At 39.5% G+C, this 72,089-nt stretch overlaps 1 pseudogene; it reads right to left on the reverse strand.

Moving 5' to 3' along the window:
- Window positions 1-33,113: 33,113 nt before the first annotated feature.
- LOC150041623 (transaldolase-like) lies at window positions 33,114-43,816 on the reverse strand (annotated as a pseudogene).
- Between the last annotated feature and the right edge of the window lie 28,273 nt (window positions 43,817-72,089).

Below are 72,089 nucleotides of genomic sequence, written 5' to 3' on the forward strand. Positions count from 1 at the left end.
AGCCAGGAAGACAGGCTTCAGCTTGAAGCTTTCAGGGCTTGTGCAGAGTGCGGATGGTCAGTATTCCTTAGCCCACCTTCTGAGCGGATGCATGCGGTGGCGTGCAGGGTGTGTGGGGGACACAGGGTGTGAACCTCCCTCCACTCTCTCCATCCCGGCCCCCGCTTAGCGGCCCCTTTTTGTCTCTGCTCTCTGGCCATTTCAGTTTTTCCAGTCCGATGCCTTGGGGGGGGGGGAGGGTCGAGGCCGTTGGAAAATCCGTTTTCATGGCAACACGGAGCCTCTCCGAGTGAAAGAAAAGTTTTTTTTTTCTTTCTTTTTCCGTTTTTTCTTTCTTGTTTTTTTTTTTTTCAAGGCGGGGGTGGTGGTGATGGTGGAGATGGCCCGAGCCGAGCCGGGGCCGTGCTCCGCGTGGACCGCACGGTCCCCTCCGCTGGTGGAGCACCTGCCCCGATCGCTGAGCGTGGCTTTTCCGCGCGCAGCCGCACCGCCTCCCTCCCACGACCCGGCTGAGCTAACGGATTCCCTGTCTTTCCTTTCTTGTTTTACAGCTTTCCTGAATAGATCCCCAGACATTCAGAATTAGAGTTCCCATCGCTTGTGGAGTTGGCTGCCAATGATTAGCAGCATGGCACCCTAGACTGCGGGAGGAGGGAACCCCGACAATCGCCGCTGCTCCTGCAACCGAGAAGCAGTGCGTTTGCAACTCCCAGAGCCGTGCCTAGGGCGGCAAGTGAGAATGACACATCATCTGCACAGATGTGGCAGAGATCGAAATAAGGTGTCCATGTAGTCTCGTACAAAGGTGGGAAACCAAAAGAAAATCTTAAATCTGAACTGTGGAACAAATTACCAGGCTTCTAGCTTTTCCATATCAATGCAAAATTACGCGATCTCGCGATGCCTGCAAGGCAGGTTGAAAAACTGAGGAGCCCCAAGCCTCTAGGGTGCAGAGGGGCCCAGCCCCCCTGTAGATCAAATATACCGCCAGCACGACAATCCCATTTCCTGAGGGCGCGTCACATTCTGGAAGTTTCGGATTCTGTGACCTTCCACTTAATTCTATGTTCTCTCACCTGACTCAAGTGTTCCCGGACAAGGTTTGTCATTAATAGTTCAGTGAACGTAGGTACTCAGGGGTTTTAAATAAAACTGTGTGGAAAGGGTCTGTGCGTGGCCATGCATATGTGTGCGTGTGCGCACACGGGTGTGAACAATATCACTAACACTGGCAGCAAAGCTTGTCTCAGGACTCAGAACGATTTGACAATCTCTTCCACCCCTGTTTTATTGGAAAGCTGACCAACACAGTCTAATTTTCTTAGAGGAACCCACTATTCCTTAAATAAACCAAAGACCAGTACTCCCAGCCCTCCTGTTGCGTTCCCTAAACACCCTCCCACGGGTTTTCAGCCTCCCCCCACCTCCACCGAGACTGTTGCTAAGTGCAAACCATTGTAGGAAACTACTCAACTGTCGCTCGGCCTGAAGTTCAGTACCCTGACACATGTCAGGATTCTTTCCAAGTTTTAGGACCCAAGTAAGCCGTTTTGGTGAAAGCTTCAGGGCTACATATTTCCCAAAGCTGTGGCCGTGGAGCCGGCCTGCACAGGTCCATGGCGCACAGTATCTGGGAAAAAGCTCCCCGTTGTTTGTCATTTGATCGCACTTAATCCTGGCTTAGTTGTGTCCATCTTCACTTTGCATACTCCTGTTTAAGGAGGGCTTTTGCCATGATTACACACCTTTCTCTATTCCCTTAGCTTTCTTCGGAGACCCATTAAACCAATCTCCCATCTCTATGCTTGCTGCCACTGGAGTTATGTGCACAACCCAAAATAAGTGCAATGTCAGAACTTACCTCGAAAGTTTCTGGGAAAACTTTCAGACCTCAAAGTAGCAAGCAAGATTACTCTTTAAGGAGTGGGGAAATGGGGAATCGTAGAGCATGGGAGCAAACCAGTTTTCTTGGGCCACAAAGAATTGAAGAGTCAGGTCAGGGGTGGAACGAGGGTTCTGGCAGATACCAGAGCTTTAGTGCTCTCGATTGGAAAAGTGGGGGCTTTAAGGAGATCTGATGCTGCTGGGGCATGAACTGTAATATCTCGGACTTGTCACCCACACCATGGAGAAAAGCATAATGCAGATGGACCCAAGACCATTCTTTTCTAATCTCCAGAAAGAAAGCACTCGCGCTCAGCTGCACTCTGGTCTTTACGGGTCTCCAGGAGTCCTCATGTGGGCGGGGCACAGAGCTCTGGATCCAAGCCTAGGCACTGAGCCAAGCTGATCCTAGCCATTCTCCTTTGCTCCCTAGAGAGCTATGGCTCCCTTTTAATGGGGCCCGGCCTGGGGCTCCCAAGACCCAGGGCGCTACAATAGCGCCGTTTGTTGGCTTCAGTGGGAAACTTCACTCAGACTAGCCCCTTCTGACCCACCACAGTCTGCATCTCTTTCACCCCAATTGTCGAAAAGGAGAGGCTGTGTCCTTGGGCCTCTGGGTGGAAGTGGCCCCCATCTTTTCAAGCAGATTGCAGCACGAGTCTGGGCACATAGAGCTTCCTTATGTATTTTCCCTTGCTTTGGGCCTTGGCAGGAACCAGGTGTCATGATAGCCTTACATACAAAGCACACTTGGCAAATGGTACACAGATCAGAGAGAGGTTGTCACATATTAATTATTCTTGTTTTCTCTCTCTCTCTCTCTCTCTCTCACACACACACACACACACACACACACACACACACACACACACACACAGTAATTGTTCATGGACGGAAAATTTCAATGTCCTCGGCCTGATTAGAATTCATCTAGTTAGAAGAAGCACTTACTCTTTTCCAGGTAGATGTGGCGTAGATGTGTGTACATGCCCTTTGGGTGTATCTGGGGAATAGCCTAGTATTGGGGTTTTCTGAGGCCTGTAGTGTAGCATTAATAACAGCTCATCACACTAGGAGTAGTAGCCCAGCATTTTGGCGGAATCTTCCAGGAAGTAAGCACTACCTGCCCAGCAGACTTTCCAAAATCTTCGTTTCCCAAAAGAATAAAGGCTTGCATTTCCAAAGTCATACAAATTACTTTCTTGAGAGCATCCTCTTTGACTTACTGTGGTTTAGACAAGGCTGCTTTTAGGCTAAAGAGTTAAAAGACTGGATCAGATAATCAGAGGGGGTCTATTCTAGTATGCTTTGTTTAAAAAAAAATCACAAAAATTTTATCACTCCAATGTGAGCATTCAGTCTGGAGGCTAGACACACACCCACTCTACCAGCTTTCAAAATGCTCTCCAGCCCTCAATGGAAAGAAACAGCCTTTCAAGTTTGGGAAGAACCTGAATCCAATAGCTTGGTGGGTATAGGATGTAAACAATAATATAGTTGGTGTTCTTTAAGTAAATTAGTATTACTTATGAAGTGTGTGGTAACACGATTCTCCAGGTACTGTAAAAATCTGTCGGTGGTACAACTGTTTTGTGTACTTTGCAGTAGCTATTTTGGCTGAAGGATGAGTGTAGTTTTTAAAGCAAGTTTCTGAATTTGGTTGAATGGGCTAGCTGAGTATACTTGGTGGATACACTGGGTCTCCATGGCTCAGCATCTGAAGGCTGAGTTGTAAATATTCCCACCATCTATAGTGTGTTAAGATATTGATCGCTAATGTTGTTTTCCCTAGATGCGCGGCTACTACAAGGAATTTGGCAATGCTTGCCTTTAGCGCCCCTAGGCTGCCTCATTAGTAGACTATTGCTTTCAGGTTGTTGGAAGGGAAGTTGTGTTGTGGATCTAGGCTCCATTTCCACAAATTTTCTGGAGCTGGAATCCTCCACCACCTGTTCTCGCTCCCTGCCCAGCCCTCGCCCCTTTGCAGAACTCTGCGCTCCAGGCTCTCAGCAATGCCTTCAGCCCATTAAAGCTGAACCCCTGCGGAGCGCACCAGGAATTCTGTACCCCAAAGTTAGGCCTGCCCTCCCGCTGGAGTGTGTTTCCTGTGCCACTTCCTACTGTGGCTCCCAGCCTGGGCCCTCAGGTGTGCAGAGGCAAGGTGACCTGTGGAAATGTAGAGCCACAAAATGGCATTCCAATTATTATTTGTAAGTAAGGTTGATTTATTCCACAGTCCACCGCCCGGAGAATTGGCACCGAGAGGGACATGAGACGTTTGACAATTGTCCCTACAGAAGGGTACCTGGAAAAGTAAATACATGTCCAGGTATCCCCCACGTTAGCCAAATCCATCCGTTTCCCCCGCCCCCCCCCCATCCTGCAAGGGGCTCAGGATAGGGCTCTAGTGAATGGGGAGATTATTCTGAATAAATAATTAAATAGCTCCGCTTTTTTTTTTTTTTTTAGTTTTTTCCCTCTTACTCAATTTTTCATAGGCCACGGAAGTGAACAGCGATGGGATTCGATACGCAGAATTCCTGTTTTTCGTCTTGGTCTTCATTTCTTTTCATTAGACTACACATTTGTTCTATACCTGCTGTGTGCTAACTTCTGGGCCTGACAAGCATAGAAACTTGCCTATTCTTCTTGCATACCATAAAGTGTACGTGCCTGGGACTTGACGATTCGAGTCCCCGCGGAATTAGAAACCCTTCAAGCTTTTGGGTGGTCGTTACATTGTGACCCTTCGCGCAGGGATCCCGCTCCACCCCACGCCGTTCCCGCACACTGTGGGGATGGCGCCGAACTCAAGCCCCAAAGCCCAGAGCCCTGGCTGTCCGCGCACCTCGTAGCTCTCCTCTGAATGACCACCATGCCAAAAACTCGGGGACCTCTGGGTTCCCACAGAAAGCCTGGCAGAGGGAACGGCCTGGGAACCCGCTACCGAACCGACTGGGGCCGAATATGGACGCCTCGGTTTCACTCGCAGCCCCGTGGATCCCCAGCGCTGAACCCCAAGTGAGTCTTTGGGGGGAGAGGGTGGAGATTGGCTGCTAGGATGGGCAGGAATCTAGGCCCCTATCACCCCAATTTCATTCCTTCATAAAGCGTGGCCAGGTTAGAAGCAGAGACTTTTGCTAATGTGCTGTTTGTGTAATTAACACCGGCTCCCCTTGTTGCTGAACATATTTCCTTCTCCAGCCCAGCCTGCCTTTCAGTCGAGAAAGAACGAGAAGAACGTCGCAATAACCTTTTCTAATAGGAAAAAACTGCCCCTTTTGTGGAATGGTTTCTTTACAAAGCCAACAACCAACCTTATTTTCCAGTTCCAATGGCTATCCCTTTATGAGTTATATTATTAAAGAAATCCGACACTAATTGTGCCGATTTAACTTGTTAATTAGTTGCAAATAAACTATTCATTAGTGGTAAAATAAAATAAAACCCATGCGCCTAGATATCATTCCACATTCACAGATTGTAGTGTCTGCATAGCATAGGCATACTAAATTAAGTTCCTAAAAGGTTTCTCCTGAGGATAAATAATTAAAATATATTCTACTTTAATTGACATTATAGAGGACATAAATGAACTTTTCCTTTTAGAAAGAAATAGCCATTTCTAAATAAAGCTTGCAGTCTGGAGAATGGAGGCTTCAGCCAAATGAATAGTCATTACTACCTTTTCAACGACGTGGGCCTTTTGATCAGAAAAGAAATTAGCTCTAAAAAACAGACAATGGGAGCCTGCCCTGCAATAGGAAGAAAATTAGACGGCCAAGGCTCTTCACAACACCTATTTCTATAAACCATAGAGCTCCTTGCTTTTCAATTACAGCTGTTCATTTCATATAAGGAAAAGGGAAAAACAGGCCTCTAATGTAAACTCGCTTTCACCATAAAGCCTAGTTCTTGGCTGGCAGCCAGACTGCCTACTTACTATTGTTTTTGGTCCTCTTATCAATTAGCTAATACTATATATTTTAAATGACTCTGGGGGGTATTCACAGACTCCCTCCCTACCTCCCCACCCAGACAAAACCCAAGCTGGACTGCTGTGAAAGAGCTAGCATTCTGTGCACAGATACTTAAATGTATAAAGTTTAATGTTTTTATTATTTCTGAAAGAAAAAACATATTGAAAACCCTGCTTTGTTTTTCCTTTCTTTTTCTTTTTTCGTCCTCTATATTTTTAAGTCTGTCACTGAAAAATCCAGACAAAGTGATGACATACAGACAGGGACATAAATGAGTAGCTTTCAGTTTTGTTTCTACTTCTTCACACAAACTCAGTCTATCTCTAGATAAATTTTCTGTGCCCTCTACTCCATAATTTCCATAATTTGATTTCTGCATTTTTGTGTTTCAAAATATGACCTTTGAAATTTCCTATCCCTGTTAGTTTGGTGTCATTGGATGTAATTTCATTTAAAAATATTGTCTCCACTATTTTCATGAAATTATCCTGAAAGAAAAAAAATCCATTTGTATGGTCTGCTATAAAACAAAGCCTCCCAATACATAGAATGTTATGGGATAAGAAGAATATTCAGTAATAACACCAGTAAATTTTGGCAAGCTTTTAAATATATGTTATATGTGCTTGAAACATTCAAAATAGAAATTAGAGGGTGGAAAGGTTTTACTTCTTTTGAAAGTAACATTCCTATTTTACTTTATAAATTACTTTGTATATTCTCTGAAGTTCTAGGTGGTAGTAAATACACAGGGTTAGATTGTAATCTTAATGTTTACAATTCTCAATAAGAAAAATACAAATTTTATGTGCTAGTCCTAGGGCTTGAACTCAGGGCTTCTAGCTTTTGGGCAATTGAAAATAAGAATCTCCTGGTGTTTTCCAACCCTGCCTCTCAGACCTCAGCTTCTTAAATGGGATTGCAGATGTAACTCACAGCAGCCCAGCTAGACCTGTTTTAAATACAATTACAAATAGATGACTTACAAAACAGGGAAATATTTTCTGTAACAATGAAGTCATTTAAATGGTCTTACAATAACCATGGATACCGCCTGAGGGGTATTTAACCCATTATCCTTTAACCCAGCTTTCTGAAAAAAGTTTATTTACTTTCTATCTGTTCTTTCTACATTTGCAGAAATTAGGTATTTGCATAAATGAGTTGTCCTTCAACCAAGCTGTTTGTAAATACAATGCATATTCTCCTCCTCCTCCTCCTCCTCCTCCTCCTCCTCCTCCTCCTCCTCCTCCTCCTCCTCCTCCTCCTCCTCCTCCTCATTCTTCCAGTTCTGGAGATTGAACTCAGGGCCTGAACACGGTCCTTGGGCTTTTTCAAGGCTTGACCTCTACCATTTGAGCCACAGCACCACTTCCAGGTTTTTCCATGTATGTGGTACCGAGGTATTGAACCCGGGTCTTCATGCATGCTAGGCAAGCACTCTACTACTAAGCCAAACTCCTGGCCTCTACATTGAATTCTTGACAACATCCTCCTACTTTTCTTCTTTAAAACAACTTTAAATAACAAAAGCCAGACAAGTTAGAGACGGACAGAGTAGAATCACTAGAATAGCTGTACATATTTCTTAAAGAATTATCACAGAAACTTCTCCTGTGTTCAGCATGTGTTCCTACTTGAGGATGGATGCTTATATCTCAAGACTTCCTACCATTATACTCATCTCAAGAGCATTGGGCATGTTTGCTTTTCTCTTTGCAGTATTGTAAATATTGTTGATTTGTTTAAATGTGTGTCAGAAGCAGAGGTGTGGCTCCAGTGGTAAATGCAGGATCCCTAAGAGAGTTTAGTGTGAGTGGACAGGTACACACATACACACACACACACACACACACACACACACACACACAAATATCAGAATAGAGTTCTAGAAAAGCATTTTCTGAAAAATAGAGATCTGCCTTATTCTTCCTTGATAGTTCAAAGAAGGGACTCTTTCTTTGCGGTCATATCATTTGACCTTGTCTGCCCTTGGACTCCACTAATAGAGGATGTACTAGTAAAGGTGTGCAAAACTGAAACTGCTCTGCTTGCCTATTTCTTTCATTAGTGGCTCTTTTCAGAGAGAGAGAGAGAGAGAGAGAGAGAGAGAGAGAGAGAGAGAGAGAGAGAGAGAGAGAGAGAGAGAGAGAGAGAGAGAGGCAGGCAAGACAGATCATTGTACAGGAGGTAGGAGGTAGGAGTTTAGGGGCAAATTGCCACTTTTCTTAGGGGCAGTTTAGTGGTGTGGATTCCTTAATCTTAGCCTGGAAATTATGTACACTAAGTAATGTTTATTTGTATATAATTCACATTCATTGGAAGGAATCTAGGATGTCATGTTGTGGACAGGTGAATTGCAGTTTGGGAGCAGATTAAGACTATCAGCAAAAAGCTTTAAATGATATTTGGGGAAGGGGCAAACATTTAAGAGAGGAAATGAAAGTAGTGCCTCTCAAATTAGTGACATAAAATGGAACATGATGTCCTTCCATGTTTTTTTATCATTTTCATTTGCATAGTCGTGTTTGTGTGTGTGTGTGTGTGTGTGTGTGTGTGTGTGTGTGTGTGTGTGTGTGTGAGTGTGTGTGTGTGCCACTTCTGGTCAGGTCTGGGTATTATCCCTGAGTGTTTTTGTTCAAGGCTGGCACACTATACAGTTGGGAAAGATTAAGGAAAATGACACATGAATTTCACAAATCCTCATCTGAATTCAGTGACACTACTACTTGAGCCACAACTCTACTTCAGACTTGTTGGGGGTCAACTGGAGAAAAGAATCTCACAGGCTTTTCTGCCTGGGCAGGCTTCAAATCACAGTCCTTAGATCTCAGCCACCTGAGTAGCTAGGAGTACAGGTGTATAAGTCTGGCTACCAACACTTTTGTTTAATTTTTTTTTTGCAAGTAGGGTTTTGAGGTTTTCACGGGAGTAAGCCTAAGACCACAAGCCTACCTTTGCCCCTCTTGTGTAGCTCAAATAACATGTGCTCAATCATACCTGACTATAGAGTCTAGCTAACTTTTTGCACTGGTTGACTTTGAACTGCATATCCCAATTACATATAGCTGACATTAGAAGTGTGAGCCACTGTACCTGGCCTACATTTATTACACATTTTCACTTCAGGGTAGTATGTTACAGTAGTAAAAGAAAATATAGTGGGATTAAAATGCTTTAGTGAAGCTGGATTTGAGCTTGAGTTTTAGAATTAACTATTTATATGGATTGGACATTTTTATTCATTTTACTAAGGGTAAATTTTCTTTTTGTTGGATTCAATCCTCATTACAGCAAAAAAAAAAATCTCTTCAGGCCAGGAGTGTGGCCTAGTGGTAGAGTGTTTGCTTAGTATGCATAAAGCCCTGGGTTTGATTGCTCAGTACCACATACCCAGTAAAAGCCCGAAGTAGTTCTGTGTCTCAAGTGCTACAGTGCTAGCATTGGGCACAGTGAGGCTCAGAGACAGTGCCCAGGCCCTGAGTGCAAGCCCTAGGACTGGAAAAAAAAATTCTCATCAAAATGACATAAGTAGTCAAGGTTTATTCACTGGATTAAGCGAAGGAGATACAGTCAAAAGCAGCTGACACTGCTTAACACAGAAAGCTCAAGTAAGGTTTGTTCTGTTTATCAACTAGGATTCTTTATGCCCTAAACATAATTGAACATTCCTTTAGTGTAGAGGAGAGTACCACTCACAGGGATAATTACAGATGTTGGTATAGTGAATTATAGTATTTGAGGTAGTCTTCAAATGGTAAAAGAAAGAACTGGGCACTACATGGCACTTTCCCATATTCGTCATAGGTACCAAAAATGACTTTTGCCAAGGCTTTCTGGAAAGTACTCACTGATATGATGTGACTTTGGTTTGTGGCAAAAGGGCTTCCTGTGTTTAATTCTGACATAAAATATCTTCATAACAGAGACGTCATTGCTGCTAACAACATACAATTAATCAGATCTTACATCCTTTTTTTAATTAAAATGTAAAGTTTAATTTTCTTCTCTCAGGGCTCAATAGAAAGTATACTTTCTCTGCAGATTACATCAGAAGTCCTGATGAATTAGGAAGGAAATTTTGTTCGAATTTGATAGCTTTTGTATTTTCTCCAACACCTCAGAAATAGGCACAATTGACCAAGTAGAATGAAAACAGTAGCATTAATTACTGGTGAAGATTAAAATCTTATTTCTCACAGTGCCTTCTAAAAAAAACCCTTTAAAGTATTAAAATCATTTTTAATAAATAAGAAAGAATGTAGTTCTGATTAAAAATAATTCTCTGGTTAGTTTGTGCCATTTTATATGATGAGAGGGATCCAGAATGAAACTTTGAATGACTTGCTAAAATTTTTGCTGAAAATGTAGATAAGCTTAGCCTTCTATGGGTCACATCTATAACCTTAGCTACTAAAAAGGCTGAGATCTGAGAACCGAGAGTTGTAGCTAGCTTGGAGACACAAATTAGAAAGACCTATCTCCAGTTGCCTAGGGAAAAGTCAGGTAAAGTGCTAGCCTTGACAACCAAAGAAGCTCAGCTACAGCTACAGGCCCTGAAATCAAGCTCAGGTACCAGAAGAGATAGGGGGTAAGGGAGAGAAGGGGGAGGGGGAGGATAGAGGAAAGATTGAAGAGGAGAAAGAGAAGAAGGAGAAAGAGAAAGAAAGAAAGAAAATAAAGGGAAAATAGAGAAATAGAAACTTCAATGTTACTTGTAAAGATGAGAATTGATATCTGGGCATAATGACACATATCTGTAATTCTAGCTTCTTCTTGAAAGACTGAGGATTATGTGGATGATTGGAAATTTGAGGCTAGCCTTGGGTACATTATGAGATCCAGTCCCACAAACCTGGGAACTGACAATATTCCTCAAGGCGATTATGGGACACAAGTGGCAGTATGTCAGTGAAGGACTGACATAATCATCATTACCACCATAGAAACCTTGTAAGGTAAATGGATGGAGGCAAGCTATTTGAACACAAAACAAGTGGAAAAGAGTGAAATGAGTTGTCTGAAATTACAGAGTTTCTTGTTGGCAAAATCAGGCCGAAGGGTTCTTTCCTCAATTTTTGTTCAGTTATTTTTTTCCCAGCAAAGTATAACTTGCTTAAATTTCAGCAATAAGTGCATTTATTATTAGGTTATATACCTTTCGGTATTATTGAGACTTTGCCATATCAACAAGTGTGTCATTATTTCCTCCTATATTTAGGTAAAGCTATATGTCTTTTTATTTTGTAGAAATAAACTCAGGATATTTATCTTACTTAAACTACACCCCTAGATATGTTTCCTTTATTTGAATGTTTTTGGTTTTTTACTTAGAGCTCACTAACTTTTGAGGCTGACCTCAAGCCATGATCTTTCTGCCTTCACTTCTTGCGATTACAGATATACCTTCCTGCTTAGGCTGACTTACAATCTCAGACCTCAGATCTCAGTTTCTTGAGTAGCTAGAATTACAGGCACAAACCTCCAGTACCTGGCTTCCTTAGAGTTCTTGATCAGGCTTTTTCTTCTGCCTCAGTTTTGACACATTTATTTTTATGTGCTTAGAATCTCCTTTCCTCTCCATTCACTATGCTCATCGATCTTCAAGTAGTCCATTTTTCATAAGCTCTTTTTTCATACTCCAGCATCCTTATACACCAGGCTGGATTAGGTGACTTCCCATGATATTCCTAGACCACCCATGTGTTTTTATTCTGTCAGAATAACAACCATGTATTTATTTTCTTTGGCCACACTGTTTGTTTGATCACCATCTTTTTATGTCTCCATCTCACACTTGACCTGTGAATATCCTTGAAGGCAATCTTTCTTCTTCCTGGCTTGTTCAGTACCTAACCCAGAATTTGTCCATGAGAGGCATTCACTGTGTCACTGGTGGATGTGGTTAGGGCCATTACTGTGGATAATCAAAAATGTGTCACAATCAACATTTCTTTTTTTCTTGTTGCAGGTTATGGGGCTTGAACTCTAGGCCTTGAGTGCTAGTGCACTACAGGGCCCCATTACTGGTTTTTCTCATGATTAATTGGAGATAGGAGTCTCACGGACTTTGGTGCCCAGGCTGGCTTTGAACCATGAACCTCAGATCTAAGCCTCTTGAATAACTAAGATTACAGACATGAGCCACTAGTGCCCAGCTTCAAATAGCATTTCAATCCTGCCTTCAAGTGATTCTTATCCTGGTAGAAAGTAAATGGTCTTCCAGGAAGTAGATATGGCATTTTCTGTCACTAGAAAACATCAAACAGGAATGCATATTAAAGGGCATGAAAACTTATTATTAATTGATCATGCGTGTCCTGTTGATATTTCTTCTCCTATGTTTTTTGCCAGTGACCCGACTATGAAGGTAGTAGGGACTAGGAGACAGGAGGACACAGACAGTTATATAATCCATATTCCTTTTGGACGGATATGTGCACTGACATGGACCTGTGTTTGTGTAAAGAGAAGAGTTCCCTTCCTTTTATTACAACATTTTTTTTTCACACACCAAGATACCTGCATAAGGGACTGCATGCCTCCAAAAGGATGCAGCCTTCAAATTTGCATAGATTCCTATGTTCTAATTAGTGTGTCCATGTGTACATCAGGACTTCATAAACCTTGTGATGGCATACTGCAACTGTCCTCACACTTCCAACCCTAAAATTGCAGGGGTGGTCCTTGGAGCTTTAGATGACAGGCATGCATTCTTTGCTGGGAAGGAATGACCAAACTAGAGATTAGAACTAGGAAGTTCTCACATTAATTTCTGGAGTCTGAAACATTTCTCTTTTCTATCTTCACATTAAAGTTGAGAGTTAGGATCAAGCCTTGGTAAAATTGTAAACAGTTTCACTTAAGATGTCATTTGAATTATAAGATCTATAAAGTGCAGATGTTAGGAATGCCAGGTGCCACCTCAGCTTCAATGCCTCTGTCTTCAGCTGCATAGGGTCATGCACGTGTTATTGACTTTTTGTGGATTTTGTGCCTAGTTACTGCAGTTCTCTCTCTCTCTCTCTCTCTCCCTCTCTCTCTCTCTCTCTCTCTCTCTCTCTCTCTCTCTCTCTCTCTCTCTCTCTCTCTCTCTCCTCTCTCTCTCTCTCCTCTCTCCTCTCTCCTCTCTCTCTCTCCTCTGTCTCTCTCTCTCTCTCTGTGTCTCTGTCTCTGTCTCTGTCTCTGTCTCTCTCTCTCTCTCTCTCTCTCTCTCTCTCTCTCTCTCTCTCTCTCTCTCTCTCTCTCTCTTTTGCCAGTCCGTGGCTTGAACTCAGGGCCTGAGCACTGTGAGCACTCTCCTTCGGTTTTCTCAAGGCTAGAATTCTACCAGTTGAGCCTCAGCACCACTTCCGGCTTTTTTCTATGTATGTGGTACCGAGGAATTGAACCCGGGTCTTCATGCATGCTAGGCAAGCACTTTAACCACTAGGCCAAACTCCCGGCCCAGTCGGTTGTGAGGCTTGAACTCTGGGCCTGGGAGCTGTCCCTGAGGTCTTCACCCTCCACCTTGAGCAACAGTACCACTTCCAGTTTTCTGGTGGTTGATTGGAGATAAGAGTCTCATGGACTTTAGTGCCTGGGCTGGCTTTGAACCAGCATCCTCAGATCTCAGCCTCCTAAGTAGCTATGATTACAGGCATGAGCCACGGGGCCCGGACCTTTGTTAATATTTTTCTTTATCTTTCAGTAGTTGTACAAAAGAATTTTCAGTCAACAAAGAAGATTATGAATGTATGAACTTGAGTCTTGATCAATGTAACCCGTTTGAACAATCTCATCCCTCATTTCCAAACCCCCTTTTCCCTCACCTTTTTAAATTTTGTAGGAAGTTTTGACTATATTTCCACCCCTACCTTCTTCTCTTCATTTATATCTACGCCTTTCCCTTCAACCCCACCCACCCATTTCAAGCACAAGTTTCCTGGTGTTTGTTTTGTTGACCTTTGATTTTACAGAGAAGTGACACTGTCACATTTGTGGATTGCAATATGCATTCTGGCTCTTGCGTACACTTGCCAGCATGGTTTGTGAGTATTAGATGTTGTAAGTGAAACCCTTGGTATGTGTTTGATACCTCATAGGTGTTTATTGTTTTAAACGGTTTTGACAGTTTTGACTAGGTCATGTTTAATCTTAGAGGAATCATTTTCTGTAGCTTGGTGTTAGTTTCTCCAAGTTTAAACTTCTGTAGACCTTTCTGTTTTAGTTTTTCATTCATCCATTTGTTCATTATCTTTTGTTCTGTTTTTCTCAGTCAAGATAACTTGGGTTATCCAGCAGTCTGTGTAATAGGGATTTATTATCTTGCACCTGATGTAATTTCTGTTTAATTCAATCTTTTGAATATATGGTGGCATTCTCTGAAAGAAGGTGATTATAGTGGGTGGCCCTAGGGTCACTTCTTTAAACGAGAAAGGAGACTACTTTCAAAGAATCATTTTATTGTCATTAAGGTCTTGTACAGAGGCACTACCATTTCATAAGTCTGGTAATGATTACATTTCTTTATATGGACAATGTCACCATCTTCCTTTACGGTTCCCCAACTATCTTCCCCGTCCTGTCCCTACACATGTTACATACATTTTCCACATAGCATGATTGTGTTTGCTTACCACTCCTTCCCTTTCTCTGCTACTTTAGCACTCACAGAAGAAAGAAAAAAAAGCAAAATAAATACCAACACCAACATCAACAAAAACCACTTTTCCATTTCCTAGAATTTGTTTCAATAAATAGTATTTAAATTTTTCTGAGATGTTACACCTTTGGCTTTCTCCCACATTGTCCTTTAGGTTTCTCAAGTGGCACAGCACTGTGGCTAAAGTGGTAGAGCACTAGCCCTGAACTGAAAAAGTCAGGGACAGCGCCCTAGAATTCAAGGCCCAGAGTAGACCAAAATAAAACCAAAAAAAAGCAAAAACCAAGCAAAAAACTTCCTGCCTACACCTATAAGTTCTAATATTTTTCCTACTCCCCTATTGCAGTAAATTCAGTTTCAGGTCTGATGTTGAGGTGTTTGATCCACTCTGAGTTGCTATTTATGATGATAAACACATGGATGCTCAATTTTCCCAACACCAAAGGTTATCTTTTTTTTTTTGCCAGTCTTGCACTTGAGCTCAGGGCCTGAGCCCTGTCCTTGGACTTTCTCAAGGTTAGAGCTCTACCACTTGAGCCTCAGCATCACTTCCAGCTTTTTTCTATGTATGTGGTACCGAGAAATCGAACCCTGGTCTTCGTGCATGCTAGGCAAGCACTTTACCACGAGGCCAAACTCCCGGCCCCAAAGGTTATCTTTTTTTTCCACCATATGTCTTTGGCTCCCTTATCGAATTCAGTAAATGTAAGTCTGGTTTTATCCTGGGTCTTCTAGCCTATTACATTGATCTTAGGGTCTATTTTTCTGGCAATACCAAGCTATTTTTGTTATTATAGCCCTGTAATAGAGATTAAGCAATACTTGCTTATTATTATTATTATTATTATTGTTATTGCCTATATTTGTTTTGGCTATTCAAGGTGTTTTGTCGTTACATACGAATTTTTGGAATAGTTCTTCTATATTGGTATAGAATGTCATTGGGATTTTGATGGGAATTGCATTAAATTTATAGATCACATTTGATAGTATGGTCATTTTTACAATATCAATTCTATCTATCTATCTATCTATCTATCTATCTATCTATTTATCTATAAGCATGGGAATTCTTTCCATTTCCTGATGTCATCTTTGATTTTTTTCCTTCAAGTTTTTATACTTTTGACTATAAAGGTCTTTTGTTTCCTTGGTTAGGTTTATTCCCAAATATTTTTTGAGACTACTGCAAATGGAGTTTTCCTGATTTCCCTCTCTGCTTGTACATTGTTGAGTTACAGAAGGGCTACTGATTGTTATGTGTTAATTTTATATCCTGCTACATTGACAAAGTTATTGATTAGCAGTAGGAGCTTGGGGATGGACTCTTTTGGATGTTTTAGATATAAAATCGTGTCATCTGCAATTAGAGATAGTTTGACTTTTTCTTTCCCTGTGTATTTTTCTTGCCTTATTGCTCTGTTTAGGAATTTGAAAATTATGTTGACAAGGAGTAGAGAAAGTGGACAGGCCTTTATGGTGTTTTTTTTTTTCCTTCATCTCGGTCAGTTTTACTTTACCTTTGAGAACCACAGAACTCTTGGCACACAAAAGAATAGTCAAATATCAGGTAGAAGTTTGACTTATCTGATATTAAGAAACTTTCATTGTGGTAGGAATGACTGCTTGCTCAGCCATTTATAGTTGTAAAGGATGAAGTTGGTTGGTATAGTGTGTGAGAGCCTGAAGCTGCTCTCCAGAGACTCTTTAAGAAAAGGGAACCATTACCTCGAAACAAAAGCCGGCCTTTCCCTAGGGCATTTTACATTCAGTGCTTTGTTGAGGTGGGAGTAAAGGTGAAAGGAGTCCTTTTATCTGGAATGCATTCCAAACAATTCCTGGGGAAGGTGGGATCCCACCTTGTTTGGAATGCATTCCAGATAAAGTTGTGCCTGGAAAAACTTGGGTGGCAAGTATACCGGGTAAAGAAGCAGTTAGCCCAACAGCTCCAACTGGGACAGCTTTATGGCAAAGGTGAGTAGATCACAGTGATTCAGAGCTAGAAGGTGCTATGGAAGGTGGGGCTGAATCGTGGCAGGCAGTGAGAACCTTGGTTTTATTTTTTGTTCAATAAGGGCCTAGCAGAGACCCTTTTACCACTGAGTATAATTTACACATAGAGATTCAAGGATGTTTGAACTGAAGTGTTGCGGCAAAATTGGGGCTTTTCCACTTCATGGTGATAAAGTTATGATGTCTGCAAGAGAAAGCTAGTGGAGACTTGAGCGTGGGTACTGCCATTGTGTTATGCCAACAATTCCTGATGATAATAATGATAGTTATTAACATAGAGTCCCTACTTCCCTACTAAAGCATTATTTGTATATGTAATCTTTAAAAACAACTCTGTAATGGAGACACATATCCCCAAGTAAGCAAAACTGTGGAATATAGACAATGAATATGATTAATAAAATGCCTTTTCTTTCTCGAAAACAAATGTAGAAAGGAAAGGCTTTGATAAGATTTGGTGATCTCTGTCAGATTTGCAGGATCAGCTGTTTAGAAAATTTTGACAGTGATCCCCCACACACTTTTTGTTGCCTTTTAGTGTCATTGCTTTGTCAGAAGTCTCCAGTGGATTCAAGTTGTGGCTATTTTAAAGGTCTAATACCAGCTGCTAAGATAGGCATATTGCTGTGGTTGGTGGTATCCTTTCACCATGCATAATTGAAAATCCTGTATCTTTTTTTCTGGGTCATGGGGCTTAAACTCTGGGCCTGGGCGTTGTCCCTGAGCTCTTAAGCTCCAGGCTATCGCCCTACCGCTGGGTCTGGGTGTTGTCTCTGAGCTCTTCAACTCAAGGCTATTGCCCTACCCTGTAGCCAAGGCCCACTTTCCATTTTCTAAAGGTTAATTGAATATGAGTCTCAGGTGCTTTTGTGCCTGGGCTGGCTTTGAACCTTGATCATCATATCTCAGTCTCCTAAGTAGCTACGATTATAGGCATAAGCCACTGCACCCTAGGAGTCTCACGTTTCACGTTCTTTAGTGCCCAGGTTGGCTTTGCACCATGATCCTCAGATCTTAGCCTCCTAAGTAGCTAGGACTACAGGTGTGAGCCACTGTGCCTGGTTTCTACTCCTGTATGTTTTAAGACGTCATGTACCCCTTTGTTATAGAGGAACACTTGAATGGGTGGACCTTTAAGCTTTCTTCCATTATAGCTACTGTGTGACTAGTAAGTATGATATGTGTCTAGGTTAGAAGCAGTAAAAGAAAAAAATGATGAAGGCAAACTTATCAGCTAAGAGGAAATGAGGAACAAGAAATTTGGAAAAGGTAGACTTGTGGATGAAGAAGAACGACGGCTGAAAGGTCCTGGACACATTTGCTGGTGAGATTGACCTCACTGCAGTTAGTATAGGGATCTAGTTCCCCATCCTCTTCCTTTTCTACCTTTTTTTTTGCGAGTACCAGAGCTTGAACATGGGGCCTCAGCACTGTCCTTGGGCTTTCTCAAGGCTAGTGCTCTATTATTTGAGCCACAGTACTACTTTCAGCTTTTTCTATGTATGTGGTACCAAGGAGTCAAACCTGGGTCTTTATGCATGTTAGGCAATCACTCTACCACTAGGCCAAACTCTCCACTCCCATTCCTATCATTCTGTGCTGCTCTTCATGTCCCCCTCTATTTCCTCCTTTCTTTGATTCCTTCCCTCTCCCCTCCCTCTACCTCCTTCCCTATTTCCTCTTTCCCTCCCTCCAGGGTGAAGCTCGCTAAATATCAGACTATGGATGAGGTGAAGATTCAGGTATAGTGTGGACTATTACTTCCTGCCAGCTCTGTTCATATTTATAGATATTCCACCCATGGTTTACTTTCTATATCGAAAGGTATTGCCTTAAGAATTCTTCATGTATTTACTAAAATACTTCTTAAATGGAAAGTTTTCTAATATACAGTCCTCACCACGAACCCAATTAGAATTATTCTATTGGCTCTATCCACTTTGCAGTGGGTATAGAAGGGTCTTCCTGACGTCTTGATTACACTCCTTTCTTTCCCTCAGTGTTAGGGGAATGATGTTTTATTTGTGCTTTTACTTCCCCCAAATAGTCTTCCTTGATGCCTGACATGATTTTCCTTTCTTGCTTGTATAGGTTTCACATGCAATACTAACTATCTTATAGATCCTCCTAATTATTTGTTTCCCTTCTCCCCATAGCTTTCCAGTAACTTCAGACTAGCCTTATTCTAGAATGTTACTTGTCTACTTAACTTTGTCCACTTGGTAGTTGTTCATTTGGTCATCACATATCACTATGAGTAGTTTATCCTTTCTATCCAGCCTCTCTCTGGAGTGCCTTTTATTTCTCCCATGTTTCACATTGCTTTTCCATTGAATTCCATTTACTCTGTTCTATTTGCCAGGCAGTGTTGTAGTTTCTGGAGACAGAAGTATCATGGAGACATGGCTGTTTTTGTGACTCTCACGATGTGAGGAGGAGAAATTCTTTAGTGCAGCTAACAGAGCTTGCAGAGCCTTTGTGAGGATGACAGAGATACTCTTTGGAAGTCCTCAATAAGAGCAGCTTTGATTGTCATTTTCATTGCTGGGACTTTGTAGAGCTGTTTTCTTTGGGTAGAGGGACAAAAGGATTGTACTCGGGATGGGGGAAATTGGGCGGATAGCATTGTTTATAAACAAGACATATACACTGTGTCAAGCACTATAAAAAACATTCTACACAAAAGAGAAAATGGCTTTTTTTCCCCTCAAAAAGCCTTAGCCTTTCTGTTTTTACTGTCAAGGAGTTATGATGTAGTTGACTTTTTGCCCTTTCCCCCTTTTCCAACCTTATCCTATTTGTTCTTTCCCAACCATACCAGTGCCTACTCCCTGTCTCCTGTTAGTTCCTTCAGAGGTCTTCAGATCTTAGCAACATCAGAACATAAGTATATACCTGAAGAGGGACTGTTCCTTGCAAGGCTGATGTTTCTCTTCCATGCAGGCAGAGCCTTCTGTTCTGACCTTTTTGAGAAGGCAGACTATTTCTTACATCTGGCAGAAGAAAATGTAAGTTTCTTCATGGCATCATGGTCTTTCTGGGTCAGAGCCTATCACTGAATTATTTGGAAAACAGATGTTTCTTCAGACTTGAGACAAAAAGGGAAGTGTTGGGGAGGTTGAGGGAGAACGGAGTCTGAGGGATTCTAGTGGCAAGTCTTGACATCAGAGGGCTACCCACTTCCCTGCAGAAAGCCTAGGAGGTCATTGGGACCTGAAGAGCTGATGACTTCTGAGGGAAAGCAGTTCTCACTTCCTGGAATCCAGCCTTTTGTTGTTGCTGGGCCTAAGCTGAGAAAGGGCAGCTCATCTCGGCAAGGGTTTCCTCTGGGAAATCAAGCCTCTAATATTATAGCTGGAAAGAAAGTCACAATATTTGTTTCTAGGAAGTTGTCCATTGACACAAGGGTTTTTAAGGAGTTACTTTAGGTCAAAATGGACTTGAGGGAATTAGCATCTCCAGGGTGCATTTGGAAGACTCTGTCGAAGGTCCATTCACTTGTCAATTTATTTGCTGACCCTCACTGTCCAGTCCTCTGCCTTCAGATTACAGCCCAGAAGGTCACCAGGAATGTTGATGTCTTTAAGCCACTCACTTTTGTAATGTCTTTAAGGTATTTACCTTAGAAGTTGATAGGCAGTGTGATTCCTATTTTTAAGCTGCACTCTCATACAGAAAAGGACACATCTTTTCTGTTTTGAGCAGACATAATTTCATGCTACTGGAAAACAAAATATTTTCTATTTTGAATTCTGTTTCATTTATATTGATGTTAGTACACAGGCTCATGCTGTATTGCTCGGCTTTGGACTTTTTATCTTATGAAATGTTTTCTGCTTGAAAGAAAAAGTCAAATTTTTTCAAACTTTCTAATGTGAGAGTTTTGCAAAAACACAGAGGCTACAAAAATTCCATTAACATATGTTAATGTATATTAGTCTGTCTGTTGACATGTAAATTTTAGTCTCATATCCTAGGTTTTACTGCCTGCAATTATCATTGCACCTTAAAGCAAAAGCATCTAGCTTTTGTATCCTGTAGTTTCCTCAAGTGACAGAATTCCAGCAAGCAATAGATCGGTAGGATGACTGAAGCATTAAAGCTTTCACCAAACCAAGAAGTACTTGCTTAGTAAGGGGAAAAAATTGGTTCAAGCTAGTTTTCATGGGGCCGGGAGTTTGGCCTAGTGGTAGAGTGCTTGCCTAGCATGCACGAAGACCCAGGTTTGATTCCTCGGTACCACATGCATAGAAAAAAGCTGGAAGTGGTGCTGAGGCTCAAGTGGTAGAGCTCTAGCCTTGAGAAAGTCCAAGGACAGTGCTCAGGCCCTGAGCCCAAGCCCAGAACTGGCAAAAAACAAACAAACTAGTTTTCATAAGTGTCTATGTATTTGAGTTTTATTAACTCTATTTCTATTTTGAGCATGCCGAGAAATACAAGAAGAATGAGGAAGGGTAAAGTTTTAGAAATCGAAAAGTCATAAGCTACCTGAAGCAATGTACAGCAGTCATGTTAAGCCAAGGTAGGGTATCTCCATTATCTTCATTCTTCTTTCATATATTGTGAAAATAGGGCAAAGAACCAGCTCAAAGTACTGTATGTCTGAGCATCTGGCTGTCTGTCAAGTTGACTCCTGATCCCACTCACTCTTGCAGCCTTGAAGCAGGAAAAACTTTGCTTTCAACATGCTTTCATTCTACCAGAAATTGACTAGTATGAACAAGACTGTTTGCTTTTATTGTCCTGAAATTTAACTTTTCTCTTCTGACTCTTCAACTTACTTAAATATTTAAAGATTAAGCAATGGGAGACTTGTTGATATCACTCAAGTTCTGTGTCATTACAAATCCCAAATCTTTCACATCCTTTCGTCCCCCACCTTAGGGCAGTTTTCTTCAGATTGTGCTCTAGCAGTTGGAAAGTTGTGTCAGAAGGTGCATGGGGGTGGGGCTTACAGTCTTTACCATGGCTTTGTAATCTGATGATTATTCTCAGCAAGGGAAATCTGGAGATTTATATACTGTAATGACTAAATGAAAAAGTAAGAACAGGTTAATAAATTTTGGACTAGATAGAGCCTCATTTATGTACTTAATTTATAACAATACAAGTTTAGCCCATTGTGCTCATATCTGCTCCCCACTAATACACAGACAAAGGAAAAAGAAGTTGTCATTTTTAGAAGAGATCACAGTTGTTGAAATTGAAGAAATTAATATATTCTCTTGAGCCCAAACACCTGTTCATCCTGTATCCCCTACCATGAATAATCAGTTCTCCTCATGATTATGATAGGCCTGTTGAGAAAATTGCCCATCTTCTTATTGTAATTTTTATGCACACTCAAAATGAATATTTAAATTGTGATTTGTTAAGAGCTATGTCCAGTTGTTAGTATTACATGATGATATGTGAATAGGGCTTACGCAATAGTGGGTTTTAATATCAAAATAAAATGCTTGGGATTTCCGTGTCTCATAGTACTAAAGTTATAAGAGCCAAATGTACCCTGTCACCACCCATCTCCCCATTTTTTTTCTAACACACCTATTCACAAATATATGCTCATAAGGAATCTATATGAATACAGATTCACTTGATTGAAAATCTCCTCCACCCCCATTTTTCTAACAACCCTAAATCACAAATATATACTCAAAAGGAGGATAATTATCATAAGGCATCTGTATGACTACAAATCATTCTATTGTAAGTCCTTTGGCAAAATGGCATGATTGATTTTGGAATTTAAGGTTCTTTGTGAGACACTGCTTAGAAGTGACCATTTCAGAGAAGGCAAAGGGGAAGTTAGGCGCACTCAGATAAGAGCACTGCATAAAAAAGGGAATCACACTGAATTGCCAAAGATTATTTTAATGGCTTAAACCCCTTCCTGTTACAATAATTACAGGAACATCTTTAAGCTCTTCTCTGAAGAACTTGTGAATTCCAATGGAAAAATGTTTTAATGAATTTAAATTATTTCAAAATTTATATTAGATTTTTCAGGATGAATTTTTAAATATTCTCTTCCCTTGTTTAGAATCATTCACAGTACTTAATGCATTTCCCTCCTGTAATCTGGCTATCATTTGTACAATTATGTATATCACATAAAATTTACCTCTTTAGAGTGTCTTTTTAGGAAAATATGCAATAATTTGTTTTTTGAAAAGGCACATTTCAGAATAACAACATTTCTTCTTTTTTTAAACTGCACAAAAGTAGGTCTGGTTGTAATTTCTGTTTGTAATTTCGGCATAGTGACAAATATTAGACTAGCTGGCACAGGCTAGAGTAGTGATACATTCATTTCAAACTCTGAAATCCCCATTTGTCATTGCAATGAAAACGAAGACTTCTCTCCATGACCTGCCTGAAACAGAAGTCCTTTGGACAGACTTGTGCTTGACCTATCGTGAAATCAGCTTGCAAAGGACTAAGGAGGAGTTGTTGCTGACAGGAACCCGGATGTAATCTCTTTAACCTTGTCCTGTAAGGCACACAAAAGTCATGACCAGACAATCAAAGTAAATTAGGTTTTATGTGAAAGTCTATAATCTAAGTGCAATTAGATTAAAATGGTGCCTGTTTTGTGTTTGTAAGGCAATATTGGTGGCAATTTTATTCACAGTGTTTCTTTTCCCATTTGGAATTCATGTACCTATGTATTTTTTCATACCTATATCTATCTTTGTTTTTACTGTAAGATTGTCAGTTCTTCATTATTTCCATGTTGTGCATTCATGGACTGAGGAGGCTTGTTGGAGAAGGAAGATATATGTAGAAAGTCTGTTTGTTTATCCATATAATAATCTGAGATAGCAAATACATTGTATACTTCCAGAAATTTGTAGGAGAAAGATAATTTGCAGCTATTTGTAGAAATATATTCTTTATATTTAATATTATGTTACTAGAATTTCTTGTTTCTTTCTCCCCTCCCTCCTTCCTTCTTTTCTCTCCCTTTTTAAGCCAGATTTCAGTATGTAGTCCCTATTGGCTTTGAAATCTCAGTCTTTCTGCTCAGCCTCCCTCTGGGGTGTGGAGATTATAGATGTGTGTATGTGCTCTCATGCTCATTTTATTCAGCATCTGAATTAGATTTAGCTAAAGTGGAAGCCAGGACTTCAAACACACACCTTGTGGAAGAGCTACATTTTTACTCCTTCCTTCCTGGAAATTTGCAGTGAAAACTAGATTGAAGGTATGGAGACAGGAAGTCTGATTATGTTTCTCACATTTTGATATGAAGCTATGTGGCATGGGGCTAGTTGGCTTTTTTTTTTTTTGCTTGTGTTTGACGTTAGAAATGGGACATGGGGCTAGCCATATGCTGTACCAATGAGCTGAATTCTCAGTTACGTTTTGTATATACACATTTTTGCTACTCGGCAGGTATATTGTGCCATCTATTTGAACATTTCTTAATTAAACATCAGAGATGTAGTTCAATGGTACAGCACTTGCCTTGCAGGAGGGAGGCTCTGGATTGAATTCTCACAATAACAAAATAATAAATTGAAATAAAAAATTGAGTATTGAGATATAAATGAAATTAAATGAGATTCCCAGATCTTAAGTACAGAGGAAGATTAATTTTAAGGTCTCGTTGCATAACAGATTTAGTATATTAGGAAATATTTTCATTCCCTCCCCTAAGCCACACTTTGAATCTCTCAGACTAAGTGAAATTTGAGTTGTACATTTATATGTAAAAGTCTTGATATTATCCAGAAAAATTTAGCCATTTGAGTGATATCTAATCAATAAATATTTAATGAAACTTTTGTTTTTTTTTAAACAAAATTTATCTTTATTGAAAAGGTGATGAGCAGGGTCAGTTACACTTATGTAAGTATGGTAATATTTGTTTACTTTTTTTTTACTAGTCCTGGGGCTTGAACTCAGTGCCTGGACACTCTCCTTGGACACTTTTTGCTCAAGGCTAGCGCTCTGCCACTTAATCATAGCACCTCTTTTGGCTTTTTCTGTGTATGTGCTACCGACAAATGGAACCCAGGGCTTCATGCATGCTAGGAGAGCACTCTACCCCTAGGCCAAACTTTGTGCTTGCAAATTTGTTTTTTTTTTCTATGTATGTGGTACCAAGGAATTGAGCCCAGGTCTTCGTGCATGCTAGGCAAGCACTCAACCACTAGGCCAAACTCCCGGCCTGCACATTTGGTTTTAAACACTGTTACACCATCCCTCATTTTCTCTAGCATATCTCTCCTTACGTCCCTCCTCCCAAGTTGTCAAGATCAATTCCAACAGTGTCAAGTTAGTATCAATGTTGCATTAGCTCATCTTTTGTCCTACTGTTGCTGTAATTCATTTTCCCTTCCACAGATCCTATAAACTTATATATAAGACACAGCTATTGTATCTACATTTATTTGAATTAGGGAAGGGAAGAGGAACAAGAAAATGTTGAGACAAAGGGTGAACCAAGGCAACAGCAATACTCACAAGACAATATGTTGGAAATGAACTCTACAACTTGGAGGAGGTGGGGAGAGGGAAAGTGGGAAAAAACATGAGAGGGCGTAACAATGTCCAACAAGAAATGCATTCACTACCTTATGAATGCAAGTGTAAATCCTCTGTACATCACCGTGAGAGTAAAATAAAAAATGACACAATGTACAAAAAAACTAAGAGAGAAAAAAGAAATAACTACATACAAGACATAGAACCTCTTATTTCCAGTTCTTGGGGTGGCCATTATCAAGATTTCTAATAACAACAGATGCTGGCAGGGATATGGCCAAAGGGGAACCAACTACACTGTTGGTGGGAGTGCAAACTTGTTCAACCACTCTGGAAAGTAGTTCCTCAGAAGGATAAACATAGAGCTCCCCTATGACCCAGCAATCCCACTCCCGGGCATTTACCCAACTGAGACTTGGAAAAAATTATATTATTATATTAAGTGAGTAAGCTGGACTCAAAGAAAAGTAGGTTGCCTGCTTTCCCTCATTTGGAAGAACTAAAATATGTCCTGATATTCTTAAAAGGGGATCTCAGTGACCCAGTTTCTAAGTGCATAGGACCATATACAACCAAGCATGAATTCCAAGAATTGTTTTTTGAAAATTGAATATTACGTTTCCTTAGTCTTTTCCTAAGCAAATGGTATTTGCTTAAGTAACATTTTGCTCTGAATTTTTGACTATGAAGTGTGATGTAGGGCCTCTCCTTTCTCCCTAGGCCTCTAAAGGGCAATAGCAGCATAAGCAGCAGACTGCTTAGTGCTTACAGAGATAAGACAACACTGTAATTGTCAACCTGGAATCTGGAACAAAAAGGCAGAAGGAACTGTTTTCAAATGTCATATTACCTGTGTGGTTACATTTGCTAGCAAAAAATGGATTACATGATATCTCTATAGTATTTTAGGGTTGTCTAGAACACTTAAACTTTTTTCTGGGGTTGGGGATTGTACTCAAGGCCTCATTCATGCTATCACTGAGTTATATCCTCAGCAATAGAGCACTTTCTGCTTGGCCTTTTTGAATCTCTTCACAACCACTGTGCATTTATAAGGGCTTCCTTATAATGCAAAATCTAGAGAGTAAAATGTCTCACCCATTCTCATATCTAAGAAGGGAACTGATTTGAATTTAACTTCAGAAAATTCTGATTTTGAAGTCACTTAACACAGTAGAAAAACCACTCAACCACAACCGTGTATTCCAGAATGTCATACTTTATCATTGTATGTATGCATCCATGTGTATGTACAATTTCTTTTTTCTCATAGGAAAATGACTGGTAGAAGTTTCTGTGTCTCTTCTTCGAACTTTCTGCCTCACAAGGCATAGTAGTCTTTTGATTTGTGTGTTTGTGTGTGTGTGTGTGTGTATGTGTATTCATGCATACACACAAGCATGCTATTCCTGTGATTGAGCTCATGGCCCTGAGTGCTGTCTTTGATCTTCTTTTACTTAAGGCTGTTGCTCTACCACTTGAGCCACAGCTCCGCTGCCAGCTTTTTGTTGTTGCTTTTTAGTAGTTTATTGGAGGTGAATCTTATGGACTTTCCTGCCTGGGCTAGCTTTGAACCAAAATCTTCTTTTTTTTTTGCCAGTCCTGGGCTTGAGCTCAGGTCCTGAGCCCTGTCCTTGGACTTTCTCAAGGCTAGCACTCTACCACTTGAGCCTCAGCACCATTTCCGGCTTTTGTCTATGTATGTGGTACCAAGGAATCGAACCCGGGTCTTCGTGCATGCTAGGCAAGCACTTTAACCACTAGGCCAAACTCCCGGCCCTATTGAACCACAATCTTCTGATCTCAGTCTCCTGAGTAGGATTACAGGTATAAGCCCCTGGCACTTGACTTGGCATAGTAATTTTTATAAATTCTTGGACTATTGAAAAGTAGCAGTGGCAACATGCATTCAGATGAGTCCTTAGGGATTGATCTTAGGTTTGCTGGAGACAGATGTATGAATTAGTAAAGATATCCTCAGGTTGGGTAATGGTGGATCATGCCTGTAATCCTAGCTACTCAGGACGTTGAGATCTGAGATGATGGTTCAATGCCAACCCAGGCAGGAAAGTATATGAGGCTCTTATCTCCAATTAATCACAGAAAAAGCCGGAAGTGGTAGAGCACTAGACTTGAACAATCAGAAACTTTGGGATAGGACTTAGGCTCCAAGTTCAAGCTGAAGGACTGGCCAAAAAAAATGTGCTCTGGAAGTAGTGGAGTCTGAGCTTGAACTAAAGGGGGTATGTGGGGCTAATGCCTAGACATTAAAATATATTCAGTAAAGATTACCCACCATGATGGCTGTCTGCTCTGAACAATCTCCTGTGTCACTTGTAGGGGAGGGGAGTTGTGGAGAATTACCTTTATGCATAAGGTAGCCATTAGTCACACGTGACTTAAGTTTCTATTATTTCAAATTGAATTACATTGAAAACACAGTTTCTCATTTTTAATAGGCACATTGCTAAATGTATAACATCCACCTGGTTTCCATATTGATCAATGTGAATCTAGAACATTTCCTTCACTGTTGTTCTTTGGATATTACTGATTTTGAATAGTGACAGCATCTATCTTTTGTGTTGGACAGTCATACTCCGTCACTGACCTAGAAGAGATATACCTCAGACCCCTATGTGTTACCTTGACTTTTGCCACACCATTTGTTATGACTACAACTTTACAACTATTTCTTCTCTCTTTCCCAACTTTGGTCCTTCTCCTGCAGATGGAGACAGACTACATATTTGTCTTTATTGTTAAAATAGGAATTGTTAAAGTAGGAATGCCCAGTCTTTTTCTTGTATGTGTGGGTCTTGAAAGTGAGGCAGTGATATAAGGATTCACACTTGAATTATATTTTAAGCCTACCTCTTCTCACATATATTAAGCAATATGACTTCCTTCCCTCTTCCTTTTAAGGGGGGGTGCTACTGGCTGTTGCACTCAGGGTGTTATGCATGCTGCATAAGTGCTCTACCATCGTTACACCCCCAAACCTGAGTTGTTGTTGTTTTTTTGTCTGTTATGGAGCATGAACTCTGGGCACAGGCTTGTCCTTAAGCCTCAAGGCTACTGCCCTACCCTTTGAGCCACAGTGCCACTTCTGGTTTTCTAGTGGTTAATTGGAGATAGGACTCTTACATACTTTCTTAGTGCCCAGGCTGGCTTTGTACCTTGATCCTCAGATCTCAGCCTCCTGAGTAGCTAGGATTACAGGCGTGAGCCACCGTGTCTGGCTGAAAGAGATTTTTTGTAAAAGAAAATTATATACTTAGTGATATAAGAGACTAAAATCCCCTTTCCATTTTTAATTAGGTCTTACATATTTTCAGCTTTTGGGGATAAGGTTACAAGGACCTTAGTATTTTGCATCATGGAGAGGTTGTAAATTTGGGAGGACAAAGTTATGAAGACTTTTTGAGTAACTTTATACTTTAGAATGCAGCCCATACTTTTTTTTTGCAATTCCCGTAGAGATTTTTACACCTAGAATGGCTTGTTAATACCAGGAATTAAAGCCTTTTATTAGTGGTGGGACATCTTAAGACAATCACTAGTCATTGTTAAAGAACAGCTCATTATTTTCCATATCTTAAATATTGAACCCTTCACTATGATTAATAAAGGATGGTTGTTATCTGCTTTCGTCCCAAAAATTCATGTACAAAAGAAACACTTTGGCAAATTAAAAAGTAGAACGGTAATATGAACACCTTGTATCTGTATGGATAATTAAAAGACGTAACTTATTAGGCCTTGGGGGGGGGTGAAAGAAAGAAACAAACAAGTATAATTTGCCAGATTAATTTTATGGTCTGTTCTATTTAATCAAACTATACCTTTTTGTGAAAATGACAAATCTGAGTTGTCAGAATGTGGTAGATAAGGAAGATAAAGGTCATATATTTTAATGTCACAGAAGGTCTTATTAAAGGAACCTTAATTACATTAGGTATCCATGAAACATTAATTAAATACTGTCTGAAATAATTAGGTCTAAGTTACTGATGATTTAATTAAACTCAGTTTTTATATTATAAGAAAACTAAAGGTCCAGTATCTGTGCCAGCAGCATAATTGATAGTATGTCAAAAAGGCAAAATAGTAACCTTGACCAACCATAGAGAGAGGGTGATATGGCTGTGGTGGCCTTGCGTGCATTGATTTCGTTCTCAGCAGTAGTCTGTGCTGCTATTAGCAGTACTTCATGAAGCTTGTGCTGTTGTAAACTCTCAGTGTCTGGGTTTTTGGATAACAAAACATGGGCACACTAGAGTAGAGGAGATGAATGTAACAGAACAAAGCCATCACTTTAGACTGGAAGAATTTATGCCACATATGCAGAACACTGCTATGCTTTGTACGTGCACTATTTCCTGGTTAGAGATGCATGTTGCCTTTTCTTTTCACCTCTGCTCATGTATCTCAGAAATAACAGAAACCCTTTCTGTCCATTTACCATCTGCTCAGAGAGCATTAAAAAAATCTGTCCTAAACTGCATTCTCATATTACTTGGTGTCAGCCACATTAATTTTCTTTTTCAGTTGTGTATCTTTCCAGTTTAGATTATGAGCTTATGGAATCAGACTTCAGGGCTTGATTCTCAGCTCTGCCATAGCCATGTGACCTTGGGCAAGTTAATTCTTTGAACTGATTTCCTCATCCGTAAAATAGTAGACGTAACAATAGCTACTTAACAGGGTTGTTATGACAATAATGCTTTAATGTATATAAGCACTTAGCACAAGTGAAAAATACTTGGTGAGCCAAACATTGATACAAATATTTTATGGTCAAATAAGATCATGGAGATTTAATGCATATGTTAGGTAAACTGGTGAATGTAAGTGTGATGCTAATTTAAGCTAAATTTAGAATGTGTCCAAAGATATTACAAAAGCAAAAATGGGACTGGCAATTTTATGAGTCGATGAATTAAAGTAAAGTACACCTTTATTTTTCTTTTCAGTCTTCGAACCTCAGACCACCAAAACACCTCTCTCTGCTCGGAGACCTTTTAGGGGTTGGTGATTCAGGAAGGACTAAGAATAATTTTACTCTACGCTAGGATAGCTGGTTTGTATTTCCATTTAAATGGAACAAAATAATCAGGATAATAATCTTAACTCCTCAGTATACATTACCTCATGTACTTAACAGCTTTGTGAAATATTTCTATTAGCCCCATTTTACAGATGAGATGTCATCATATCGTGATAAAATTCTGATGCAGGCTAACAGCCCTGGGTATCTTGACTCCATGTGATCTTGTTCCTGTTAGTGACACTACCCTCCACAGCCTGGCACTGTATTTGAGTTTAGAGAATACCAGTGGACTCCACTTTATTAGTCATTATGACTAGAAGAATGGAAGATAGATAGACAGACAGACAGGCAGACAGATGTAGTTTTTTTTTTTCTCAATCTTGGTCCTTGATCTTAGGGGGCAGTGTCTCTGACCCTTTTAGTGGTCGAGGCTAGTGCTCTACAACTTGAGCCACAGTATCACTTTCAGCTCTTTTGGTGGTTAATTGGAGATACGGGTTTTACATATGCTTTTGCATGGGCTGGCTTTGAACAACAGTCCTTAGACCTCAGCCTTCTGAGTGGCTAAGATTACAGATGTGAGCCACAGGAGCCCAGCACATTTTGCATTTTTAATGGACTGTACTGAAGGAGGAGGTGGTGAGGGATCAACGACAGAGTGACTATGGACAATAAACGTATTTAGTATCTGAACGTTTACAGAAAATGTCTGTTTGCTGTCATTCAGTGCAGTGCTTCCCAAACAGACATGTTTAAGAATTCTCTGGGAAAAGGAATCCTGCCTTTCTTGGGGACAGAAAATTTCACTTAAGACCAAAAATGATGGCCTCCTGTCTCAAAGAACAGTAGACAGCAAATACACTTAACATTGTTAGGAAACTGAGCCATAATGGCTGGAGAGGAAAGAAAGAACAAAACTGATCCCAACAAACAACTTCAGCTCCAATGGAGAGCTGGATTGAGAAGTCATGGTGATCGCAGAAGAGCCAGGAGCCAGGATCCAGGAGATGAATACAGAGACATGTGCCACCAGAGCTGGTCCTGGACTAAATAGGGTTAGGTCAAGGGGCAGAGTCACAGGAAATTCCCAGTCTCAGGCACTGGACTGATAGGTTTAGTAAGCTTGCCTCCAAGGATTTAGGCACACCCATCACTTGGGGTGGAGGCGTTACCTTCCCCCACCATGAAGACAAGATGCAAGGTCTACTGTGTGCAATGTGGCCAAAGTGGCACTGGCCAGATCCAAACTCTCTATTTCACAAGCAGTATCTGGCCGTTTTAGCGTTTCCCTCTCAATTTCTGGTGCCAGAAATTACAAGTAAAAAAAAAAATAACTAGAGCTAGCTGTTGGATCCACGTTAAAGGCCTTCTTTCCTTGAGATATGTAAAGGAAACGTTGTTTGTGAATTTGGGGACCCTTCTGCAGGCACAGCAAAGATACACTCGCAGCAGTTGTTAGAACTGTCTTCAGAGGTGCAAATATCCGTATAGAGAAAGAAGGTAATTCCAAATCAGCGTACTGCACTTGAACCTTACTACAAAGCAGGTTGATAAATGGTTACTGCCTGGTTGTTGAAAAGCATTTCCTATAGGTATGGGGTATGGGGCCTGGTGGACCTGAATGAGCTAACCTGTAACGGTACAGGGTGATGAGATGCAGAGGAGACAGCGTCTTGTTAGCCCATGCCTATCCCACTACCCCATGAGGTAGTTGCACTTGCTTTCCCCTTAAGGACACTTAACTGCTGTCTTGCCCCCTTTACCATAAAGTTCTTTCCTAAACACAGCGACCAGGCCAATGAATTATGGAATAGGAATGGAATAAAGGTAGAAATGTGTCCTGTTATCAGTCATGCACATTCAAGTCCCATCCTAGCAGCACAGTGTTGGGGACTATAAGCTCAGGGATCTTCTCATTCAACCAAGATTGCTTCATACAAAAGTTGACAATGCCTGTCTGAGAGCCATTGTTGATATTCAACATTTTTAAAAATAGCAGAAGCGACTAGACAATAAGGCATGACAGAAAACGTGGACAGGAGGCTGGCTTGGACTGTGGCTTAAGAAAGAAGCATGCCAATAAAGTAGGCAACAAACATATTTCTGAATGTTTAATTTAGTTGAAAATAAGAATCAGCTTTGCCATTCATTTAGTTCCTTCAGGTAAAGAAACAAAGGCTAACAGAACTGCACTTCAGTTGCTCTTTAGGGTATCTCTTTAGTCTTAGGTTTTCACACTGAAATACTCATACACAGTAACTCTATGATCCTCTTACTGTTTGATGAGGCAGGGAGTAGAGCCTTTCATAAAGGAAGTGTTAACTGAAAAGGTGTGTCAGTCATCATAAAATCATTAATTCCTTCTTTCATTCTGAAAGCATTCATTGAGTATACACATTGGTCCATGGGGTTACAATAGTGAACCAACTCAGTAATGATGTGGCCCAACTTATCTAACCCTGTGATGTTTTAGCACTAGTAATCTCACATCTGGAGAAAGCCCCCAGTCCTGGGAAAATAGGGAGGATTTGTCAACCTATCTACTACTTGAAGCTACTACTACTCATGGATTTCTTTCTTTTTCCTTCCACCCTTCCTTCCTGAAAAGTGACTGCTTTAATGCATTATGTAAAAATTTCATACAAAATCAGAAATACCACCCCTGGCTCCAGTTGCTGAAAATATAATTGGTAACAAGCTGTGTGGGGTCTGATCTGAACTTGAGGCAGAGCCCGCACAGGCCTGGGGTTCTGCCTCAGTGCTGTACTACTTCCCATTCTCTGTGCTGAGTGTCTCTGTTCAATCAGCTCCAGCTTCACAGCATTGGCAGCAAACTTTCGATCGATTTGGGGAGCTTTTCCACAGCCGTGATGGTCCTCATTGTGCAGCCAGCGGAAGTTGGCTCATCTACGTGAATCTTTTCTAAGCCATAATCTTGGGCTAAGGGACATCACAGCTCTGTGCCTGCCCTGCCCCCTGGACTCTGAACTGTGGATGGTTGTGACATGTCACGTCCCACATGGCAGCTCTTGGTCCCACATACTGGCTAGTGGCTTGTGTGAAATGGGTTAGGAAGCCAAGCCTTACACTGAGTCTCTGTTTCCCAGTTGTGTGGGGCCCGGTTCTCGCCTGGGCAGGGACTGCCAGGTAAACCACGCAGCAGCCTCAGTGGGCAGGAGGGGGGGAGGGGGGCTGGGCTTTGTCCTTTGTCCTTGAGTAGCTCCCCTGGGAGCTTGGGCAAGGTGGTGAGGAAGTGTCATCCTGGCAGCACTTTGATCTCCCAGGTGTAGCTGAAGGAGGCGCGCATGACAGTGTTCTCCTAAGTAAAACTGTTGTAGTAGCTGTAGATTTGGATGTTCATCCCAGGGTCCTCCAAGGGCTCAAAGGATTTCTTGACTGTGTTTGCCATATGCCAATCAACGATTCTCCCCACAAAGGGCAAAATAAATGTCATAGCTGCCTCTGCATAGGCCACAGCTGAGTCCAGAATTCTTGCTGAGCTCAATGAGATGTGTAGCTCAGGCCACCATTGCATCCTTATGGAAGGACAGCCTTGCATCTACTTCTTTGGATGCAAAGCCTGGAATCCTCTCTAGTATTTCTGCTGCAAACAACATGAAAAGTTTTTTTTTTCCAGTCGTGGGGCCTGAGCACTTGGGCTTTTTCCTCAAGGCTAGCACTCTGTCACTTGAGCCACAGCACCATTTCTGGCTTTTTCTGTGTATGTGGTACCGAGAAAGCAAACCCGGGTCTTCATGCATGCTAGGCAAGCATTCTACCACTAGGCCAAACTCCTGGCCACAACATGAAAAGTTTTATTGATAGCATTTTTATTCTTGCCCTCTTGTGTCCCATCCAGCATTTTGCCATAGGCATTGGCCTCTTGCACCAGATCTTGGTACTGCAGGTATTTGCACTGTAGCCAGGATTAGGGATGGGTTACTGATGGCATCCTGTGACTTGCACTCATCTATGCTATGGAAATTGCTGGTGTTGGCCACGTGGGAGCCATGCTGCACGCTGGGGACTGCTGCACCTACTCTTGGATTGCTGAGAATGGAGATTGGTACATTGTGTACTGGCCTGTGATTTAATATCAGACCTTTGGTAGCTTAATAATCTTCATCAGGCCACTTCATTGAAGTTGATTTTGTCACTTAAATATGAGAAAACACTATATCTCAAAGTTATTTCAAGATCAAATGAAGTTTGTTAGTCAGATATGGGTGGCTCAAGCCTATCATCTTAGCTACTTGATGTTCAGCAAGATTGTAAGATGGGGAAATTATGGCTCAAGATGTGCCTGGGCATAAAAGTTTGTTAAGACTCGATCTCAATCAGTGACTGGGAATGGTAGCACAGACTGCTATGTGGAAAAATAAAGCTAATAAGAGTATTACACCCTAGGCCAAGCTGAGTGTAAAGTGAGACTCTACTTTGAAAATTAACCACACCAAAAAAAGAAAAAGAAAACAGGCTGGAGAAATGACTTAAATGGTAGCACACCTGCATAGGTAATGTGAAGTGCTGAGTTCAATTTCCAGTACTACCAAAACAAGAAATTTTTTTTTGATGATCATCACAGTAAAGAGGCAAAAAACATGCGCATACAATGTACCTTGGTCAGACTTATGCCCTCTGTCTTCCCAAACCACAGGCTTCATAGTTTCATTTTTATACATGGATATAAATTATTTTGATCATATTTAACCTTCTTCACCCACTCCTTTCACCATTCCCTCTCTTACTAGCACTCTCACACAATACTATGATTCCTGAAGTTATTTTTAAAAGTACATGCCAGTTGTTCAAAGATGCTTCGCTTATATTTCATGCATGCATTCATAGTACTTTATTCAGAGTTGATTCCCTTACTCTCCTGCTCTCCATCCCTTCTAACTTCTATCATTGGCATTTTTTTTTCATTTTACTTTTTATTATAGAGGTAATGTATAGAGGGGTTACAGTTACATTCACTGTAGATAGAAGGTGCATCACTTCTCACACGTTGATACCCCTTCTTATGTTTTTGTCCCTATTTCCTACCCCCCACCCCTCCCAATCATCTTGTTTTCCCCCTTCCCTTTCCTATTTCAATTAAACAAATAAACATATATACAATATACCAGGCAACAAAGTCAGATAAGTAGCAATATAAGATTAACCAAAGGGCAAAAAAAGAGAAAAGAACTAACATAGTATATTAAGAACAACAATCATAAAAGATAGAGCTCTTGTTTCCATATCCTGGAGATCCTTTCATTTAGCATCGTCCTATATGACCTTATGTACCTAGGTTTTGCGTTATTGTAATCCTCTGCTAGGAGAGTCCTAGATGTGTACTAATTTTTACAAATGAGGGAAACCATTGAGTCTATGTTCCTTTGGGTCTGGCTTACTTCACTTAATATATCATTGGAATTTTTTTTCCTTTATTAACGTTGATTTTTACATCATATTTTAAATGACAGGTTTAACAAACGAGTGTTCAAGAAGGGAATCTCTATTTACAATCACTGGGACTTAGTATTTAGAACTTAATCAAAATTAGGCTAAGGGGGGCCGGGAGTTTGGCCTAGTGGTTAAAGTGCTTGCCTAGCATGCATGAAGACCCGGGTTCGATTCCTCGGTACCACATACATAGAAAAAAGTCAGAAGTGGTGCTGAGGCTCAAGTGGTAGAGCTCTAGCCTTGAGAAAGTCCAAGGACAGTGCTCAGGCCCTGAGCTCAAGCCCAGGACTGGCAAAAAAAAAATTAGGCTAAGGGTTTGTATGTCATAGAAACATATTAATTTTAGAAAATAAAACATGTCTATAGAGTCATAGGTTTTTATATCTATATAGTTATGTTTATAATTCCATTACCATGTCCATAGCATTGGGTATGCAGATATTGAGTCCTCGCTCTTGTACTCTTTGGATTTAATAGCCACATATTAAGGATACCGTATCATTGGAATTTTTAAGTTTTGTCTTTCTATCTTTATTCACAAATTCAACATATTTCAATTTTCTTCACTCTCCAGTGTTGCTTTTCAGGCAGTAATGAAGGGAGAGATGTAGCTGTAGCCCTCTCTTTAGCTCTGGAAATGTGAAGGACTGCTCTATGCTTTGCTAAATCAGAGTTGATCTTGTGTGAAATTTGCCTTTAATATCTTGTTATTTTACTATTGGTATTTACATCAAGAAAAGTTGCAGGCCCTCAAAGCTTTATGGGAGGAAAGGATTGCCTGGCACATGCATGAAGTACAGGTACCTTATGCTTGAATTTGAGTTCAAATATAGATGAAAGCAAGAAAGTAAAAGAGGAGCATATATAAATCCTCCATTTTCACCTTCCTTCTTTATGGATCTCATTAAGATTCTTTTTTCCTTTCTCAAGATCTGTCTCCCTTATTCATAATTTGTAATTTTATTTAACATTCCAGGAGCTTCTATTAGGCACTCAGCATATATCAGGCTTCTTGGTTGGATCTGGGACACTAAGAGGAAACGGACCTTATGCATGTTTCCAAAGAACCAACAGTCTATTTGGAAACTCACACTTATACATTTGCTCCCTCTCCTTGTCCATTCTTCCTCTCCCTCCTTCCCCCTTCTTCTCACACAGACACGCATTTCTGATTCCTTCCTTTGTTTTGCTGCCCTTTGTTTGTTTGTTTTGCTCCTCTTTATAAAATAGCTCTAAGGCTTTTTGCTTTTTTTCCAAATATGTTCCTTCTCCAATTCCTTTAACTTTATTTTCCACATCTCCAATGCATATTTTCTTTGCAATAAATAGCATTGTCAATGTATGACTAATGAATTCTCCCACTGCACAATTTTCCCCCACATCTTCAGGAAATCACACTGAATATTAGCCAGATTTCCAGCTAGTTTTTTGAAGCTGTGGTTGTGATTACAGGCTATTTAAGACCCAGGGTCCACCCTCACAGTTTTTCTTTCTTCACTTACTATAATCTCATATCAAAATATATTTCACATTTTGCCTCTAGAAGTTTTTCTTTTTTTGGTTATTTTTTCAACTCAACCTGAGCGCTGTCCTTGGGCTTCCTCTACCACTTGAGCCACAGCACCATTTCTGGCTTTTTTTCTATATATGTGGTACTGAGGAGTTGAATCCGGGTGTTCATGCATGCTAGGCAAACACTCTACCACTAGGCCAAATTGCTGGCCCCTTATAACGTTTTAAATACCCATTTCTGTCCTTTTTGATCATTACAGAATGGTGAATGGTGATTAATTCCGGCCCCAGAGCTGAGTCACTCCAGTAACCTTCACAAACCAGGAATCTGAGATCTGACCATTGCTTTTTGAAGCCAGCTACCTAGGACAGCCTGTGGCATGCTTATCTCCAGCTGACCAATCAAAAGATGGTAGTAGAGCTTGGCTAAAGTGGTAGAATGCTAGCCATGAGTACAAAAACCTCAGGTACAGTGCTCAGGCCCTGAGTTCAAGCCCCACGACTGACACATGCAAAAACAGAATGGTGATACTGAAATTTTCATGTGCATCATTTTCCAAATGAAAAGATCCCCAGTTTATAGGTATTTTTTGTGCTAATTCTGTCTGGTAGTTGACTGGAGATAAGAGTCTCATAGATATTACTACCAAGGCTGTCTTTTAACCACAGACTTCAGATATCAGTCTCCTGAGTAGCTAGGATTACAGGTATGAGCCACTGTCACCCGTCCACTTTTTTATGTTTTATGTTTTTGACTTTTTGTGTTATGATCATGAAAAAGTAATACACATTCATCAGAAAGGACAATTTGATTTTTTTTAATGGGACAGGGTATTTCTTTCTTTTTTGCCAGTCCTGGGGCTTGAACCCAGGGTCTGAATACTGTCCTTGGACTTTCTCAAGGCTAGAGCTCTACCACTTGAGCCACTGTACCACTTCTGGATTTTCTTCTATGTGTGTGGCTTGAAGAAATTGAACCCAGGTCTTTGTGCATCCTAGGCAAGTGCTCTACCAGTAGGCACAAACTCCAGGCCCTAGAAAAGACTTTTTTTTCTAGTCCTGGGACTTGAACTCAGGGCCTGAGCACTATCCTTGGGCTTTCTCAAGGCTAGAACTCTACCACTTGAGCCATAGCACCAGTTCTGGCTTTTTCTATGTATGTGGTACCGAGGAATCGAACCCAGGATGTTGTGCATGCTAGGCAAGCACTCTACCACTAGGCCAAACTACCAGCCCCAGTTTGGTTTTTGAATTTGGATCTTTCTCTGAGCTAGCAAAACAGTGTGATACCCTCTTGTGATGTTGAGTAGCAGTGGTGAGCAGCAGCTCCAAGAAGCAATTGATGAACCTGTTAGTAAAGCATCTTTACCAAATAGAAATTGACTTTAGCTCACTGCTTCATATGTCCTTCAGAACTTGCTGCTTTGATGCACAGAGTAATGATGAATCCGACTGTCAACCAATATATGTGCTCTGAGTATGTGTAAGAAAATCTGGGCAAAAATTGGATGCTCAGTATCTCAGAATTTATTAAGTGAATTTTTACTCATATTTTCAACTTACATTGGATTTGTTGGGACTCAACCCTTAAGTAGAGCAGCATCTAAAGTCTACAAAATAGCAATGCAGAAGGACAGACACATTATAAAAGTTATCTTTTGATTACTTTGAATAACTGTAACTATAGAATAACTATAGAATTGTTATGATCTATGATGTCCTCAGGGCTTTAATGTACAGATTGCCTTTATGGTGGGCCTGGGCACTGTCCCTGAGCTTTTTCACTCATGGTAGCTCTCTTCCACTTTGAGCTACAGTGATACTTCCAATTTTCTGGTTGTTAATTGGAGATGAGTCTCATGGCCTTCCCTGCCCAGGCTGGCTTTGAACCAGGATCCTCAGTTCTCAGCTTCCTGAGCAGGTAGAATTATAGGCCTGAGCCACTGGTACCTGGCTCTTGAAATCTTGGTAATTGCTGTCCTTTTTTTTCTTCCATCTGTTCATAGAAATTGTCTATCAGAATTTGAAAAAATACAATTTAAAATTAGCCTGCAATTGGGAATCCTTGAAGCTAAGAGGAAAGACCACCTGTGTTCTGGAGAATTTCTAGCGATTTATTTATCTTAATGATATGTAGATAGGTTTATTTTCCACAATTGGGCTCTGTTATATTTTTTTCTCCATCTACTCTGGAATAAACTTTGGATAATTGAGACAGTAAATAATCAAGGAATTCTATATGTTCCCTTTAATTATTCAAACAAGGACAATATTTCTCTTCTGATTACTCTTATACCATATATTAAAAATCTCTTTCCATATTTCATACAGAGATAAGAATTACACCAAAGTTACAATTACTTCTACATTGTCTATTCAACAAATACTGTTTATTATATGCTAAACATGTTCCAAAGGTTGAGAGTACAGTGGTAAATAAATCAGCTTACAATTCTATACCTGTACAGTTTACAATTCTTGCTGTAGTTTCTTGCTCCAGGCCACATGACTCCATTGTCTACCACTCAGGCAGTTGAGATGCCTGCCCTTGCCACTGTGACTCTTGCTTATTGTAGAATCACATTTTTGGTGGTGTTTTTTTTTTGGCCTGAAAATGAGTCTGATTACTCATGGCTCCCTTTCCTTTTCCCTGACTTCTTGTGACAGCTTCTGATTTTGTTTCTTCTGCCCATGTATCTACTTTTTCTCTCCACTCAAGGTTGTCATCTTTGACTAGCTAAGATTACTGGCACCCAGCTGGGTTTGTATAATTTTAACCTAGTTTCTGTCAATGAATCTTATAGTGTGCAAATGTTCAGATTTTAAATGCTAGTATTTGAAAAAAAATTTTATTTGGTGACTGTTAACCTGTCATTAATTGATCATTTTTGTTGCTCAAATTTTAGGTCATTTGTTGATCCTTAAGCTGTTATTTTATACATCAGGGCTCTAATATTATGAATTCTAAATAAATTTTATTAAATATTTTTGTTGTCCTACATCGGCACATTTCTTAGTACTTTCTGGAAAGTGGGTCACTAGGTTGACTTCTTGTTTGGGGCTAAGAAAAACCTCTTTCCATTAGCCTAGGCTGAGACAGAGAATTAATTTGAGTCTTGAAATTTTACACTGGGGTTTCCTAAAAAAGAATGGCAAAATTTTCATCTGGGAATTATAGAATCTCTAGTCTAGAAAGAAGTTTCAAAGGCTCTCTTTTTCTGGTGCTAATAATAAGGCTTGAACTCAGGACCTTGTACTGTCACTTGGCTTATTCATTCAAGGCTGACACTTTTTTTTTTTGGTAGTCCTTGGCTTGAGCTCAGGGTCTGAGCACTGTCCTTGGACTTTCTCAAGGCTAGAGCTCTACCAATTGAGCCTCAGTACCACTTCCAGCTTTTTTCTACTTATGTGGTATGGAGTAATCGAACCTGGGTCTTCATGCATGCTAAGCAGGCACTACACCAATAGGCCAAACTCCAGGATGGCAGTATTAACACTTGAGCCACTGAGAATGTATCAGATATTTCTGCCTGAGCTGACTTTGAATGGACTTTTATCAGATCTCAGTCCCTGGATAGCTAGGGTAGTAGATGTGAATCACCAGAATAGAGACAAAGACTCTTTTCTGTAACTGTAACTGTGTAGACAGTGGTGAGTTTTGATTCTGATTGTAGCCATAGATATTCAGCAATATTTAGCAGTATTCAGTCACCAAAGACAGCAGAGTGCACTATTGTTCTTGAATTAATCTAAGTGATATCTAAAAATGACAGAGCAGTAGGTACATAGCAAATCATGTTTTTTTTTTTGAAAATATGTCCTTCCCTTGTTATCTGTCTCTGATATTAGATCTAAGGATGGGGCAAGGACAGCTACTATTTTCATTCCTTTTGAAGAGATGTATTCCTATGATACAGGACAGACATTTTGAACAAGGAAAAGTAGTTGCTTGTTCATTTGGTGTCACGATATTAAAAATGTTAATAGTTTTAAAACAGATATCACCTGCTGAAATACTAAAAGGATTGAAAGAATGATTATTCTTGGCTGTGATGACTTTTTTTTGCCAATTCTTGGCTTGAGCTCAGGGCCTGAGCACTGTCCTTGGACTTTCTCAAGGCTAGAGTTCTACCACTTGAGCCTCAGCACAATTTCCAGCATTTTTTTCCATGTATGTGGTACCGAGGAATCGATCCCAGGTCTTCATACATGCTAAGCATTCTAACACAGGTCCGAACTCCTGGCCCTGTGATGACTTTTTTTTCTTTCTTTTTGCAATTTGAGAGTTTTCCAATGACTGTTCTTTTTTTTTTGGTTGGTCATGGGGCTTGAACTCTGAGCTTGTGCCCTGTCCCTGAGCTCTTCATCTCAAGGCCAGTGCTGAACACCTTGAACCACAGCACCACTTCCAGTTTTCTGGTGGTTAATTGGAAATAAGAGGCTCACAGGCTTTCTTGCCTAGGCTGATTTTGAACCATGATCCTCAGATCTCAGCTTCCCGAGTAACTAAGGATTACAGGCATGAGTCACCTGACATGGTCTTATTTTTATGGAGGAAGTTTAGAAGAAATATTTTGAAGACAAAGAGTCAAGCATCTTATTTTCTGAATAGGAATTATAATAATGATAGTCCAATTGCTTCTTTGACACATAGGTACCTGTTAGGGCTCAGCTCTTGTCGTTAACCTAGAGGAAGTATGATTAAATCAAAGCAGCTGACATGTAGAAAACTTTTATCTTCTTCCCAAACTTTTCCCTCCAAACCATTTTGTTGAATTGACTTGCTCAGAGGCTGGACCAAGTATAATTTGTTTCCCCAAATATTTGAATTTGTGAGGCTATAACTTTTCCCTTTTTGTCAGAGGCGCAGTATTGCAATAGGACTTATAACGCTGCCAAGACATTCATTTGGCATCTGTGATTTAGGAGAACAAGTGTCTAGACTTTACTTGGAATGATCTGTTGATGATGAAGCAAGATTTGCTTACCTGGTGTGAAAGAGTAAGTGGAATAAGGTAAGAGGGCTACCATGAACCAAGTAAAGCTTGGCATCAAGGAAGCATGGACAGCTTGGGAAGGCATGCTTCTAATATATAGGATACAGGTGTTGGGTTGGGGTTTGGTGCTCTTCCTGCAGGATGAGAGCTCTAGGAGAGTGTCTTATCTGGTACTCTAGGCTGAGATACTGAACAAGTTCGTTGGAGACAGAGGGCCACAGCATAAGAATAGAGATATATCTACAATTCCAATGACAGGAATTTCGATTCTGGACAGAAGAGCAGAAGGCCAATTTAATATTGAAGTATAAGGTCAACGGGATTAGCAACGAAGGTTTTCCTGAGGTCAAGTTCCTCAAACATTAAATGACATGCCCTAAAATTATCATCAATAGCGGTTGCAGCACTGGGCTTGAACTTGGAGTATAGGGTGTGCCTACATGCTGTGATAATTGGTTAGTGAGAAGCTTTTGGGGCAAAAACCTGGGCACATTGTTAAGTTCATTGAAGCACAATGGACAGCCAGATTCAATGACAATGTTCACATAGGTCCAAAGCATAGGAAATTGCTTCTGCAAAAGATTTTATCTTCTCATCAATCATTTTACATATTTATACACAAGTGCATGATTCTATCATGTATTGGTGTTTACATCCACTAATTTAATTGTTTCATTAGAAGCTAAGCTTGTTTCTTCACACAGTACACATTCCTCTGGGAGTTAGTGTGCTAGGCCACGTGGCCACCCAGCATGAAATACTGTTTTATTGAAGCCTATAGAATAAAAGGTTTTGCCTAATATTAAAGGTTTTTTTTTTCTGGCTCCTTCAAAAGCCTCTCAATTCATAAATTCAAGGTAAACCTGTTTTCTTCAGCATAAAGCTTTACTCTTTGTTAGGCTTTAATAGACCAATGTGACCCTGAACTGTGGACTCTAAGTTTCCTTTATCTATCCTATATTGGCTGGGTTAGCAGTGGTGGGGGCAGGTGTGGCGGGGGAACAGGAAGATGGGGAAGGAGGAGGGAGGGGAAGAGGTACTGTGGTTCTAATAAAAAAAATCATTATGTTCCATGAAAGACTTTTTCATACCTCAGTTTATCCAGCCTCTATTGTCATAATAGCCCTAGTGAGAAATATAAAACACAATTACCTGTGTGATTCTGGGATCTGATTTTTCAACCCATCCATGTCTGAAAGGAAGAAGGCAAGGGCAGGTGGGCTGTAGGAGTTTATGTGTAGGCAGTAGCTCCCTCCTCCATTCAGGTATGCTGTAATAGGGCACAAAAACGGATAACAGAGAACCTAAAAAGAGGAATTTTTATGACAATCTATTTATACATAACTGACAATGAAACACATTTCAATAAATCAAATTAAAATTCAGTGGTAGCTGCCCCTTAATAGCAATTATTTTAGAATTAGAATCATGCAATCTGATGCTTCTTGATCATCCTAGTGCTGTTTTGTTCAAGCTGTGCAACTTAAGGCACACCCCATGACCTCTCTGGGCCTTAGTGTCTATAAAATGTGGCTTATAACAGCTGGTTCAATGAGAGGTTGATGGGAATGGCATGAGAAAAAGCCTAGCCTGGCACCTGGCACACAGTAGGCACTCAGCAGTCTCCCCTTTTGTACCACAGGCATGGATTGAAGCTTGAGCCCTCAGACAATTCCCGTTTTTTTTTACAGGGTTGTGGCAGGACCAGGTGGGACTTGATTTTCGAAAATGCATGTGCAGGGCTGGGGAGACAAAAGCCTCTTTTCAGCTCCTGTTTCAAGATGACCATGCTCCATATGGCTTCACCTGCTGCGCACTGTTCTAATTGCAATCAGAATGGATCTCATTAGGGTTACAATGGCCTAGAAAAATGAAGAGTGGTTACCATGGCCCACTCCCTAGGCCTCCCAGCCCAGCTGCCCCCAAAAAAGCAGAGTCAAAAACGTTTCCTGTAATTACAGTGCCCAACACAGCACCCTAAGGATGTTGGGAGCTTAATAAATAGCCTTTGAGAATGTTTCTTTCTGTCTGCCAAGTGTTTATTCCAAGTAAGTGGAGGTCTGCTTCAATGGCAATGTGCATCAGCCCCAGCCATGCCTCCTTGAGACACCCACCCAGACACACACACACACACACACACACACACACACACACACACAAGCATGGTGCAAGAGGAATGGGATGAGGAGCAGAAGCTGCATGCCTCCTGAGTAGATGCACAAAGAATGCCTAGTGAGGACCGTTTGGTGTTTACTAAATGAAAAAGAAAGCCAACTACACTGTCTGTGTAAAGAGGCTATATAAAAAAAGATACTTTCTCAGTTTGAGACTTGGTGGGATATGAGCAGCCAGAATAAGTTACCTTACAGAGACAGTTTAACTTTGTCAAATGGATTGGAGAGTATAAAGTGGATGCTGATCGCTTTGCTGTTCATCGACTAGGGGATTAGTTTTGGTCATTTGTTTTGTTTATATTTAAAGATAGTTTATCTGTAATATGGGTATCTGCAATGTGGAGATCTGCAACTAAGTGATTGTCTTGGGCTATTGACTATGAATGTTTCCTAAACAAGAGTTGAACAGAAGTAACCTAGCAGCAATCAATACATACTGCAGGCAATAGCATGAATATACACTCTAAGTAAGATTTAAGAGCATGTGCCAGGTGCTGGTGGCTCATACCTGTAATCCTAGCTCCTCAGGAGGCTGAGATCTGAGGATCACGGTTCAAAGCCAGCCAGTGCGCGAAAGTTGTAAGACTTGTATCTCCAATTAACCACTAGAAAATCAGAAGTGGTGCTGTGGCTTAAATGGTAAAGCACTAACCTTGAGGTGAGGAGCTCAGGGACAATGTTCCGACCCAGAGTTCAAGCCCCACAAATGACAAAAAAAGATTAAATAGCATGCATTTATTTAATGGAAGGATAATAGTGTATTCATTCTATAGTTGGTCTATTTTTGGACCTACTTATTATCTATATATTTATCCATATATCTATCATCTTTTAAAGTTCTTTGAATATTTAAAAATTATAGCTATTAAGACTTGCTGTCATAAGTGTTTACAATCTATCTCTATGATAGGTATATATGTACATTTAACCAATATATCAGTTCTCTATTACATTTACCTTGGGAATATTTTTCTATATAGAAATTGTATTTTTTCCATTGTGGTAACATTGAGGATATATATACATATATATATATATATATTGAAATTTACCATTTTAATTGTGCAATGTAATGACATTAAGTGCAAATACATTATGTACAGCATTTATCACTATCTACCTTCTGAATGTTTTCATCTTCCCTGCCTAAAAGTTTATATTGAATAAAAACAACTAAATTGTGAAATAGTAAAATAATGCCAAACCTTTTATTTTCTATTGCCTTTTTCTTGCCTTGGTTTAAAATGTTTGCTATTCATCTACACTGTGCTTACAACTTCTCAGGGTTTTTTTTTCCATTCCTGGGGCTTGAACTCAGGGCCTTAGCACTGTCCTTGGACTTTTTCCTCAAGGCCAGCGCTCTGCCACTTGAGCCACAGTATTACTTTCGGCTTTTCTATGTTTGTGATTCTGAGGAATCGAACCTGGGTCTTTGTACATGCTAGACAAACACTCTACCACTAGGCCAAACTCCTGGCCCACTTCTCATTTAATTGCTACAGTATTTCACTTTATTATCTGACATATTGTATATATGCGTATTTGGTGATTTGAAATAGGATAGGGAAGGGGGGAAAACAAGATGAGGGGCTGGGGCAGGGGGAGGAAAATGGGGACCAAGACATGAGAAAGGGTATCAATGCTTGTGAAGTAATGCACCTTCTATCTGGTGAATATAATGTAACCCTTCTATTAATTACAATAAAAATATATGGAAAAAATAAAAAAACATATTCACATATCTAATCCACTTAGAACTTGTTTTTATACATGGTTTGGAGGAAGTAAACCATTCTATTTTCTTCCAGTTGGGAAGCCAACCATATGTATCAGACTATTTATGAAGATTTTCCTAATGAGTTAAAATAATCACCTTGGTCATAAACTTAGAAATTATGAATTATATTTATCAGTACCTTGCTTCACAGATCTAGTTGTCAATTTCTGTGACAGTACCGTATTATTTTACTTACACATCAGGTACACATCAAGTAAACCAAATTCCATAATACTGTTCTTTTTCATAATTTCCTGAGTATTCTCAGATTACACTAGGTGAGTGCCTATGGCTCACACATGTAATCCTAGCTACTCAGTAGTTTCAGATCTGATTAGCGCATTTCAAAACTAGCTGAGACAGGAAGAGTCTGTGAGACTCTTATTTACAATTAACTATTTTTTTAAGCTAGAAGTAGCCAGATGCGGTGGCTCACACCTGAAATCCTAGCTACTCAGGAGGCTGAGATCTGAGGCTCACGGTTCAAAGCCGGCCCGGGTGCTAAAGAATATGAGACTCTTATCTCCAATTAATCAGTACAAAATGTTTGGTGTGGCTGTGGCACAAGGGGTAGGGCAGTAGCCTTGAGCTGAAGAGCTCAGGGACAATGCCCAGGCCCTGAAGTAGGGTGGTAGCTTTGAGCTGAAAAGCCCAGGCCAAGTTCAAACTCCATAACCCACAAAAAAGCTAGAAATAGAGATGTAGAGATGTGGCTCAAATGATAGAATGCTAGCCTTGAGCATAGAAGTTCAGAAACAGTGCCCAGGTCTTGACTTCAAGCCCCAGGATTACTGGCCCCAGAAGAAAGAGAGGGGCCAAGGGAGAGAAGAGAGAATACACATGCTTCTTTAGAGGTTGGTTTTAGTTTTGTTTTGATTCTTTTTTGTGCCAATCCTGGGGCTTGAATTCAAGGCCGTGTCTTTGGGCTTTCCTCAAGGCTAGTGCTCTACCACTTGAGCCACAGCACCACTTCCAGTGTTTTTCTATGTATGTGTTTTTCTATGTTTTTCTATGGTACCTAGGAGTCGAACCCGGGTCTTCATGCATGCTAGGCAAGCACTCTACCACTAGGTCAAACTCCTGGCCCCTTGATTCGTTATTTTCATATCCGTGTGTGTATGTGCCAGTACTAGGGTTTGAAATCAACGTTTCATGCTCATTCTTTACTAACAGTTGTTGTTCTCCCAATTGAATCAACATCCTATTCAGGTTTGTTTTTTTTTTTGCTGGTTGCCTAGAGATGGAATACTTTGAACTTTTCTGTCACAGGTTTGCTTCAAACTGTCTTTGTCAGATATCAACCTAACTACATAGATCAAGTTACATATGTGAGCCCCTAATGCTTGTGGTTTTTAAGGCACATGACTTTGCTTTTGATATTTTTAAGAGTATTTACATTAAAAAAAATCACCAGCTTTTTCAAGAAAATGATGTCTAGTTCTATTTTTTAAGAGTTGAATTTTGTCTTAACATTTTTATAGCTTTAAAAATTTGCTTTTTGCATCTTCATATTGAATTTATAGCTGTTTACATATGTATGTTTTCATCAATGAAATACTTTTTTCTATTTTTTACTTTATTTATTTTGCTGTTCTCACTATTTGTTAGTATTCACCCACAGTTTTTATCAAGTAATATTTATATTTAATTTGCTGCAATTTATTTAATCATTTACTTATTGAATTATTGTTTGTAATATAAATAAAACAGTATGTTATGAATACCTTCTTGCAAATTTTTAAGTGAATATGTATTTGCGTTTCTCTTTGATACCTACCTGTGGAAAGGTTTCCAGGTTTTTTTATGTTTAAATTTGCAAAAACTAAACTGCAAAATGTTGAAAACCTGTATTGAACAATTTTACACCTCTTATAATTCCATTTGTTTCATATCTAGGTCAATGTGTCATGTTTAGTTTTAGACATTGTACTGAGTGCTAAGTTGTAAATCAGTATGATTGTAGATTGTATGTCCTTCCCACCAGTGCTATGGTAGATTTTTTATGTGCTTACCAGGCATTTGTACATTTTCTTTGCAAAGTGCTCAAAATCTTTTGCCAGTTTTTTTTTTTGTGGGTTATGGAACTTGATCTCTGGGCCTGGACACTGTACCTGAGCTCTTCAGCTCAAGGCTACCTCCCTACCCTTGAGCCACAGCCCCACTTCCCATTTTCTAGTGATTAATTGGAGATAAGAGTCTTTTGGCTTTGTAGTGCCTGGGCTGGCTTTGAACCATTATCCTCAAATCTCAGCTTCCTGAGTAGCTAGGATTACAGGCGTGAGCCACAGCACCTGGAGTGCCAGTTTTTAAACTGAATTATTTTTATTTTTTGTATTGTGTTTTAGAGCTCTTTTTTCATATATTCTATTGTAATTAACAGAAGGGTTACATTATATTCACCAGATAGAAGGCGCGTTACTTCACAAACATTGATACCCTTTCTCATGTCTTGGTCCCTATTTTAGAGCTCTTTTGCAAGTCCTTTGTCAGTTGTATGTGTTAAGAATATCTTAATTGTGTACTTTGAAGAACAGATGTACATAAATTTTCAATGGCATTCAATTTATCAATTCTTTCACTTGGATAGTTTAGTACCTTTTGCATTCTTACTTGGCAATCTTTATCTACTTCAAAGTTGTGAAGATATTCTTCCAGGTTTTCCTAAAAGCCTTACATGTTTAGCTTGCATAATTAGGTCTTTGATCCAGCTCAATTTAGTAGTTTTATTGATTCTATTCCTACACCTTAAATTCACTATTTTTAGCATGTGTAATTTAGTAGACAAATGAATGGTGAAGTATACAACCATCATCACCCTGAACAGTTTGAGCAACCTCAAAAGAAAGACTGTATAATTACCAGTTACTTCTCATTGTCTCTTCTTTCCATCCCTGGGAATCTATTAATCTACTTTCTGTCTCTGTAGAGTTGCCTATTCTGTACATTTCATACAAATGGGATCCTACAGTATTTGACATTTCATGCCTGGCTACTTATTACATAACATAGTATTTTCAAGGTTTATCTATCCTTTAGTTTGTGTAGAACTTTATATAGGATAACAACACATTATGTGGATGTACCACAGTTCACTCACCTAAGCATTAAATGATAAATATCCATGTTGTTTCCACTTTTTAGTTGTCATGAAAAATGCTACTATGAGCATCTTTGCATTGATCAAGTCTAAACCTTGTTTGAGACAAGTTCTCAGTATGGAACTCAGGTTGGCCTTGAATTTGACATCCTGTCGCAGCTTCCCAAGTGCTATGGTCACAGGTATGTGCCATCGAACCTATATGTTTTCTGTTACTTTGAGCACAGTATTAGGTATGGAACTTCAGCATCATGCTTCAAATTTCTCCTCTTCCACTTGATCTGGTACCTTTCACACATGTTGAAAATTATGTATGTATGTGTAATTTTTTGCTGGTCATGGGGCTTCAACTAGGTCTGGGTACTGTTCCTGAGTTCTTCAGCTCAAGGCTACCACCCTACCCCTGTGCTTGGCCATTGTCCCTGAGCTTTCAGCTCAAGGCTACCACCCAACCCTGGAACCAAGTCCCACTTCCCATTTTCTACAGGTTAATTGGAGATAAGAGTCTCAGGTCCTTATGTGCCCGGGCTGGCTTTGAACCTTGATTCTTAGATATTAGCCTCCTGAGTGGCTAGGATTACAGGAGTGAGCCATCACACCCAGTTGTGTATGTATATTTTTCTGGGGCCTTTGTTTTAAAATTTATAGATTCTATGCCAGTGGAGCAACATTTTGATGATTGTGGTTTAAAGTAAATATTGCAATCAGTTGATAGGCCTGAGAGTGTAACCTAGTGTAAGAGTGCTCGCCTTGCATGCACGAAGTCCTAGGTTCAATTCCTGGGTACCACATACTCAGAAAAGGCCAGAAGTGGTGTTGTGACTCAAGTGGCAGAGCACAAGTGTCTAAGGACAGTGCCCAGGCCCTAAGTTCAAGCTCCAGTACTGGAAATCAATCAATCAATCAATCAATCAATCAATCAATCAGGTGATATACATCTTCCCAATTTGATCTTTTATTTCAATATTAATTTTACTATTGTTAGTGCTTGAAATTCCTTACACATTTCAGAATGAATTTATCAGTTTCTTCCAAAAGGTCTACTGGGATTTTATTGTAATCTAATTAACCAGATTGCGGGAAAATAGATATCTTAATAATACTGAATCATCCAAACAGTGAATTTAGCATACATATCTTTAGATCTTTTAAATATCTGTATTACCAATTCTATTTGCCCTTAAATGTTTGACAATATTTATCCTTAAAACTGTGAAAATAAGAAACAAAAGCCATATAACGAGTGATTGTTGTCCTTAATGTACTATGTTATCTCTTATCTCTTTTGCTGTCCCTTGGTTATCTCATATTGTTACAGTATTTCACCTTGTTATCTGATGTATTGGATATATGCATATTTGGTTATTTGAAATTGGATAGGATTTCTGTATATGTACAGAAATCATTTGTTTCTGTGCTGGTCCTGGGGCTTGAACTCAGGGCCTGGTACTGCTCCTGAGCTCTTTTCTCAAGGCTGGAGCTCTACCAGTTTGATCCACAGTGCCATTTCTGATTTTCTGGTGGTTAATTGGAGATAAGAGTCTCACATATTTTTCTGCCTGTTCTGACTTTGAACCATGATCCTCAGATCTCTGGCTCCTTGGGTAGCTACAATTTACAGGTGTGTACCACTCACATCCAACTAGAAAACGTTTTGAGCGGTGCATGAAGGTATAACAAACATTAGATAAATGTTGGAGAATATGAACTAAATCCCTTCCATATGGAAAGGGCAATCATTATTGTCATTGTAGTAGTTTTTTTTTTCCAGTCCTGGGCTTGGGATCAGGGCCTGAGCACTGTCCTTGGACTTTCTCAAGGCTAGCACTCTACCACTTGAGCCTCAGCACCACTTCCAGCTGTGGTACCAAGGAATCAAACGCGGGTCTTCTTGCATGCTAGGCAAGCACTCTACCACTAGGCCAAACTCTCGGGTGTGTAGTAGGTTTTTGAATGAATGAAATGCTAAAAGGAAAAACCTCAAACGTTTCAAATAGAGAACTTCCTTTTGGGAAATAAGCATTTGTGAAGGTTTGGTCTTGAGTGGGAGTAGAAGATTAGCATCCTGAGGATGGACGCTAATTACAGTATATCAGGACTAGTATGAGTTAAGAAGAGAGATAAAAAAATAACTTTTAATTTATTAAATTGATAAAACATTCTAATTCAGACATTAAAAAAGTTCTTTAGTCATCCAATTCCTTTTCCTACAGGCAGTAATTCTATTTATTTTTGTGAAAGTTCAGTGAAGGTGTGGAGGCTATAGGTTAGTGAATGTGTACCTGCTTAGCATGAGCAGGATTCCATCTTCCCCACCACAAAAGACAACAAAAAGATACATGGAAGAATACATTTAATGTAAACGAAATCCACCAATTCCTGTTGGGAAGTGAATGGAACTGAAGGAACCTTTATGTTTTTAATCACCTCATGATTGTGTATTATATGAATATATAATAATATTTCATTGATCCTTTGTCATTTAAAGTTTGTTAAGTAGAAATTTTGATTGTTGTGCACAATACCTTTTAAATTACTGGGAGTTTGGCCTAATGGTAGAGTGCTTGCCTAGCATGCACGAAGGCCTGAGTTCAATTCCTCAGTACCACATACATAGAAAAAGCTGGAAGTAATGCTTAGGCTCAGGTGGTTGAGCAGTAGCCTTGAGAAAGCACAAGTACAGTGCCCAGGCCCTGAGCTCAAGCCCTAGGCAAAAAAACTTACCTTCAACCGGAATCTTTTTCTGCCACTCAGATTATTATCTTCCTATGTTTGGCAGTTATATGTACTTTCCATTCCTCTATTTCATCCTCTTTGAAAGTACTGAGTATTGACTACTTTCTTTCTGATAGGCTGAAATTATCTCAATTTGTTTTATTATGTACTTTTTAGATTATTATAGTACTTGACTATCATCTACATAAATATGCGTTTTTACGTAATTTTATTTCATTTTTCTATTGGAATTTGATTTTTAATACATGTCAGTTATGGAGATATGATTATTAGTATTATTTTTCTAAATATTCTTATTTTTAAATTTCATGATACTTAATTTTTGAAGGAAATTTACATTGTCTTATATTAAATACACTGGTCTCCTTTATACCATCTTGCCTTGAACATTTCTTAGAAGATTTTTGCTTATATTGAGGCAGTTCAATGTTAACAAGTATTTTCCACTTTTAATGGTTTCACTGTTTCCTGTGATTCTGCCAGGATTCTTTTGTGTATTGTTTATAGTGTTAAGTCCTATCTAATTATTTGGTAAAATAACTGCAACTTTTTGATGGCTACTCAGAGGCCAAGCCAATTGTACACTCAAGGTAAGAGCAAAAATCAGTACATTTAAGAAACAAAATTGGCACAAGAAAAGATTCAGTATTATGGTGAATATTTCTCTTGAAGTTGAAACATTTAAGAAGGAATTATGTGAATCTTCATTTCTTTGATGTGATAGTGCCTTTCCAGGATGAACAGTTTAAAAAACAGTGAATATTATATCTTCAGTCATTTGTTCTGATAAGTTAATCAGTTCTTTCACTCAGCATTTACTATTTCGGTAAGTAATTAAGGAGGAAAACTGGAGTTGGAGTGCATAGTGTGTGCACCTAATGCCCTATACAAGGGTGCCCAGTAGAGGGAGCACGTAGGGGCTGAAATCCAATCCTGGCTGTCTTTGTACTGGCTAAAGGTACACTTAATGGAGGAGAGAGTATTTTGTACTTCTTACACAAATACTTATCAGAGGATAGTGGTGTTTTATCGTGGCAGAATCTACCCATTGCTATTCTTGACCTTTTATACAAAGAAATGGTGAGCTTAAAACAATTCAGACTATTTTCACCAATTTTGGAGTTTAAGGAAGCTTTGTATTCTGTCTTAACTTATTTCTCAGTGTGCACAAGGCTAGTTTTCTATGACGGGAGCCACAGCTTCACTTCTAGCTTTCTGTGGTTAATTGGAGATAAGATTTTCATAGCCTTTCTTGCCCAAGCTTGCTTTGAAGTGTGATCCTCAGACCTCAGCCTCCTGAGTAGCTAGGGTTATTAGGTGAGCCACCGAAGATTGTGCTATGCCATGTGAGTCACACCTTCACTTCTGGCTGTTTGGTGGTTAATCTGAGATAAGACCCTCACAGATTTTTCTGAAAAAACTCTTTTTGAAAAAGTTATCATTCTTCCCTTTGGTTTGCAAGTATAAGCTTGTCTTAATCTCTTCTCTACAGAAATAGCTTTATTTTAGTTTCTGATAATAAAGTAAGTAAAAAAGTTAAAGAAATAAAGAATTGCTTCTACCTGCAAGAAATACCGGTTACTAAATTCTCAACTTTCTACCTTCTTTTCTTTGATAACAACTATGTCATTATCAAAGCAGGGGAAAAGTGTTTTTCCTTTAGCTTTAAAAAAAGAAATAGCTGTTACTATTTGGAATATTTGGAATTCAGATTTTGTTTACACATCTAACTTGGTTGATATTTATATTTTAGTATTCCTACTATTAGAAATTATTTGGCATCTGTTAGCCTTATACCTGTATATTTTGTATACATTGTGGTTATTGTTTTGTAGGTTGAACTCAAAAACCTTACACTGGCTATGCAAGAGCTCTATCATTTGAGCCATATCCCAGCACTGCTTTTTGCTGGTTACTTTTGGACTGAAGTCTTATTTTTTTCCTGGTAATGCACCTGAGCTGCAGTCCACTAACTTTTAGGCTTCCCAGCATTGCTAGAATCACAGGTGCTTCCCCTCATCCAGCTTCCCTCTGTGGACATGGAGTATGCCAGATTTTTTGGCCCAGGTTGCCTGGAACCACAATCCTCCCAAAGTCAATATCTCATGTAGTTTAGGATTATTTGATTAGAAAAAAAATTCCGACATGAGCTTGTTGGAGCAAGGGATATAACCATTTAAATAATATAAATGTGTAATTTACATATTTTATATATTCACATTATATACTTCCAAAATGGATTATAAACTTACACTTCACCAATATTAAAAGAAAAATCTTTCTTTGCCACTGTTAGATAACACACAAAATAGACATCTGGTGTAAATGAAGTTCTTTTTTTTTGCTGCCAGTCCTGGGCTTGAGCTCAGGGCCTGAGCACTGTCCTTGGACTTTCTCAAGGCTAGAGCTCTACCACTTGAGCCTCAGCACCACTTCCGGCTTTTTTCTATGTATGTGGTACCAAGGAATCGAACCCGGGTCTTCGTGCATGCTAGGCAAGCACTTTAACCACTAGGCCAAACTCCTGGCCCGTAAATGAAGTTCTTAATAAGTGTTTTGGTCAATGACAATATTGTACTTTAATTTTGGGGGGATGCCATGGGCTTGAACTCTGGGCCTGGGCATTGTCCCTGAGCTCTTTAGCTCAAGGCTACTTCCCTATCCTTGACCCAAGCCCCACTTCCCATTTTCTAGAGGCTAATTGGACATAAAAGTCTCAGTTTCTTTTGTGTATGGGCTGGCTTTGAACCTTGATCCTTAGATCTCAGCCTCCTGTGTAGCTAGTATTGCAGGCGTGAGCCACCACACCCGCTGTACTTTAATTTTTGCTTAATCACTGGTAAGACTGTTTATTCAAAGATTAAAAAATATCTTTTCTATAGTGAACTGTTTTGGTTTGGATGCTGGTACTAGGCTTGAACTCAGGAATTTGCAATCTTGCTCAGCTTTTTCACTAAATGGTGGTGCTATGCCACTTGAGTCACATCTTCACTTCTGGCTTTTTGGTGGCTAATCTGAGATAAGAGTCTCACAGATTTTCCTAACTTTGCTTAGGGTTTCCTTTCCCTCAAAATCCTTTTGTTTTTATTCTTGCTCAGAATTGAACTCAGGGCCTTGAACTTGCAAGTCAGGCAGTCTATCACATAAGCCATGTTCCCAGCCCTGTTTTGCTTTGGTTATTTCTGATGTGGGTCTTACTTTATGCTCCTATTGGCCTGGGCTACAATCCTACACGTGCTTTCATGTGTTGAGGATGACAGGCCTTAATGATTACACTTAGCCATTGTGCTTTTACTGTAGTTGGGATAACAGTTGTGTGCCACCACAGCCAGCCATTGAGTGAGATGGACTTCCACAGACTTCTATGTTTGGGGAAGCCTTGAACAGTGATTCCCCCGTCTGCTTATCAAGTGGCTATGAGTACAGACTTGAGCCATCATACCAAGTTTGTTTTGATATTTTAGATAATTTGTGAGATTTGTTTTGTGGTTTCAGAATTTCATGAATTTCTTTTTTTTGAAAAGTCTTATACTCAGGGATTATAGAAATACTCTCGTGTTTTTTCCATTGCTTTTCTTTTATAAAGTATCTGGATGTTTACTACATTTCAATTTATTTTGTGTAAGTCAGAGATATGACTTCAAGTGCATAATTATTTATCTCTTGGTTTGAAATAAAATTTTATTATATTATAAATTTCCAGCAGTATGTCTGAACTCTAATTTTCTGATATATGGCTTATGGATTTTTTGTGTTGTTTCATATGGCATCTCGTTCATTGCATTATCAACTGTATTATTGCTTTCATGTGTACTCTACTGAGATTTTCTATATACATTACTGAATTGTTTTTATAGTTCATAATAGTTTTTCTTTTGAATTTTCTGGGCTGTCATATCATCTGTATACAATGACAATTTGCCTCTTCTCTTTCAACAGCAATGCCTCTTACCTTGTTGTAGTGGCTAGAATTTATATGATAATGTCCTGTAATAGTGGTGATAATGGATATCTCTATTGTATACCTGATTTCAATGAAATGGCCCTTGTGTTTCATTGCTAGGTATGTATGATGGCAATTTATTTTCAATGCTGGTGATGTAACTCAGTGTTGCCTACATGGTTACAAATATTCTCTAGGACTGAGCTCGTTACCTCTGTGATGACATCTATTTTCTCATGTTTAGGAACATTTCTTCCATTCTTAGTTCACTTTTTTCTAAAAATAAAGATACATTGAATTATCTATCAAGTCCTCTATTTTAATATTTGTTGAGATCATATAATTTTTCTTCCTTAAGCAGTTTTAGTAACAGATTAGGTCAGTAGATTTACATTTCCTAATATTGAGTCATCCATTTTCCTCCTTGAGAAAAGTCAAGTTGGTTGAAATAATTTGTTTAGTACTGTATTTTGTAATAGTGTTAGAATTCTATTGGTAATATTTTATGATTCAAAAATTTTTATTCTCAAATATGTTTAGTCTAACAATTCTTTTTGGTGCTGTCTTTGTCAGTTTTGGTATCAGCATTTACAAATTTGTGAAATGAATTCAGAATTCTTTCATGCTACAAGTCAAATGGAAAATGGTTTAGGTGAATATGCTATAAAGTGTTAAAATGACACCTTTTCCTTCAGAGAGTGATAAAACTTACCTATGAATCCTAGTTGGATCTAGAGGCAGTTACAGGAAAATATATTTGACAACTTAATTTTCTATTTAATTTTTATTCATTATAAATATCTTATTCTTCTAGTCAGTTTCTCTCTTTCTCTCTTTCTCTCTCTCTCTCTCTCTCTCTCCCTCTCTCTCTCTCTCTCTCTCTCTCTCTCTGTGTGTGTGTGTGTGTGTGTGTGTGTGTTTGTGTGTGCTTGTGTGTATATTCAAATTGGGTATGATAAATTTATTCATGCTATTTCTCATATTAGACATGAGTTTAAACTCATCTCTAACCTGTGGCTATATCCTACTTATTTGTTGGATATGTAGTTAATGAGCATCTGCTCGTTTGCCAGGGGATATGCAAAGGTTTCTGGGTTTTATAAAGTGGCAAAGGAGATAAATACAAGTAATGAATTGTCATATACTTATCAGTTATCTTAAATGGCAATCAACTTAGGACCAGTGTTCATTTATAGTCACAAAAACACATATTTCAAAGTAAAATCCAATTTCATCTGTAAGTTACTTCACCAAGTACTTCCAATAGCTAAGTTTTCATAGTGTCTCCTTTTTATTGTGTTTGCTGGGACTTGATTGAAATTAGGATCTGGGTGCTGTTCCTTTGTGTTCTCTTTCTTTTCTTTTCTTTCTTTCTTTCTTTCTTTCTTTCTTTCTTTCTTTCTTTCTTTCTTTCTTTCTTTCTTTCTTTCTTTCTTTTATGTTTGGGTAAAGTATAGAGGGGTTACAGTTACATTCACCAGGTAGTAGATGCATTACTTCTCACACATTGATACCCCTTCTCACGTTTTTGTCCCCATTTCCCAGGGCTGGCGCTCTAACACTTGAGACATAGCCCCACTTTCAGATTTTTAGTGTTTAATTGGCGATTAGAGACGCAGAGATCTTCTTGCCAGGACTGGCTTCACACCTGGCATATAACTGTCCTTTTCAGGTAGATCAAGACAAGGTTTTTAAATTGCATTCAGATAGCAATTATCTTTCACTTTCATATTGCTTATGAAAAATTTTACACATATAGGAAAGTAGAAAGAATAGTGTCATTAAAAACTATATACTCTCTACTATGTTCAAAACTTGATAATATTTTGCCAAATTTGTCACAGAAGACACTCTATCACTTGTGCAACACCTCTACTTCTGGATTTTGACTGATTCATTGTAGATAAGAGTCTTATGGACGGTCTTTGAACTATGATCCTCAGCTCTCAGCCTTCTAAGTAACTAGGATTAAAGGAGTCAGCCATCAGTCCCTACCTCTTGCCTTTCTTTTTGCAGTATATTTATTAAACACTATTTGTCCTTTAGAGGTTTATATAGTCTGAATGTCAGGTTTGTCTATTAACATAGTATTTTTGTTTGATTATATTGGGATTTGAACTCAGGTCTCTTCTGCATTGCCAGGAAAGCACTGTACCACTTGAGCATTTCTCCTAGCCATTTTTGCATTTGTTTATTTTTCAGATAGACTCTCATGTATTTGCCCAGGAGTAGGCTCAGACTACAGTCCTACTTCTTCCTTCTCAGTAGTAGGAATTACAACTATATGCTGTCACACCTGACATAGTAGCTTTAACTTAAACTATGTTTCTTGTACATTCTGGTCTGAAAAATTAAACTTAGAAGGAGCACTGTTTCAAAAAATTTTTTAAGAATAAATTTTTGGGCCGGGAGTTTGGTCTGGTGGTAGACTGCTTGCCTAGCATGCATGAAGACCCAGGTTCGATTCCTCAGTCCCACATACATAGAAAAAAGCCGGAATTGGTGCTGTGGCTCAAGTGGTAGAGCTCTGATTTTGAGAAAACCCAAGGACAATGTTCATGCCCTGAGCTGAAGCCCACGACTGGCAAAAAAACAGAAAAAAAACCGGTAGTGGTGCTGAGGCTCAAGTGGTAGAGTTCTAGCTTTGAGAAAGTCTAAGGACAGTGCTCAGGCCCTGAGCTCAAGCCTAGGATTGGCAAAAAATATTAAAAAATAAATTTTCAAATATATCTGTATTATATTTTTTCTTTTGAAAGTCTTTTGGTCATGGGGCTTGAATTCAGGTCCTGAGCACTGTCCCTGAACTCTTGCTCAAGGCTGGTGCTCGACCACTTGGACCCCACAATGCCACTTTTGGTTTTACATGGTTCCTTGGAGATAGGAGTCTTAGGGAGATTTTTATGCCCTGGCTGGCTTCAAATTAGAACCTTCAGATCTCAGCCTTCTCAGTAGCTAGGATTACAAGGCATGAGCCACCAGTTCCCCCTTAGTCAGATTTCTGTTATAACAAAATACCTAACATAATCAACTTGTAAGAAAGCTCTCAAGTGAGTTCTTTTAGAGGTTTCAGTCTATGGTCAGTTGGACCTATCACCTTGGACCTGTGACAAGGCAGAGTATCTTCTTGAGGAGTGTATAGTAGAGAAAAGTTACTCACTACATGGCACTGAGAAAGCAGAGAGTAGAAAGAGCCAAGATCCCAATATACCCTTCAAAAACATGCCTCTAACAACCTCCTCCTAGATCCAAAGCAGAACAATACCCAACACTGAATGGAACAGAACTGTTTAATATGCTTCTTTCAGAATGTGGCTGTGAATCACTTCTAAATCTGCTTTCTAAGAATCTGGTCACAATCTCTCAATTGAAGGTTTGATTTTTCACTACAGTTATGTTCAGATTTAGTCAGATCTCTAATGTTAGGACTGGAGAATCTGCCAACTCTTAATTTGATCAATAAATTGTAAAGAGAAGTAACCCATTGTTTTATGTAAACACTGACTTGGGCCAACAGGCATTTATTAGGCTGTGCTTTGGAAAATGACTAAACTTTAAGGGTCAAGTTAACCTGAGATCCAGTAAGCACTCATAATAGTATACTACTTTCCTGTCTGTCCAGGGAAACTTCACAAGTCAAAACATATTGAATGTTATTACCAAAAATGTATCTTTTGTTTTCACTTCCAACCTTTTTGATGCTTTTCATGTCTTTTTTTTTGCCAGTCCTGAGGCTTGAACTCAGGGCCTGGGCACTGTCCTTCAACACTTTTTTCTTAAGGCTAGAGCTCTACCACTTGAGCCACCGCACCACTTCTGGCTTTTTCTATGTATGTGGTACCGAGGAATCAAACCTGGGTCTTCATGCAGGCTAGATGAGCACTCTTACCACTAAGCCAAACTCCCGGCCATTGTTATGACTTCTAATTTGAGGGATGACAAATGGCAAGAGGAACCACAGTTGTATCAGGGAAGGCAAAAGTGTTTGTCAACTCTGAATGGCGATGCATACCTTCAAGGAAGACATGTGCATCAGATGACTGGAATCACATTGAGCTGTCAGTGGTTGTATATAGAGTGTTATCTTAGTTTCATGACCTTGTGAACTTGACACTCCCACTTCTGAAGATCCATCCTGAGCAGGACAGAAGTAATTCTCCTTGCACTTTATAGTATATCTAGATTTTGAACAACATTGAAATCCTATCTTTAGTTCACCTATGACCTCTTTTCCACCTTGATGGTGTATATGTAGTTGCTGGTGAATACCAGTTTACAAACTGAGTGCAATGCTTAAGAGCACAGTTTGGAAGTCACCAAGATTTGGCTTAGGCTTCTAATGTATGAAATGTATTGTGTGACCTGAGGTGTGTTATATGACTTTGGAGACTTCTGGTTTGTAAAACTGTAAAGTGATTGTAGTCCCCCAAAGTTGCTAAGGTTGCTGTGGTGGTTAAATGAGAGATACACTTTGTGCAAGTTTGGGTACTCAGGGAATAATGGTACTTCTGTTGTCCAAGCAGTGCACATGAGTATTTTCCCAAATAATTGTATTTGGCTACATGGCAATATAAATAAGTAAACTAGATGCACAAGAACCAACTATTCTCATCTTTGAACAGAGCTATTATTTATTTTCTGTCATTATTTTATTTCTCTGTTCTCACATAAGTGACTTTTCATGCAAGCCTTTACCAGAGAAGGCAAATAAATATACAGTCTTACTTTGGATTTGAATTTATAAACATAATGGCTACTGCCGTTTACAATACTGCTTTCACTGTTTACTTTGCATTCGCTTCTGTGATGTTCAGCACAAGCATTCAGGTAGGAGGTTCTGTTAGCCTAGTTTTACTTAGGAGTAAACAGAAACAGAGAAGTTAGGTAACTTGATCAAGGATACCTGGCTACATGGTAACACAGACAATTTAAATCCCTCAGTCAGACATGTGCTCAGTAACACCACATCACATGGCCTTGAACTTTATTTAATCCCTTGAGTAAGACCTTAAACTCTTTATAGGTATGGTTTGGGGTAAGATACAAATCACAGCCATGTGTTGAAACTGCAGGCTCATTCACAAACAAGTGACGAAGTAGCAGGTGACCAACTGAAATGGGATCTTGCTTAGTGCATAGCCAAGATGGTTAAACTGTTATCCTTGCCAGTGAATCCTCTTTTCAGCCTTTTCTTTTCCTTCTCAGGTGAGGTCTTTCTCTAGTGATGTCTACTTCCTTGGGGCCCCAGCTTTTCTCCAAATGTAGACTGCCTGGCACAACAAATCTCTGTGTGAAATGTTGCACAAAAGAGATCTGGGAAAGAAGTGGTTTAAAATGCTTGATTGCAGTGTTCTGGCCAAAGGACTAATTGGCATTTTTATTCCAAAGGGAAAAAATTGCCTAATAGGAAGAATCAGTGAGTAGTACCACCCATGAGAACTGTTCATTCTTGTTTCAGCTTAAAGACTTCAAGTGGGGGAAAGCAGCTCTTGTTTGCTTTGTGTTTTGTGTGGTAGAGTCAGACTGATGCTGTTTAAACTCTGTGCACAGGCCAATTAAAGCCCTCTAAGCAGTTTTATCTTTTTGTGGCTGTTGTTACATCCTTTTCTCAAAACTGCATGTTATACTACTAAAAATAACACAACTCCCATCACCTACCTACATTAAATATAGAAAATGGAACAGGATTTTGGTAAGCCTTTTGCACATATATTTACTCTTAACTGACTAGAAAATTTGAGTTTTAGACACTTCATTGAAAAGACTAGGTAATTTTCCATATGAAGTGGAAAACAGATGGCTGTGATTTGTACTATCATTCATCCAGTTGACTAGTTGGGAGTCAAATAAATCACACTGAAGTAGAGGTGAGGAGGGGTGGAAGGAGTAAAGGAGGTAGATTTTGAGGGGCACAGATTTGTCCCTGGCAGTTGAGGAAAACTGATTTGATCACATATGACAATTTACTGTTTGATTTAATTATTTCTTAATGAATGGGAGTAAAATGAATGTATGCCCATACAGATAATTCCCCTTCAGGCTGTTTTTCTTTTCTTTTTTTGCCAGTCCTAGGGCCTGAACTCAGGGCCTAACAACTGTCCTTGGGCTTTCTCAAGGCTAGGGTTCTACCACTTGAGCCACAGTACCACTTCCAGGCTTTAATGTGTATGTAGTACTGAGGAATCAAACCCAGGGCTTTGTGCATGCTAGGCCAGCACTCTACCACTAGGCCACGCTCTGACTCTCCAGGCTATTTTTTCTTGTTGCTCTTTCCCATATACAGGCCTTCTAAATATGAGCCTTCCATTGGGAAGAGCTTGGTAGGCAACAGGAATTGTAGATGAGATTGTGTCTTTAGCACTTATTATGATTTATAATTCTCTTTCAGACATTGTCATGTGTCATTTGTCCACTTGATTGGGCTTTGACTTCCCTGGTTCTGCATTCATGATGTTCCTTCCATAGAAACTACTTTCTTTTCTCATCTTTCATGCCCATATGCTCTCTGTTTTTCAAAGCATGATTCAAAACCAAGATACCATTCAGATGTATCTGCAAGTTGCTACCCCTATCTCTTTTTTTATTGAACTCTTGGGTACATTGCTATGTCGCTATCAGGATGCTACCATCACTTTTTATTCTGTCACTATTGTGAAATGGAATTTCAGGGTAAACAAATATGCCTGAAGGCTCCATAGTAATACTAGGCTAGGGTTGGAAGGGTACTTAATGTCTACCAGACTAGATTGAGCTATTGAAATAGGACAATTGGAAATTTCTGCAAGATTCCCTCCCTATTGGAATAGCCTAGGACTTTCCTTTCTAGTGCTCAGCATTGCCTGGCGATTTAGTGCCACTCTGAAAAAGAGTGGCTTTACATATTGTAGAAACAGCTGTCCCTCCTCATCCAGAAGCACTTAAGTGTCAGTTGCACGTGGTGCTATGCGAGGGTCTCTGAAAAAGGGATTGTGTAGTCTCCGTTCTTTCTTTGAACAGTGCCTTGATGAAAGTACATTCACAGACAATAGAATCAAACTTTTCAGACCACATGAGGCTTTATAAGAAAGTATGTCTTAGATTGGGGATACTTTCAATGAGAGGAATAGGGCAAATCCTAGATTTGTATCCATATGCAGTTACTGGTTTCTGTTTTGTTTCCTGTGGATTTGGCTTTCTCCCTCTTCTCTCTTGAAGGAAGTACTTTGCTAGTGCTAATATCCTATGTATGTGGCTCCCCTGATGTCTTAGCCATGGGAGAAAATGAGTGTGCACCTTCCCAAGGATTAGAAAAAATAGGTGCAGACAAATGAATCCTAGGTTTTGATTTAGTTGGGAGTTTTAAAGAAATGTAATTCAGTTGTAATGTGTATGAACACATTAAAACAAAATAGAACAAAAATGCACCAAACTGAAGAAGGAAACAAGCCTTTAAGTTCACTTTAAGTCAATCTCTGATAAAGTTCAAGGGACATTATCTTAGCTGAGGAACATAGGAATCAATATCTGAACTGGGATTCAAGAATCAGTTTGTATACTTGGCTCTTACCTCAGTTCCTGTGTTCTGCCTTTTCCTTTCTAAAATGAAGAATTCAGACATTTTCAGCAGATTTTTTAAAATTCTTACCCTTACTACATTTCTCTGGGTTTCTCTGATGCCATTAGTAGGTTTTATTTATGAGAGCCTTCTTAAAGTCTCTTACATTAAGATATCATTTCTCAAAAAAGTATTATGTTACCATAACACTTTTAATAACTTATTAAAAAAATAGAGTTGAGCATGGTAGTGAACACCTACAATCCTAGCACTCAAGAAACGGAGACAGGAAAACTGTCCTGTGATAGTGAGGGAGAGAAAGAGGGAAGAGGAAACAAAGAAAAGGAAAAAAATTCTTCATGTTCTGACTGGAACTAAGGAACAAAGGTAGAAATGTGTCTTCATTAACTGAGCCAGAAATATTTCTGTATTGGACACTTGCTATATACTGGACACTTATATAAGTCTTAAAGATATATTATTGAACGAAAGTATCTCTCTTCATGTAGCTTACCTCCTGTAGGGTGATTTCAAATTTTAAGAAACAGTGAGGCCCCTAAACAGGAGTAGTTCAAGGCTCCTGATAGCAAGGAAGGAAACAAAGTGATAATCTTAGAGAATCTTTCTATATTTTTCCCCTTACTTTCTACAAGAAAATTTAAGGCTCTGTCCTAATATCTGGGGATACAGACTTGAAAAGTATGGCCTTGAGCTTTAAGAAGGTCAGTCTGTTGAGAAGAACTACAAATAGCTTAGAGATGGAGTAGGTAAAAAAGAAGGACTTTGGATAGGACCTTGAGTGACCTTGAATAGATTGAAGTTTCAAGGACACTGACTGCCACATTCAAAGTAGACATTCTTAAAAGCTATGGTTGCTAGGAGGCTCAGTGGGCTGCCACAGAAGATTCACACATTGAACAGACTGTAGGCTGGAACTGGTTGCCCTGAATTGACTTCCACCTGGAGAGTTGATGATTTTGTAACATTTAAAGTACTGAAAAGCAAATTATTTATTTATTTTTTCTTTGAGGCATCTCTTTGCCTGTCCTCCAGTTAGCTGCTCACATAAATTGTAACTTCCTCTTAAATGTTTTATTGGGACACGCTACATCCTTTAGTTTTGTCCTTGCACAGAAATTTCAGATTGGGTTCCAGGAGATTGGCCTAATGGTAGAGTGCTTGCTTAGCATGCATAAAGTCCTGGGTTTGATTCCTTGGTGCCACATATATAGAAAAGTAGGAATTGGTGGTGTGGCTCAAGTGTTAGAGCTCTAACCCAAGGACAGTGCTCAGACTGAGTTCAAGCCCCAGGACTGGCAAACAACAACAAAAAAGAAATTTCAGATTGGGGTGGTAGTAAGTCAGTAAATCAGACATCTTAGTGTTGAGTATTTCAAGTAGATGTTGGACTGTATACATGGGATAGAGTTAAGGACCCTATTCTGGAAGGCTTAACTTATTTCTGCCTAAAAGTAGCTAATAGTAGTGTGCTTTAAAGCTTGATTCCCATTGAATTCTATCCTGATTTTTAGAATTTGATCAGAAATAAAGTTACGTATGAAACATTTCTTTCTTTACTGCTTTGAATAACTTCAGGCTGGTTTGGTAATTCTAGTTTTGGTGGAGTTGGCAGGGTAGCCAAAGGAGGAAACTGTAAAGTTCAAGACCAACCTGAACTATAGGGTGAGACTATCTCAAAACAAACAGAGAAACAAATAAACAAAACAATCTCTCCTCCATTTAAAGAAAAAATGAAATGAAATCAAACAAAACCCCTAAAGGTCAGTAACTTTGATTGGAGTACTTTATGATAGAGAACATTTCTTTCCAATTCAATACACCCTGTACTGAGAGTGAGGCCTCAGAAAGGAGAAAGTCAACTGATCTTCAAGTTAACACATCACTGCCAACAAAAGCCTTGAACATTTTCCACTGTAAACTCTTTGTGCAGTTTCTCCTTTCACTTGGAATCTTTCCATTCTTCTAAATAAAGATACATAATACTGGTTTTTGTCAATGATTGTATTTTTCTAAACAGTTGTATAACAGTTACTAAACAGATTTGAAAGGTAGAAGATTTGGGTCAAGAAAATGTATTAGGAATGACATTTTTCCCCATTTGTAAGGAAATGGAAAGACTTGGAAAAAAATCATATTAAGTGAAGTAAACCAGACCCATAGGAGCATAGGCTCAATGGTTTCCCTCATTTGTAATAATTAATACATACCCAGGACTCTCCTACCAGAGGATTATAATAGCACAAAACCTAGATACATACGGTCATATAGGATGAGACTAAATGAAAGGGTCTCTAGGATATAGAAACAAGAGCTTTATCTTGAGTGATTGTTGTTCTTAATGTACTATGTTATTTCTCTTGTCCTTTGTTGCCCTTTGGTTAATCTCATTGCTACTGCATCTGACTTTGTTTCCTGGTATATTGTATATATGTTTATTTATTTGAAATAGGAAAGGGAAGGAGGAAAACAAGATGATTGAGAGGGGGTGAGGGAGGGAAATGGGGGATAAAATCATAAGAAAGGGTATTAATGTGTGAGAAGTAGTGCACCTACTATCTGGCAAATGTAACTGTAACCCCTCTATACATTACCTTAATAATAAATAATAAAATGAAAAGGAAAAAAATTATTAGGAAGCAGTGGGAAAATTCAGTGTCCCCAGAAGCTTAAGAAAATAAGTATAATCCAGTAAATTATTTTAAAGTGTGTGTGTGTGTGTGTGTGTGTGTAATAATGAAGAAGGGATTGCCAAAAAATACTGACCCACATCAAGAAGAAGCTTTAGGGATCAGATGTGCTAAAGGTACTGAGAGAAGGACAAGGGAGGAGCAGAACTGGGGGGAGATGAGAAGTGCTCAGAGCATTAGCATTATGAATCACACCTGCTCTTGCCCCCACTTGCTTAGATTCAGAGTCAGCCCTTTCAGGGAGGCAAATGTCATTTGTGCCCACTTTGGCTGTCCAGTGTACTTTATTATTTCTTATATTCTTTCTGATTTGGATTTTAGAGCTGTTGACCTGCTGACTCCTTTACCTAGGGTTGAATGTTTTGGTCACTAAAACAGCACATCAAAGGGAGTATTTATGTGCGTTTGTTCATGACAGGCCACATTTGGACAAAGGATTGGGGCATGGAAGAGCATCTTTTCTTGGCTGAAAGCTCAGAACACCTGAAAGCCCTGCTTGCAAGAAAAAAAATAAAGACAGAGCAAAAATAGATATACCCAAGCCCAGAACTAGACAATTTGTTTATTCTTCTTTCCACTGTATGAGGAATAAATGAAAGTGCTTGTTTTTCTGCATGCTGTGCTTAGCTGTAAGCTGGCCTTTAAAAGACAATAGAGTTACCCAAAAGTTGATTTGAACACTTTTTTTTCCCTTGACAATAAGCATCCTAATAAAAAATAAAACCCAGGCAATATGCAAATAAAGTCATTTCTGTTTCGGGAAATCATGTTTATAAGCACCACAAATACATTTCAATTGATAAAAAGGAGCAAGGTAAAAGTGTGTAGTCTAATACTTCCTGCTCACTACCAACATATACATATTTTTCTAGTACATTGCTCCATTGTGAAATCAGGGGGAAAGCACGCAATCAACATTTTTGCAGCAAATTTTAGTAAAATATCTGCAAAAAGACCAAATATACCAATGTTGAATATTACAATGTATTTGATTAATTTTTTTCTTCTTTGAATACAAAATTGTCAGATAATCTTGTCCTGCAAAAATACTACATTTTAAAATTCAGTGTGGTGCTATCAGGCACCCTGGGTCTCTTCGAGCTATAACTGGTACCAAGCTTGTGCTTCTTGTCAAAATTTAATGAGAGGGCCCGTTCTAAAATAATTGAATTTTCATATCAGAACGAGCCAGGATTACTCAGACAATAAAATTGCTGAGTCCTGTACTGTTACCGGCAAATACCTTTTGCTTTGCTCATGAAATCAGTATGTAAATGTTCCAGGTTTGTATTTAAGGCATCTTAGGCATTTGGACTTGTAGTACTAGCAGTAATTTCAAATGGTGCCGGTGATAAGTAGCTGGGTTTTTTTAAAAATAATGTTCAAAGTGTAATTTGTTTGGTGAATCAGGATAAGCATTTGGTTTATACTTTATATAAATGTTAATGCATTTGCAGGTTAATTATATTTCTTAACTTTTAACATTTCACAAGTCAAAATTTGAGGACTAGTCCATCAGATTGTCTTGCTTTCAGAACATTTCTGAAAATGGGAGCACCCCCACACAGTGAGTTGGAAAAGTAAAGTTGCTGATGGTTTGTTTGGGGAGCTGGGAGCACTGATAATGAAGTGGGAGAAATGTCATTGCTCAGGTGTGCCCTCCCCTATCATGTGGCACTCAATGACACTGTTTCACATGAGAGAGCCCTCTATCAAGAGCAAGGAAGACACCTCCAGGGAGTGGCTAATTTATTTCTTTTATGATAGTTGAGTTGGAGAGCAACTATTGAATAAAGTAGTCTAATTTAAAAAATTAACAAGAGTTCCTGTAACATGGCAATGATTGAGGGGACCAGAATGGAAAAGAGCTTTTTCTAGGATACTAGTGAATGATGGTCTAAGAAATGTAATTTTCCATGCACTTATTTTTAAAATGATCTGGAGGTTATTAGCCTTTGAGCAAATGTGTACTCAATCAAAAGTTAGGTCTGTAATTTGCCATAGATAGCAATACTTATCAAAATGTTTTTTTCATGCCTAGTATAGTTGAAAGAATATTAGAATATGCAGCCTTAAAGGCAGAAGACGTAACTTTTCCTTTTTCTTGAAATCATAAAAACATAAACTACAGCCTTTGGGCTAAATACAGCTCTTTGGCTGTTTTGGAAAATAAAACTTTATTGGAACACAGTCACATTCATTCATTCACATATTATTTACGGCTGCTTTTGTACTCCAAGGTTTCTTTCAGGAGTCACAGCAGAGATAGTGTGGACTGCATACATGCGATGTTGACAGGCTAACCGTAGTTGGCCTTGGGCAAGTTAATTCCTAAATTTTGTCACTGATGCGGATTGTGATAGTATATGTTGAGCAGTGAACTGATTTGAACACTATCGCTCCAAACTGTTATGATGTCCTATGCCTGCCCTTCTTCATTCTCTATTAGGATAGTCTTATTTCATTGCCTTTTGTAGTTGTACATTTGTTTGTGTTCATTCCTCAGATGGCCATTCTAACTGGGGCAAGATGGAATCTCAGTAGTGTTTTGATTTGCATTACTTTGATGACCATAGATGTTGAGCATTTCCTCATGTGGTTGCTGGCCAGTTTTATTTTTTTCTGAGAAGTTTCTATTTACCGTGTTTGCCCACTTATTAATTGGCTTGTTGATTATTTAAGGGTTCAGTTTGTTGCTATTAGGCCTTTGTCTACTGTATAGCTAGCAAAGTCCTTCCCCTATTCTGTAGGCTTTTTTTAAACCTTTTTAACTGTTATTGGTTGTCATTATCATATCTACCAAATAATACAATTAATATATAGCATACTGGTGCAATGAGAGCACTTACTTAATAATGATCGTCAGCTAAAACGCTTCTCACTCGCAATCTTCACATCCTCCAGATCACTCCCTTTGCCCCTACTCTCCAAAGCCTCAGCATCACACTCACTGTCATTTCCTCTTCTGCACTAGCCGCTCTCTCAAATTCCTCTTCTTCTTTCAAATTACTCATCAATAGTTTTACCTCAATCACTCTTGGCAAGACATGAACAACTAACATATAACTAAAGCTAACTGGATCATAATGGAATGACCCAGTAACACTTGATACTTCCAGATTTTCCTTGTACCCTCTGGTTACTCCCCTTTCATTTCCTTTTCTAGCTCCAAACTGTAGGGATATGTCCTATGCCTGCTCTTTTTTACTTTTCTTTGTAGGATACTATTATTTCATTGTCTTATCTTCATTTGTTTTTTGACTTTCAAAATTGTCCAATCTTCACTTTCTCTTACTATATAAAGGCTCACATTATTGTCACTCAAGATCCTGAAAAAGGCCAGGCACTGGTGGCTCACACTTGTAATCCTAGGTACTTGGTAGGCTGAGATCTGAGGATCATGGTTCAAAGCCAGCCAGGGCATGAAAGCCCATGAGATTCTTATCTCCAATTAACCACCAGAAAACCAGAAGTGGTGCTGTGGCTCAAGTGATAGAGTGCTAGCTTTGAGCTGAACAGCTCAAGGACAATGTCCAGACCCAGAGTTCAAGCCGCACAACTGACCAAGAAGAAAAAAAAGAGGTCCTGAAAAAATATAAAGCATGAGGTTTATTTATCTTTTTGCAACATATCACCTATGATTGGACAGAACTTAGCTAGAAGGAGTCACTGGCTCATATTCCTAAGTTTTCCTTGCTTTAGGGTCATGTCTCTTGCTCTACTGCTAATGCCTCTCTCTCTCTCTGTCTCTCTCTTCAACTTTGTCGCTAAGGATATACAATGATCCATTGCTCTTTGACTTCTTGGCCCTGTACCTCTAGTTGCATTGACTTACAAAGCCTTTTGCACGTTCATGGGCAATGGAGGCCTATGATCACTACCGTGATGCCAGTGGATTTTACCTTCTTGATCCTCACAGCTTTTCATGGCTCTTCTTCAGCAGTGCATACATTGATGTCTAGTTAGATATCTGTAGGCCTTCTTCCATGGCTGTCTAGTGAACTATTGATGGCTTAAACCATTCCTAATTTGTTCCTGGTCCCCAGGGAACAAGAGAATACCTCACAAAGATTAAGGGCTTAGTAAATACTCTAGGTATATACAAATCACTATCAGGCTGCTTTCCAGGTTGCCAGTTACCCTCCAAAACACCCACTGCATGACTTGCAGAGCCCTGGTAAGATTTTACTCATGACGGTTCATTCCCTTGCTGGTAATCAGGCTGTCATTGTAATTACTTGGAGACTCCTGTGTCTCTCATGTAATCTGCCTCAGGTGGGGCACAACAGGTTTGGCAACAGATTTCACTTTTGGACTGTGTCTTCGATATCACCAGTGAGGATTGGGTAAACTTGTTTGAGGGACAGCTGCATGTATGATCAATTTGTAGGGAGCAACCTGGTACAGGGATTTTCCTCATATGTGTAATAGTGGGCACCTTTCCAACTTCATAGGTGATGCTGCCATGTCATTTGTAGTGAGTAAATGATGCACAGAAAGCAGAGTGGGTAGATTGTGGCAGATGTGAGTTTCCTAGCAACACCATTAACTATGCTGGACCACCATTCAGTCAGCTTTGCCTCCTGTGGCCTGATACCATGGTGACACCACACTCTATCTGGCCACTCCATAAACCTTGAATTATGGTACTGTGTCTTTATAGGGACTGAGGAAAAAGATCACTTAGCAGAGTGCTGCTAAGATGCTGAAATGGAGGACAATGTTTTGCTTTCCTCCTTTTGCCCTTAAGGCCTTTCACTGTACTTTTTATGCTTTATTTCCTGTGAATGGACAGCCCTGAAACCACTTTGTCTTGCCATTGTAGAATCATTTTGTTTTTATCCACTGTGGGGCTGACCTCAGGGTCTGGGTACTGGCCCTGAGCCTCTTTGTTCAGCTCAAGGCTAGCACTCTATCCCTTGAGCCACAGTGCCACTTCCGGTTTTCTGATCATTCATTGGAGATGAGTCTCATGGACTTTCATGCCTGGGCTGGTTTTGAACTGTGATCCTCAAATCTCAGCCTTCCTTGTAGCTAGGATTACAGGCATGAGCCCAGCTCAAATGTCTAATGATGAGAACTTTTTACAATGGTATTACATTTAGGTATCACCCCTTTTTTTGGTGTGATAGTGAGAATTGAACTAAGGATAGCAAAGTTGTGAGGTCAGTGTGCCACACCCTTAGTCCTTTGCACTTAGTTTATTTTTCAGATGGTCTCTATTTTTGTCCAGGGTTGGCCTCTGACTGTAATCCTCCTACCTTTGCCTCACAAGTAGCTGAATTACAGGCATATGCTACCATAGCTAGCTCCAGTATCATGATTTTCTTTTTTCTTTTCTTTTCTTTTTTTTCTGGTCCTGGGGCTTAAAATCACGGCCTGGGCACTATTCCTGAGTGTTTCCACACAAGTCTAGGGCTTGACCACTTTAGCCACAGCTCCACTTCTGCCATTATTGGTAGTTAAATGGAGATAAGAGTCTGATGGACTTTCCTGCCCAAATTGGCTTTGAACTACAATCCTAAGATCTGAGCCCCTCTAGAGTAGCGAGGATCATAGATGTGAGCCACCAACGCCTGGCCAGCATCATCATTTTAATGACCCCAGTTCCCACTCATTTTTTCCTACAGGATGACAGCAATTATCAGAGACTGTTTGGTGAATGATTGCTTTTTGCATCTGGTATTTTTGTCTATCCTATGTCTATCTATTTGGCCTATTCCAATAGCTGAGATGGTCTCAATGCCCTATGCAAACCATAGGGAGTAGAGTGCTGAGAGCCTTTAGGCTACCAGGATTTATTTCGGTAGTAGGCATTATGAGGATGCTAGAAAAATAATCAGATGCGAATTCTGTTGTGAAAATGCTTCAGAAGAGAGCTGGAGATGATGTAACTCAGCAGCCAATCCAAAGTAGAAACTTCTGTTACTTCTCACCTTCCCAAATTAGGTCTCAGCATGGTGTTCTTCCCCATTATACATCATCAGAGGTTTGCTTTTAATCAAAGCTGAGGTCAGTTACACTGACACTTTGGTCTAGATTTTTCTTCTGTAGCCATATGAAACACATTTTTCCCTTTCATAATAGTAGTCCAAC

Source organism: Megascapheus bottae, chromosome X (genome assembly GCF_031878675.1).
Source record: "Megascapheus bottae isolate mThoBot1 chromosome X, mThoBot2.hap1, whole genome shotgun sequence".
In the NCBI taxonomy this organism is placed as follows: domain Eukaryota; kingdom Metazoa; phylum Chordata; class Mammalia; order Rodentia; family Geomyidae; genus Megascapheus; species Megascapheus bottae.